Below are 72,089 nucleotides of genomic sequence, written 5' to 3' on the forward strand. Positions count from 1 at the left end.
AAACGCCTTGTCCTTCAAGCATGTGGCTCACTCCCCCTCCCCCCCCCCCACCATCCACTTTCCCCTTTCTGTCCTGAACTTGGGTAGAGAGGCAGAATAGCAGGAAAAAAAAACATAAGGGGGGCCACCCCCAGAGGTCTCTGGGATCCACCACTGGCCCCTGGGCTTGGCATTGAAGAATATTCACTATTCTACCTTCCTGTCCAAGGAGGGTAGATTCTATATATGGCACCTTAAAAATCAGCACCAAAAAAATATGCCTAGGTATATTCTATAAACTATGCCTAAAGTTAAGCATGATTTTTAGAACATGCCTAGTGCCCATCTGCATGATTTATTTATTTAGATTTTGCTCACACCTTTTTCAGTGGTAGTGCAAGGTGAGTTACATTCAGGTACACTGGGTATTTATCTGTCCCAAGAGGGCTCACAATCTAAGTTTGTACCTGAGGCAATGGAGGGTTAAGTGACTTGCCCAAGATCACAAGGAGCAGCAGTGGGATTTGAACCGACCAGTGCTCTAACCACTAGGCCACTCCTCCACTCCAAGATTAAATTTAGTTGCGGGCATGTATGCCAAGTAAACTTGGTGTAAATGCCTACACTTAAATTAGACGTGGAGCAAGTGTATTCTGTAACAGCACGCATAGATTTTAGGAACACCAACGACCAGCCCATTCCATACCCATGGCCACGCCCTCTTTTCCAATCTGCGTCTTAGAATTTACACACATCACTTTACAGAATACGCTTAGAAAATTGTGTGCATAAATTCTAATTCATGCCAGTTAGTATGAATTGCTTGTTAAATGTCAATTATCAGTTCTGCTTACTTGTTAAGATAATTGGGTGACCAAACAGTTGGATGTGGTAGGGGAGCTAGATATGATGTACTTGGATTTTAGTAAAGCCTTTGACATGGTTCCACACAGGTGACTGATAAACTGAGTGCCCTCGGTATGGGACCTAAAGTGACTAACTGAGTTAAAAGCTGGTTAAATGGAAGGAGATAGAGGGTAATGGTTAATGGATCTTGCTCCGAGGAAAGGGTTGTTATCAGTGGCGTACCGCAGGGATTGGTCCTCGGGCCGACTCTTTTTAATATCTTTGTGAGTGATATTGCAGAAGGAATATCTGCTAAGGCTGCAGAAAGATTATCAGAGTTTGGTATCATCTCTTTGCAGATGATGATAAACTCTGTCATAGGGTGGACACCCCGGAGGCTGTGGACAGCATGAGGAAGGATCTAGTGAAGCTTGAAGAATGGTCAATAATTGGCAACTAAGATTTAATGCTAAGAAATGCAGGGTCATGCACTTGGGTTACAAAAACCCAAGGGAACGGTACAATATAGAGGGTAAAGTGCTTCTGTGTACGAAAGAAGAGTGGGACTTTGTGGTGATTTCGTTTGATGGTCTTAAGGTGGACAAACAGAAAAGGTGACGGTCAAAGCCAGGGGGTGCTCAAGTGCAAAAGAAGAGGGATGACAAGCAGGAAAAAAAGAGGTGATGGTGAGGCGCCCATTTAGAGTATTGTGTGCAATTCTGGAGACCGCACCTAAAGAAAGATATAAACAGGATGGAGACAGTCTAGTGGGCAGCTACAAAACTGGTCAGCAGTCTCCAGCATAAAAAAAACATATAGGGACAGGCTTATGAATCTCAACATATATACACTGGGAAGAGAGACTGGAGAGAAGGGATATGATAGAGACATTTAAATATCTCAGTGGCATTAATGTACAGGAGGTGAGCCTTTCAAATGAAGGAAACGTCTAGAATGAGAGGGCATAGGATGAAGTTAAGAGGAAATAGGCTTAGGAGGAATCTAAGCAAATACTCTTTCATGGAAAGGGTGGTGGATGCATGGAATGACTTCCCAGTGGAGGTTGGGGAGACAAGGACTGTCAGAATTTAAGAAAGCGTGGGACAGACATGTGGGATGTCTTAGGAAAAGAAGTGGTTACAGAGGATGGGCAGACTGGATTAGTCATTTTGGTCTTTATCTGCCCTCATGTTTCTAAGTTGTGCACAGTAATCAGAATGTGACCTGATTTGCACACACAACCCAAGTTGCAGTATATAAGAATCTGGAGGAGTGTGCACTATTTCTGACAGGGCAAATGCATGAACTAGTACGCATGTGCGAACCATAGCACATTACTATGTGCAAATAATGTGCCCTCTTTATCAAATAGGGCACTTTAACTCTAAAGTCTCAATATCTTGAAGTATAACCTTGGCACACCAGCACACACCTCAAGTCTCTTTATTTTTTGACGTTTCCTTTATTGAATAAACACAGATAATTTACTCACAGTCAGATGTTCAGAAGTGTAGCCCCAGGGCATAGAAATTCTGTAATTCTGAAAGCTGTATCAGTGGTTGGAGGTAGAAATCTGAAGAGAGGCAGCTTTATTGCAGAGGTGAGAAAATAGTTGAACAGGTAGAAGTAGCTCAGAGCTGGGTGACTGGAGAGTGCAATATCTCATTAGGAAGATATATTCAAATAATGTGCCCTCTTTATCACCGGAGTCTGTAACACCTCTCCGGTACTATGTAAGCCACATTGAGCCTACAAATAGGTGGGAAAATGTGGGATATAAATATAACAAAAAAAAAAAAGAAGTGTGCACGTCCCCCCGGGTTCTATATATGGCACCAAACTTTCAGCATGGATCCAAGATACACACAAATAAATTAGTTAACGAGCTATCCAGTATGAATTAATGGGCCTTAACAATCATTAGTTGCACTTCATTGGCACTAAATTTGGATATGCCACACATCTGCCTGTGAGCTATTCTATAACCCTGAACACCTAAATCCCATGCTGCACAACTCAAAAAGGGCATGGCCAGGGGATGGGCATTTTCCGGGTCAGGCGTTCTGAAAATTTAGGAGCAGTTTTATAGATTTATGTGCCAAAATGCCAAGAGTTCAGTGCCAAAAAAAACAGGACTATAGCTACCTATACCTAGAACTACTTCAGTGTCACAATATATTCGCCATTCGTGAATGTATTATATTTTTGTAGAGTACCCTCAGATATTACCCACTCTTTTAAGCAGACAATAGTACTTCTGTCATTGGGTTACTCTTATAAGGTTTTTTTTTTGTATTTTTTAGTTTACAAAAAGCCACACAAGTGTTATTAATATGGTATCTTCCACGATACTTATGTGTGATTCAACCTGCACCTGAAATCATTAAATAAGACAAGAATAGCATAATAATTCAAATCCCAATCCACTTTCTTTCTTAGGGATGCCTCGCTGGAAATAAGGGCAAAATTGTAAATGTCCAACCGCCTTCCCCTGAAACCGCCTGACTCCGCGGGTTTCGTGTACTTTCTTCGGAGACTAGGGTTAAAGTCGAGTTCAGTGCTGGCATTTGCACCTGGTTTCAGCTGGCGTAAATACCGGAGCTCAACTTCAGGCACAAGAGTCGGATCTATGCGCCCTTCTACAAAGAGTGCCCATTTCAGATTGCCCTTCATAGAATACTGCTGAGTGCCAATTTTTCCCAGCACCGATTTTTGAGTGCTATTTATAGACTACCCCTCTGTACACATAGGGCTAGATTCTACATATGGCACCTGAAAAGTCATCACTGAAAATATTTCCGCCTAGATGTAGGCGCAGTTTATAGAATATGCCTAGTGGGTTTATAGAATACACATAGCGGGTGTGCTTGTGCCTAACTCTAGCTGCATCCATTTCCACCAAGTAAAACTGTGTAAATACCGGCACCTAAGTTAGACGCAGAACAGGTGTATTCTATAACTCAGTGCGTACATTTTTTGGAATGGTCACAGGCCATTCCATGTCTCCTTTTTGGCAGTGCACATTAGAACTTACATGCAGCACTTCACAGAATACTCTTAGCAAGTTGTGCGTATAAATTATAATTGCTAGAAGTGGAGGTGAAACAGACATAAGATGGAGCAACAGAGGTTTGACTGCATATGCAACTGATCTCAGCCAGCATACATGTAGTAAACAAGCCCTGCTGCATTACGTAGGTCTTTTGCAAAGGCGTGCTAGCATTTTTAGCGCCCTAAAAATAAGCATGTGCTAAATGTTAGAGATGCCTATATATTCCTATGCATCAACTTCACATCAAGATAACAATCAATATTCAATACAGGTCAACATAGGCCCTTTTCATATGCATATGTCCTCATTGCACTATATATATATATATATATATATATATATATAGTGCAATGAGGACACAGGAGACTACCTTGACACAGCTGATAGCGAAACGTAGATCTATGTCAGTGAACTAGCGTCTCCAGTTTCACTAGCTGTTACTTTGAAAGCTAAGTACTTTAGTAAAACTTATTTAAATCTTGAGAGTGAAAAGAAATGATATATATAAAAAATTAAAAAAGAATACTATGAGGATCTAGGAGGATTGCGGTGGTGCCCCTTGAAATCTGCATGGCTCAGTTGCCAATACGGAAGCACACACGCTATCTGATGACCCCATATATATATATAAGAAAAAGGCCTATGTAGACCTATTGAGTGTTATCTTGATGTGAAGTTGAGCAATAACTTTGACGATATGATGGACTAGCTCCCTTCTTTAGATGAAATTATATATGCCGTTTGCCAATATATATTCCTATGGGCTTTTCCAGCATTTAGGGTACCTTTATAAAAGACTCTGTAAGTTCTGACGTTAGTCCTTGTGTATGTGACTTGCTAGTCAGTTGCTTCTTCCATCAAAGGCTTGGGAGAAGAGCCAGGCTTTCACCTGCCTCCTCAAGTAGAAAAGTCTTGCACTAGGTGAAGCCTTTCTGGGAGTGTGGGGGCTACTCCTGAGAAGACTTGCTGGTGAGTACCACACTGCATGATTTCTTTTGGAGAGGCTGTGGTTTGGAATATTCCTTGGGAGGGGAACATCTCAGAGATCTTGGAGAAGCACAAAGTGAGATCCTGTTCAAGTACTCTGGCCCATTTCCTCTGAGGGCCTTGAAGATCAGAGGCAGAATTTTCAAAATTTGCCTTATTTGTCAGTCTGTCACCAATTAAAAAAAAATGATTTACAAGAGCCAAACTTATCAATGGTCCTAATTTCCATACACTTTCTTATGAGCTATTAGTCCTGGAGCATTCTGAATTTCGCCATGTAACGAGGTCAAAGGAATTGTAAACAGGCACGGCAGAATGGTTGCAATCTTCTGGTTAGCTTGTCTTCGGCCGAAAAATGCCTGTAGGAGAAATGGAAAGTTAGAAAGTGTTTATAGTCCTGCTTTTGAGAGATTTTGAAAATTACTACCATATGGGAAATGTTGAATTAACTCATTGGTGTCCAGGTAATCAGAGGCATCAGGTTTATGTGTTAGAAAGTTATCATCTTAATCAGTGACTGATTTTATTGCAGGCCCTCTGCTGATGATTTTGTTGGAGAAGGGGCACATTCTTGTTTTGTTTTTAATTTGATTTTTTCCAAAGACCAATCTTTCTCTCTCCTCCTCCTCCCCCCCCTTTTCCAGAATTCACCAATTGCTTGTTGGGTCTACAGGACTAGCAGGAAGAGAGTGGCATTTAAACTGTATCTGCTTCTCTGCCAGAGTTGACTCCTTTGGCCAGGCGGTGGAAGCTGTTGCATGTAAGCATTGCTGTCCTGCTGCCTACTGGGGTAGGGACACCTGACAATCTATCAAAGAGGTGGATGGGGAGTTGGGTTATTGGAGTTGACCTTTTATTCATCACCAGGAAAAGTAGCATCAACACCCCTGTCCCTGCTCTCCTAGTCAGTGGCCAGCACGTGCTGAGGAGCTCCTTTACCTGCCCATTGCTGCCCCAGCTAAGCACAGGGCTCTTGCCCGAGGATCATAGGATTTGAAGGTTTTAGAAGCACACTAGAATTTCATTCTTATGATGGAATTAGCCAACACTTGGAAGTCCAGACCACTTGGAAAGGGCATTTAAACCTTGTCAGCTCAACATCTGGTTGAGTTGTGGTGCAACACTAAAGTACAGTATGCTTTATCATCACAGAAGAAAACCACTTTGCCTACAGTGCTTCCAAATTTCTGAGCCATGCAAATGGACAAATAATTGAAAATATTTCATCCTTTTATGTTTCCTCATGGTACACTAAAGCTATTCAGGCAGGGTCAGGGTCTGCTCAACTCCGTTCCTCTGCATGTACGGAGTGGAGGAGTGGCCTAGTGGTTAGGGTGGTGGACTTTGGTCCTGGGGAACTGAGGAACTGAGTTCAATTCCCAGCACAGGCAGCTCCTTGTGACTCTGGGCAAGTCACTTAACCCTCCATTGCCCCATGTAAGCCGCATTGAGCCTGCCATGAGTGGGATAGCGCGGGGTACAAATGTAACAAAAAATAAAAATATGTGTGAATATATGTATAGAAAGATAGATATGAAGATATTAATGTTTCAGTGTAAGAGCCTGTTCATTGAAATATATTTTCTTGTGGAATTCAGACTTGCTTCCCAGGCTAGCCCAATGCCTTAAGAGTGTGTTTGCATATATGAATGAGGCACTGTTGGCAGTGGAAATAGACAGTGAGAGATCAGTACCAGGCACTGGGATTCTTTGCCACATGGAGAGGAGCCCTTCGAGGACAGCATGGATGCTTTTTACTGTCAAACAAAAGAAAGATCAGAAAATGCTTTCATATATCAATGAAAAGAGTCAAATTCAGTCCACTTTTGTGATTTCTGAAACAATGTTATCTGCTGCCTGGGTTATTATGCTAGCACCAGCCAATGGGGATTTTTTTTTTTTTTTCAAATTTCTAAAGTTTTATAATAAAGTTCAGAAGCACAAACTTGTTACAGCAAATAAGAGAGAGAAAAATAATAGAAATAAAATAAGAATAAAGTTTCATATTCATACATTATCTGATGGTCTGCAAATTGTAGGAGAATCCAAATCTCAAGTCAAAATAATTTTTTTTCTTAATAAGTAATGAAAAAGATGATGAATACATGAGCTATGCAAATAAAGAGTCTCTTAAGACAGTAAAGGAGAAGTGAGTGCAACAGCAACGGGAATGAAAATTAAGCTTTAGCTAGCCTTGCATTAAGGAACACAGATAACTATTGTGGCTCACATCAATTATCTCTAACCCCTGAAACTTAACTAAACATTTACAGGGGAAATGTAAAAAAAAAAAAAAGTCCCTCTATCTGCAACACCCCCGCACTCAGCATAAAGAACTGCTTCCTCCTCTTCTGTGCAGACATGGCTACATCTGGAATTCGTTGCCAGAGAATGTGGTAAAGGTGGTTAGCTTAGCAGGGTTTAAAAGAGGTCTGGACAGGGAAAAGTCCATAGACCATTATTAAATTGACTTGGGGAAAATCCACTGCTTATTTCTGGGATAAGCAGCATAAAATGTATTGAACTTTTTTGGGATCTTGCCAGGTATTTGTGACCTGGATTGGACACTGTTCGAAACAGGATGCTGGGCTTGATGGACCATTGGTCTGTCCCAGTGTGGCAATACTTATGCACTTATGGGAAAATTCATACACAGCAACTCATAAACTGGGAATCCTCTATGGTAAAAACCATCCTCTTTAACAAATTCCTATCCCAATCCTATGCACATCTTATTAAACAGGGTGGAAGCAGACACTCCAAAACACACTACCAATTCCAGACTGTCCATAATCAATTGAACTGGCCGGCCCGACTTCTCTATGGTAACTAAAAAGCACTTGGAAATGGAGGGATAGACTCGGAAGGGGCCTTCAGCATATTAATCACATTCTTTTTGAACATTTGCAGTGGTGGAACTGATGGAACTCAAGGAAAACTATATGGAATTCTAGATATGCCCAGTTTACTTTAGTTAAGTACATCAGAACATAAGCGTTGCTATACTGGGACAGACCGAAGATCCATCAAGCCCAATATCCTGTTTCTAACAGTGGCCAATCTAGGTCACAAGTACCTGCAAGATCTCAGAACAGTAAAACAGATTTTATGATGCTTATCTTAGAAATAAGCGGTGGATTTTCCCAAGTCCATCTTAATAATGGCTTATGGACTTTTTAGCCAAACCTTTTTTAAAGCTAACTGTTTTTACCACATTATTCAAGCATTTATAATTTCTAGACTCAATTATTGTAATACTGTATAAGCAGGCATCACTATTTCATAGTTACATCATCTTCAAACGTTACAAAATACTGCAGCATGTTTTCTCTGTAAGCTTGTAAAACCAATCATGCAACCCCACTTCTTTGTAAACTTCAATAACAACCATTCAATATGGGATCAATTTCAAAATTTTATGTCGGATACTTAAATCCTGCCATCTAGATTCCCCTTCATATTTAGCAACATTGACCATACCTTATACCCCAAATCATCAACTTAGATTGCTAGATGCACATCAACTGGTTTTACCAGTTCCTTAAAGGGCACATTATGAATCAACTAGATCAATAATTCCCAAACCTAGTCCTGGAGGAACCCCAGCCAGTCAGGTTTTCAGGATATCCACAATGAGTATTCATGAGAGAGATTTGTATGCAGTGGAGGCAGTACATGCAAATCTCTCTTATGAATACTGTGATAGTCACATCCAGGATAGTTGGGTTAAGGCAGTTTCAATCTGAAATACAAGTCCCAGAAGGCATTGCAGGCAAGGAGCCGGGGGGGGGGGGGTGAGATGAAGAACCCGGACTGGACTCCTTGCTGCACTAGGGGAAGACATGGGTGTAAGCTGGCAGGATGTGTAGATTGGCTGCCACTAGGGCGAAAGAGAGATAGGAAACCCTGTGTGCAGGAGCTCATCATTAGTCTAATGCTTAACTCAGCTGGTATGGGTGTGGGGGAAGCTAATGGAAGGAGAATGATTGGTTGTGGTAGCAGAAGCCAGGGATTGATTAGGCAGGTGGGAAGGAGTCCCAGGAAAGAGGAGAGAAAAGGGTAAAGTGAAGCAGATGCAGGCTGAAAATCCTTGGGTAAGAGAAGTTCCTAAAGTTGTGCAGGCCTAAAACCCTTGGGTAATAGAGGTCCCTAAAGTATTGAATCTACCAGTGAAGCCGATGTAAAGGGGAATCCCTTGGGGTATGAGAAATCCCTAAAGTCTGGAATTCCTCCTGAAGGTAAAGAGAGTAGAAGGTAGAAACTGCTGCTTGGTGATTTAACTGTGATGATGAACTGAATGAACTGCTTCTATTTGGAATTGAACTACTGTTTATTGTCAGAGCTGCCAAGTTACCCATTCCAAGAGGGAGACTTTTTGGCTGGTCTTGGTTTTAAACTTACATCCCAAAGCAGTGTAGTATTTGTAGTCCATGATTCTATTCATTGAAATCAGTGCTGCAGGTCCCATCATGCACCAGGATGAGGTTGGCAGAAATCCAGGACTGGCCAGTCTCCCTCCTGGAATGGGTAACTTGGCAGCTCTGTATTGTGCACTGGATAAAGAGCCCAGACTGGAGCTGACTGTGAGTCTGTATTAAATCCTGATATGTGCTGATAGCCTACTGCTTAAAGGGGACTATTTGCCATACACTTTCAGTTGGCTTATATGTGCTTAAGATTGAAGGTGAATGCTGCTGTTGGAACTGTGTATCAGGTCTACTAGAAACCTGCATGGAATAAAGTCCTTAAGAGTGAAGTTGATGGTGGACATTTATTTCTTGACTGTACCGGGAGCCTGTGGCTGGAGGAGATTGTTTTATCCTGGGCTGCACTTAGAGGTACCTGGTTACAATATTCATTGTGGATATCCTGAAAACCCTGACTGGCTGGGGTGCCCCCAGGACCAGGTTTAGGAGCCACTAGACTAGGTTATCAGCATTTTTCTTTTTGAGGGCTAAACTTTGGAATGCACTTCCATATTACATTAGGCCAGAACTTTCCAGTGGCGTAGCTATGGGTGGGCACAGGCCCACCCAGTCTAGTGGCCCCCAAAACACCTCATTGGTGGTGCCTCTGCAGCCTCTCCCTCTCTCCCCTGCTGTCTCTCTCTCTCAACCCCCACCCCCGGCTACCTTCGAGCAGTCGCATAGCAATTCCTGTAGACAATCTGCGCCAGCCAGGCAGGCTTCCCTCTACTGCATCCCGCCCTCGATGATGTCACTTCCTGTTTCTTCACTGGCACAGAGGGGACGCGGTAAAGGGAAGCCTGCAGGGCTGTAGCAGATTGCCTACAGGAATCGCTGCCAGCAAATGATTGGAAGTAGACTGGGGGGGGGGGGGGTAATGCGTGGGTTAGACTGTGCAGACAGGCAAAATACCACAAAAGGCCTAATTTTTTCCAGCGATAGCTTGTTTCCCTGTGCCAACTGTGCGTTAATAGCTTAACACCTTTAGGTTTAATAATTTTTATTGATGAATGCAGAAACAAAACAATTCCATGTTAAACATAATAACTCAGGCATTTAACATTGCCATCCTGTACTAATACAGCGAAACTGCTATCATCAATTTTCTTTGTTTCTCCCCCAACCTTCCCTCCCCCCTTCCTCCCCCCTCCAAATTATTTTATTAATTAACCATGGCATATGCATGCAAAAGTGTTATACATAACTATTATCAACATCTCTGTCTGTGATTTTTTGGAATGTATCAACTAATGACCTGATCATTATGTAATAAAAAATAAATATAAATCACTGATGCCATTCTGTGTGCTTAGTTTTATTCCATTACTAAAGGGCCACTTTGCAAGCTTGTACTTTTTTTTCTTGAAATAGCAAATCCCACACTGAGAGATACTGAAATCCTGCATAACACGCATATGGGTATCTAGTCCATCACAAACAGACACAGTCAGATGAAAGATCTATATATGGTTTATTTGAGATACCAATTACCTCACCCAAAACTCAGGCACTTCTAGAGTTGGTTTTAAGAGCATGCTCAGGAAAATATGCAACAGATGTATTTGACTGTTAAAAAATATCCTTACCTAAACCAGGATAGCTTCCAATAACTTCCAAGGAAGCAAAGCTAATTAAACCAATGCCAGCTGCCATGATCCAGTCTAAAATGTAAAACGTACATTAGCCAGTTGGTGCCCTCCAGATCTTCCAAATAATACATGCTATGATTTTACAGTTAAAATTCTAACCAGTGTTTGAAAATTAAACAAAAAATAAAGATGAAAAATGTCTAACCTGTGTACATGTAAAAGCAAACCAGGGCAGCTCCAGCAGAAAAGCAGAACAGGAGGAAATGAAAAAAATGATCTGTAAAGGAAGATTAAGAAAAATCTGAGTTCTGCATTGGTTGGCTGAAGCCCTGAACACCCTTAATAAGTGGTTAATTTGATAACAATTTGAGAGGGCAAGAAGGTGTTTATTTCTGGTCTACCTTTGAAGGCACATGTGTTTTCATAGAACTGTCTCAGAAACAGCAGCGTAGCCAGAGTTCAATTTTTAGATGGGCCTGGAGGTGGACTGGGTGGGCACGGGCCTCGCATTTCCTCTCCACCCACCACCACCACCGAACTGTTTCAAACCCAGGGCATTTGGCAGTGTTCTTCCAGATGCTGACAGCCCCCCTGAATATGGTCAGTTCTGGTCATTTTTACTGCCCTGAAGTGCCATTCTCCCTCCAGCATGGGCAATTCCCATAGTCAGCCTTCTGCCAGCGTGCATCGTCGGGGCCTCTTAGGCACGCGTCCCACCTTTGCGGAAAAAGGGAAGTTGCAGAGTAGGCAGGACGCGCCTGAGAAGAGGCCCCGACGACGCACGCTAGCAGAAGGCTGACTATGGGAATCACCGGTGCTGGAGGGAGAACGGTGCTTCAGGGCAGTAAAAGTGAGCAGACCACACGGACGGGGAGAGCGGGCAGAAGAGGCAGGAAAAGATTGGAGCCTCGCTTGGGAGAGCCACGCCACTGGTTGGGTTGGGGCTAGTTAAGGTGGGCGAGCCTGGAGCAAAAGTGGCTGGGCCTGGGCCTGCCCATGGCTGCGCCCCTGCTCAGAAAAGCTGCAGAAACTGCAGCTAAAATGAAGCAGTAAATATTTATGCCTGCCTGCAATGTTCCCTCTAAGCCAGGGTTTCTCACCCCAGTCCTTGGGACATACCTAGCCAGTCAGGTCTTTAGAATATTCACAATGAATATGCATGTGGTAGATTTGCATACAATTGAAGAAGTGCTTGAAAATGTATCTCATGCATATTCATTGTGGATATCCTAAAAATTTGACTGAGTGTGTCCTGAAGACTGGGTTGAGAATCCCTGCTCTAACTACACTTCTGCCAGTGGGGGACAGCACTTCAATATTGTATTTTCAATTGCTAGGGACATGTAAGTTTTCTGGAGTCCTGCAGAATACGCTTGTCCCTCACCATTGGAAAAAAATGGTATTGAAACAGCACACCCTGCTGTTAGGGATGTAGGTGGCAGACTTCCACCTGCCTGTGTTTTATAAATAACTCCACCAGCTTTCTACCCAAAACCTGTCCCCAAAGGCAACTATACCCAAGTGACATAAAAGTATGTGTGCTCTTGTCATCTTGTGTACTTTTACATGGAAGAAAGAAAGGGGAGATGGAGGGCTGGGATGTCTCCCCGCTAGACTAATTTTCAAATGTACCATTTGGCTGGGCCTTACAGATGGGGTTACATAAATGTTCAATGGAGTGTCCCGGAATGTTGGAAGCATTAATTTTCCTGTTAAACATAGCAACACTTTACAAGCCAGGATGAACAGACAGATGTAAAACTGTTATCAGAAATTAAGGAGGCTAACAAACTGGGGAACACAATAATAATGGGTGATGCCAGGAAGGTGAAATCAAGGACTGCTTTATGAAGCAGTTGGTTCAGGAACCAACAAGAGAGGGAACAATTCTAGATCTAGTCCTTAGTGGAGCACATGATCTGGTGCAGGAGGTGATGGTGCTGGGGCCACTTGACAACAGTGATCATAACATGATCATATTTGATATCGGCTCTGGAGTAAGTACAAACAGGAAATCCAATATGTTAGCATTTAACATTCAAAAATGAGACTATGATAAAATGAGAAGAACAGTAAAAAAAAAAAAAAAACTTAGAGGAGCAGCTGCAAAGGTAAAAAAAAATTACATCAGGCATGGATGCTATTCAAAAATACCATCTTGGAGAAGCCCAGGCCAGATATAGTCCATGTATTTATAAAAGCAGAAAGGAAGGCCAAACGGCAGCCAACATGGTTAAAAAGTGAGGTGAAGAAAGCTATTAGAGCTAAAAGAAAATCCTTCAGAAAATGGAAGAAGGATCCAACTGAAAATAATAGGAAACAGTATAAGGAATGGCAAGTCAAATGCAAAGCGCTGATAAGGAAGGCAAAGAGATACTTTGAAAAGAAGATCATTTTGGAGGTAAAAACACAAAGTATTAGAAGCAAGAAGCTGGCAAAAGAATCAGTTGGACCACTAGATGACAGAGGGGTAAAATGGGTATTCGGGGAAAACAAGGCCATAGCGGAGAGATTAAATGAATTCTTTGCTTCGGTCTTCACCAAGGAAGATGTGGGAAAGGTACCAATGCTAGAAATGGTATTCAGTGCTGATGGGTCAGAGAAATTGAATCAAATTTCTGTAAACCTAGAAGATGTAATGGGACAGTTTGACAAATTGAAGAGTACCGTATCACCTGGACCAGATGGTATACATCCCAGAGTACTGATAGAATTGAAAAATTAACTTACAGAACTATTGTTATTAATATGTAATTTATCTTTAAAATCAAGCATGGTACTAGAAGATTAGAGGGTGGCCAATGTAAAGTCAATTTTTAAAAAGGGCTCCAGAGGTGATCTGGGAAATTATAGCCTGGTGAGTCTGATGTTGGTGCTGGGCAAAATGGTAGAGACTATTATAAAGAACAAAATTAAAGAGTATATACATAAGCATGGATTAACGAGACAAAGCCAACATGGATTTAGTGAAGGGAAATCTTGCCTCACCAATCTACTACATTTCTTTGAAGGGGTTAACAAACATGTGGATAAAGGTGAGCCAGTTGATACTGAAGTGAATAGACTCACTTTTACCCATTCTACACCACTCAGGATTTTGTAGACCTCAATTATATCCCCTCTCAGCCTTCTCTTTTCCAAGCTGAAGAGCCCTAACCTCTTCAGTCTCTCCACTCCTTAAGTGGAGAATTAGCCTAGTGGTTAGTGCAGTGGACTTTGATCCTGGGGAACTGAGTTCAATTCCTAATGCAGCTCCTTGTGACTCTGGGCAAGTCACTTAACCCTCCATTGCCCCTGGTACAAAATAAGTACCTGAATATACGTAAACCACTTTGAAAGTAGTTGCAAAACCCTCAGAAAGGCAATATATCAAGTCCCATTTCCCCTTATATGAGAGGAGTTCCATCCATCTCCTCATTGACAGAAATGCATGTCCTCTAAGGAAGACTTGGGGCATGTTTTTTTGGAAATGTCCTTGAATTTGAGTTTTGAGGGGTATCATTGTTCATTTCCTTAATGAAAACGTTTTCTTAGATATTTAAAAATATTTATATATTTATAAATTTAAAAATTGATAAAGAAAATATTGTATTGGAATAAATGGTAGGCAGATCTATTGGTCAGTGACAATGTGGGTGCTATAAGTCTTTGCGATACTGAGAGCCATACTGCTGAGACCTTTAGATCCAATTCTGTTTGAGATGTGGAACACTATTGATGTTTGTTTTATAATCTAGACATTCCTCTGCTGCCAGAAAGACATCCACAACCGTTGTTGTGACCCATTCATAATTTGGATGATTCTGTTTGGAAAATGGGTCTTCCATTTTACAAATGGACATTACCAGTACATGAACATCCATTTCTCAGGTATTTTACAACAGGATATACGCCAGCAGACCCTGTTCTAAAACAACAGCACCACCGGTGATTTACTGACCTGAAAGTCTTTCTGTTCAGTTGGACGTCTTTTGTAAAATGTAGTTCCATTTTAACCTTTGATTTACTCAGTGATCACAACCCAAATGCTCTAGGTTGTTTGGATTTACATTTTTTTTAATGGTTCTTTCTATGTTTCTATTCTGTTTCTTCAAATGCTCACCAAATCCAATACGTGTTGGGATCTTATGGCACTTTGTTTTCAATGGGCTTTTATTCTGGAACAGCTATGATCAGTCCTTATATCATGTTGTAATAGGTTATTTGAACTAGCAACTCACAGTCGAGCATGAACATCTTTCTCTACCAATGAAAGGTCTATAACCAGTATATGAAAAGCGACAAAGTGTCTTACCACCCTTCTGTGGGTTCAAACCTTTTCTTGGCCATCGATGAGGAAGTGGCTTTTCAATATCTTGGTCTAAATGGAAGAACAAAAACCACACTGAGTTTTACAGTAAAAGGCTCAGAGCACGATGATGAGTCATTGTGATTTCGTCAATGTCTAAAATGATGTTTGTCTTTGGTACGAGAAAAAGCCACCTAACCTAAACTTATATGCTTATTCTCTGAGTGAACACAACTATCACCATCAGTTAAAAGCACTGCGGGGCCTCTTTTACTAAAGATTAGCATGCACTAAATGCTAAAATGCCCATAGGGTAGATAATGGGCTTCTTAACATTCAGCACACACTAAGCTTTAGTAAAGAGGCCCCTGAATTTCTTAAGTGATGACCTACTTCACATATTGCAAAATCTGGACATGAGACTAGCAGCTGTTTCATTCATAATTTAATAAGCAGGTTTTTGAAAATAGAGAGACTGATAATGATGTGATTTATTAGGGACTAGTGGAACCCAGCCAGTTTCCTCAACAATGAAACGGGCCCTAGAAAGGCTCTCTTGTAAGTGATTTTTTTTGTCTCTCCCCTGCCCTCCCCTCCCCTCCATGTCCATCGATTCTGCCCTGCCATCAATGTGCCGCGATTCTCTCTTCCTTTGTACCTCATCGTTTTCTGGCTGGCCTGGCTAGCTTTCTTTCCGTTGGTAACATCCTGACGTCAGCTCGCTTCCAGCGTTCCCTTCCCTCTCACTGGTCCGCCCTCTGATGTCATTACGTTTTCACGCGAGGGTGGGCAGTGAGGGGGAGTGGAACGCTGGAGGCTGGCTGATGTCATCAGATGTTACGAACCGAGGCAGCCAGACAACGATGGAATATTGGAGGTGCAAATTATTATATAGGATGTGCACATGGGGGGTTTCCCTTTTTTTGTTACTTTTTTCATGTTTAATGTCACAACACTTGTAAATGTGTTTTTTTAACATGCATAAAAGTTAAGTGCAAAGAGAAATAAAATATAAACAAATGCATATCCTAGGGGATCTTCTAAGTAGCCATGCCTCATTCCACCCCTGCCTTCGTACTAACTCCCAGGCACCAGGTCATCATGATTCCTAGAAATTGCACACTGGTGCCTATACAGTGAAACCGGTTTTCGTTGACTTCGGATTTCATCGGTTTCGGTTACTGTCAATTTATCTCGGTTTTCGTCAATCGCCTCGGATTTCGTCGGCGTGCCCATGCAGCTAATCTTGCGTTCTCACGTGTCATTCTTCTGGGGCATTGTTTCCGGTTGGGGGATCACACTACTGCTGTTTGAGTGCCTGTATCAAAGTCCCTGCTGGTTTTTTTACCCAAATTTCGTCGTTTTGCCACACTACTACTACAGCTGGTTGAGTGCTTGTATCAAAGAACAAGAAGGGAAGTGACACCCCCCCAGATAGTGTCCTTATGGAGGGGGATCCCCCTTCCAAACAATAATCTCCGCTCCTCTCTCTCCATCTTCCATACACCAAGAAGAGTCTTCAAAAAGGTAAATGCCATGTTAAATGTTCATTTATTCTGTACACTAGTCTTTTTTTATTCATTTAAAAGAAAAATTGCTTGTTGCCTCGGTTTTCGTCGATAGTTTTCGGACGAATTATCGACGAAAACCGAGGTTTCACTGTATTTTTATTATTAGATTTACATCTAGTTTTATTATTATTATTATTTATAACCCACCCTTATCCAGGGCAGCAAACAAAAGAAAGTTACATAAAAATTGTATACATAACAATATTTAAAAAAAAACATAGGCAGCCAACAACTAGGCAAGACAGTCCATTATCAAAAGGGCAACCATGGCAACAATCAAAAACAATCCTTATCACCCCAAGTAAATGACAAAATCATCAGTGTCCCTCTGAAGCAGAAAAAGCTAAACATAGCAGATAGTCTTTCAGTTTAACATTATTAGTATTATTGCACTGTTAGCTACCGAAAAGAGTGGAGCTGCATGGTGCAGGAACTCCTGCATTGATCTGATGAAGGTGTCTGTGTATTGAGTTGTTCAACTGCAAGTTTCTTTAATAGTGGTGCTATTACCAGGCTGCTTTGTGATGAGGAGATGTTAGCTGGCTGGCTGACTGGGAGTGAGGTGTTTCTGGGAGGTGAGGGTTAGCTCACAGAGGTGGCAGCTGAGGAGAGGCAAAATGTGGTTGGGAGTTAGGGGTACAGACTAGTGAGTATAGAGTGGGGACTGTGGTGATTTTCTGCCAGGTCACTGACCTGGATCCTTTATAAGCTTGCTTTGCGTTACAAGACGTATGAGGAGAGACTTGCTGAACTAAACATGTATACTCTGGAGGAAAGGCAAAACAGGGATGATATGATACAGACGTTCAAATACTTGAAAAGTATTAATCCGCAAACGAACCTTTTCCGGAGATGGGAAGATGGTAGAACGAGAGGACATGAAATGAGATTGAAGGGGGGCAGACTCAAGAAAAATGTCAGGAAGTATTTTTTCACGGAGAGAGTAGTGGATGCTTGGAGAATTCCTTTATTAAATAAAACGGAAAAACCAATATTCAAGACATTACATCATGCCGTTGTAAAACCAGCCCCACTACACTTTTATACAAAAAATACAAACCCGATAAAACCCGTCCCCCCCCCAAATCCCCCCCACACCATACATTCAAATCAACTTCAAGCGTACATGCTTCCACCAAACCCCAAAATTAAGTACCCCCCCCTCCACCTTTTCCCAGCGTGCCAATTCCTGGACGGCTCGGACAACGTCCCAGGAAACCTGCTCAGCCGACCTGCACTCCTGGCGCATAGACACCCCGCATCGGGCCACCCACAGGCAGTACCTGATAATCACTGATATGAGGAAGGCGGTACCTGGCTCCAGCCGCCCCGTCCCCTGCTGCCTCCCGTACACCCAGTCTGCATAGGTGTAGGACGTGAAGCTGGGGATGGCCAACAAGGCGGCCACTCTTCCACAAACTGCTCTGGAGAATGGACACTCCATAAGGAAGTGGTCCATCGTCTCCAGCTGACCAGCACACTCCCCCCTCGGGCAGTTTCGGTCCTGCAAGCTTCGGTGCATATTTGCCCTAACATATAATTTACCGTGAAGGGACAGCCAGGCAATGTCCCTGTACTTGTTCGGGAGTCGTCTAGATGAAATAAAGCCCAGGCCCTGCCTCAGCACGGGCCCTGGAGCATCCCTAAGAGTCAGGGGAGATGAGAAATGCTGGGAGCGAACCCGCTCCACCCAGCTCTCCCTCTGCCCCGCCCTTATTTCCTCCCATGTAATGTCCCACAACCGGACCAGCTTTACTAAGGATTTGTAGTAGCCTACCCCCTCTGGGAAACCCTTCCGCAACCTCCCCACCTTCCCCCCTCCCCACCAAGGGCCCCAAAATCCCTCCCACCACTGCACAACACTTTGTGCCCACCCTGGGGCCTCCGACCCTCCCCCCCGCCCAAGGTTAAACTGGATGAACAGGGAGGAGAATAGCAAGACAGGGTTTACCATCCCCACCCCCCCTTCCTCCCGCGACCGGTAAGTAATATTGCGTTTTACCGGGTTCATCCTGTTGCCCCACAAAAGTTGAAAAAACACGCTGTACAATGAAGTGAAACAGCATTCCGGCAAAAGGCAGATGTAACTCAAGAAGAGAAACATGGGGACTATCTGGGTCTTCAACAACCGGACCCTGTCTGCCATGGACATCCGCCACCCCTTCCAACGATCCACCTTTTCCCTTGCCTCTGATATCTTTTGCTCCCAACTCTCCCGCCCGTAATCCCCCCCCCCCCAAAATACACTCCCAACACCCGCATTCTTTCAATCCCTGCAGGAAACCCGCCCCCTAGGTTAAATCGCCGTTCCTCTGGACCCACCCACAAGCTAGTACACTTACCCAGGTTTACCCGTGACCCCGATGCCTTGGAATATTCTTCAAGGGTCTCCCGCAGCATCCTCCCCTCCCTCTGGTCTGCCACCCAAACGGTGACATCGTCTGCATAAGCGATGACTCTCAATACGTTCCCTTTGCCAACCTCTACCCCTCTGAGCCCTCCCTCCCCCCCTCCTCCTAGCCTCCGCACCAGGGGATCTATGGCAAAAGCGTACAGCAGGGGGCTCAATGGGCACCCCTGCCGTACCCCTGCCGTGACCCCCACCTCCGCCCCCCTCCATCCATTCACCAGGGGAAAAAATCGCGCCCCAGCATACAACAGTTGCAGTTGTGCGATCCACTCCCCCGGGAAGCCATAGTGATCCAGGACCTTCCACAAGAACTCCCACTGCACTCGGTCGAAAGCCTTGTCCTGGTCCAAGGCCACGACCAACCTACCATCTCCCACCCGGCTATGTTCCAAGCCCTCCCTCACCCAGGCTACTGCCTCCAGCATCCCCCTTCCTGGGACCCCACACCTCTGCGGGACTGCTAGCACTTCACCGGAGACCTTCCTCATGCGAGCATGAAGCATGTGGGCGAAGATCTTCCGGTCGCTGTTCAATAGTGCTATTGGTCGCCAGTTCGCCACGTCTTGAGGGTCCTTGCCTTTGCTAAGGAGGACCAATGCTGATCCTCCCATAGACTCCGGCAAGGATCCTCCTGTTCGCGCCTCCTCCCAGAGTTCCAGCAAGAGCGGCGCCAGCTGGTCCCTGAACCGTTGGTAAAACTCCGCCGGAAGTCCATCCGGCCCCGGCGCTGTTCTGCGCCGCAAGGCCCCAATGGCCTCCTCCACCTCACCCAGCGTCCACGGCTGCGTTAAGACCTGAAGATGGGGACCCCAGTTACCCACCCCCGGGGTCCCCTCAATATATCTTCCCATGGCCTCTGTCCCCAACTGTAGGTCCGAGAAAACCCGCCCAAAATGCGTCCCCACCACCCGCAAAATACCTTCCCTGGATTCTTGGAGCACCCCCCCCCTCATCCCTAAACCCCACCACCACCCTCCTCTCCCTTCGTTCCTTGCAGCAGTCATACGGGTCCGGACCAAGCAGCTTCCCGAAGTCCCGCTCATAGACGAGGGAAGAGTAGCGGTTGTACTGTACTCTTTCAACCTCCTGCTGCAGTACCTCAATATCCTCCTTCCTCCCCCCCCGGGAAATTAGATTATCCCGTCGCTTTCTCAGGGCGATCCCCAACCGGGTGGCCTCCCTTCCCTCCCGCCTTGCCTGACGGAGAAAAAACCCTCTGGTGCGGTGTTTCAGTACTTCCCACCAGTCCCTGAGGGAAGGGAAGACACCCTGAATGGACACCTGGTCTGCTAGGAATTCCAGGTACTCCTGGTGCAACACCCCCTCCTTCAACCATTTGAGATTCAATCTCCACAACCCTTTCCCTAGCTTGCACGCCCCCCCTCCCCCCAACTCTATCATCACCATCCTGTGGTCAGAGAAATCTACTTCCACCACCCTAGGTGCCTGCCTACATGCCCCTTCCCGAACTATAAACCGGTCAATTCTGCTCCTACAGGTGCCCCGTGAAAAGGTGAAACCCTGATTCCCACCACCAAGTGCAATATGTACATCCACCAGCCCTGCTCCTTTCATAATCCCCGCTAGTCGAACCCCATCATAACGTACTTGTGGTGCCCGCCCCCCACTATCCTCTTTCCGTAAGATAGTGTTGAAGTCTCCTCCCCACACCAACTGCCTTGAAGTGTATAGGTAAGGCTTAATTTTGTTGAACAATGCAGACCTTCCCTGTTTGCTTTGCGGTCCATACACATTAATCACCCGCAAGGCCACCCCCCGCAATATTACGTCCAACACCAAACACCTACCAATACCCAGCTCCACCACCCTCTGAATCTCTACTTTATTGGTTTTAAAGAGGATGCCTATCCCCCCAAACCTCTCCCCGGCCAGACCCCAGATAGAGGGTCCCCATCTCCAGGCCCTCTTTGCCCGCCGGATGTCCTCCAGCGTCTGCAACCGGGTCTCCTGGAGGAGGAAACAGTCCGCCTCCACAGCAGAGAGGCCATCAAATGCCAAGCTTCTTGCCCTCTGGGAGGCGACACTAGCCACATTAAGTGTGGCGAACACCAATAGCAGTCCCGCCATCAGTCCTCGCTACCACACCCCCCGCCTTCCTGGCTGCCTTCCCTTCTCTCCACACCATCATCCGTGGTCCCTTCCCCTCCACCCTCTTCTTCCTCCTCCGCCCAATCCCGGACCCCTAGCTTAAACATCCCTTCCCCCACCCTTGCTTTCTTCCTCCCTATCTTCTTTTTGTCTTCACCCACCTCCCTCCCTCCCTGGGGATCATCAACCGACCTGCCCCCCTCCTCTCCTCCCTCTTCCACCCCTACTACCTCCTCTTCTTCCACCCTTCCCATCAATCCCGCCTCCGACCCTTCCTCCCTCCCCTCACGGGCCTGCATTACTACATCCTTTCTTACCTTCCTTTCCTCTCCCGCCCTCCCTGCATCAGCTGTCACCTCCCCCGATCCACCCACCTCCCCCCCTACCCTTCCCCCCTCTTTGTCCCTCAAAACCCTCCCCCCCCCGTTTCTCTTTCCTCTTACCCGCTGTTCCCCTCACTCCTTCTCCCCTACCTCCCAACCCGTCCTGCCGGCTACCCCCATCCTCTACCTCCTCACCAGCCAGTTCCTCAACCCCTCCCTCCTCTTCCAAACCCCTGAATCTATTCCCTACTTCTATCCCCATTCCCACCCCCCTTCCCCCCTTTCCTCTTCGCTGTTTCTTGGACACCCGCGTCCAGCCCTCATCCTCCCCTTCCTGCCGCTTCCGACCCTCCCCCAAGCCCCCCCCTCTACCTGTCCCTGTCCTTCCCTGGACCCTTTCCCCCCCGCCCCGGGAACCTGATCATGGTCTGCTTCCCCTCCCCCCTCCCCCTGACCTGAACCATCCCTATCTATCTCCTCCTCACCCCCATTATGGGAGGCCCAAGGGCAGGCTCGAAATGCATGCCCCAGACCCCCACACAGGTTGCACCGAATAGACATACAGGACTCCGTGGGATGCTCCTTAGACCCGCACTTTCCACACTGCACAACCGGGCATGACATACTAAAATGTCTAAACGACCCGCACTTGTGACACTGCCGTGGCTGCCCCTTATAAAAGCAGAGAATCCGATCCCTGCCGATGAACGCCGAGGAGGGAATGTGCTGGGTGACATGCCCTGCCTGCCTCAGCCTAACCTGCGCACCCCAACCTCCAGCCCACACCCTACTGGGGTCCGGGAGTTTGGACAAGGGGGTACGCAATTCTGCGTACCGTTGTAGCCAGAAGGCCAGGTCCGCCCCTGATAGAGACTCATTTCGAACCAGAAGGGTTACCTGCACCAGGTCGGGTCTGCTAATCGGTACGGCCCGGTAGTTCTTCCAGTCCCCTCTCCCCCGTACCCCTTCGTATCTCTCCCAGAAGACCTCCATGCCTCGCTGGGTTAGAAAGCTGATATCGTATTCTGGTATATTCACCGGATGAATACAGGCATAGAGGTCCTCTGGGAGGAATCCTAGACCAAGGACCAATCTCAGGACTGCATCCCTGCTTGGCATCCCCCCCTCCCCCACCCATTTCAATTGTACCACATTCCTCCTTTTGGGAACCTGGCCTCCCCCCCACCCCCTCCCCATCCTTCCCCGCTGCCCCCTACCCCCCTAGTTCCCCTGCGCCCGCCTCCTCCACCCACCACCGCCGCAAAGGACGGACCCCCCCCCCCCACCGTCCCCCCCCTTCTCCAGCGCGGGGACCCCCCCGCTCCTGATGCATCATATCCTCCTTCTCTAGCCTTCCCCGTTTCTCAGCCTCCCTCCCTATCCCTCCCCCCAACATGCCTTGTACCCCTTCAACCAGCAAACCTTGGTCCCCTGCACCCCTCACCCCCCGAGCACTCGTATCCCCTGCAGTCACAGTGTCCATCAGTTCAATGCCTCCTGCAACAGAAACCCTGCCTGTCTCCCCATCGATTTGGTCCGTATGAACTTTGAGAGCAGGTTCCCCTATATAACCGGTCCCCTCCCGGTGCCCCTGCCCCCCTCCCGTCAAATCAACCCCTCCCCCCAGAACCAACCACCCCGCTGTCTGGCCGGAATCAGAATCCCCAGTACCACCAGTTACGTTTACTTCTGGTGCGCATGGCAAGGCAAGTACCCCTCCCTCCCGCCCAAAACCTGCTCTCTGGACCGGGTCCCTTTTTTCTCCAACGTTCTGCTCCGTCGGATCCTCCAGCCCCGCTGTTTCGCCAAGCGGATGAGGCTTCCCACACTCCAGAAGTGCCTGCCCTCTCACACATGGGGAATCTTCTGGCGCTGCAGCTATTTCACCTGCCAGCATTTGTAGCTGTTCTGCAGTCTTTCCTGCTCCCACAGCCCGATTGGCTGGAGCCTCTGCTGCCAGGCCGGTTTGTTGCAAACACTCCTGATCCTCCTGTGCTTTCTTCATTGAGAACCCCTCCTTTTCACCTGCTGTTTGTCCAGCTGCAGCACTCTCTGTCACCAGGTTTTCCTCTGCTAAAACCTCAGCATTCTCAGTCTTTGGCAGTGCTGCAGCCTGCCTGGCCGTGACCTCCAGCCCCTCAGTGCTGCATGGGCGGGGCCTCCCCAGCTGCAATGGAGTCAGTGTTTGTTTGCTGCTCTCAACTCCTGCTGCAGGCAATGGGCACAAAACCTGTGGCTGCAACTGCCTCTGCTGACCTCTTGCTTCTTGCTCAAGTAAGTTTTTCAGTTCTGCTTCCACCATCACTGGTGTAGAAAAGAGTCTCTCTCCTGAACTTCCAGCCCCTGTTTCTACCAGATGAAAAGTCTGGGTTTTAAAACTTTTTTCCTGTTCAGTTTTTCCAACCTCAGGTTCCCTTAACGAGGATGCCTCTCCAGCCCCACCTCCAGTCCTGCTTGCTCCAGAAGCTGCCAGAGACTGACTAGCAAGGTACTGCATATACTGTAATGTCTTTTGGGTACTGGGCCCAGGAAGCTCCTCTGGCCCCTGGGTGTTCTGGGGTCCAAGGTCTGAGCTCCTACTCTCCTTCTCTGTTTGCTGTTGTGACTGTTTGAAGGTTGTCAGGGCTTTTCCCCCCAAGGCCATTCTTTCTCTGTTGATGTAAACTTCTCTCAGAGGGTTCCCAGGGCCCTTTTTCAATGCCCCCAGCAAATGTTCTTTCTTTTGAAGAAGCTTGAGTAAACGGGTTACCTCCTTTGTATAAGTCTTGCGGTGCTCCACTGGGGCTAGTTTGCACAGGGCTTTTGCCATTTTAACCCGTTTCCCCAACTCTACCACCTCTTTTTCTGTGCTTTTTATCTTTCTCACCATTTGAATCAGGCCACTGGTCGGGTCCTCTGGATCCTGACTATAGTCTGTGAAATCTTCCTCCTCTGAGGAGTCACTGTCCTCCTCCTCTGACACCGGTAGGGCCTCCCGGCAGATCTCCATTACCTCTGCTCTCTCCTCTCTCTCCTCCGATCTGCTGTTCTCTGGGGCCTCCCCCAGCTCTCTCCCCCCCTCACCTGCTAGATGGCGTGCCACTGTGAGGGGGGTACCGGTCTGGGTTCCTCCCGTGGAAGCCTGCACTCTTCGATCCACAGGGCTCCTTTCCCTCCTCTCTGGAGCCCTGCCAGAGAGGGAACTACTTCTCCTGGCCTTCTGGTCCCTGGCCCCAGGAGACCCCCTGGCCTGGGGCTTTCCTGAGGACCGCTCCCCAGGGACCTTCCTCATTTCTGGGGAAGGAGCTAGGCCTCACTCCCTTCCCCCTGGAAGCCTGCAGAGCCTCTGGCAGCACTTCCTCCTCCTTCCAAGTCTCAACCGCAACTAACTTGGAATGCCCTCCCGCGGGAGGTGGTGGAAATGAAAACGGTAACGGAATTCAAACATGCGTGGGATATGCATAAAGGAATCCTGTGCCGAAGGAATGGATCCTCAGGAGCTTAGTCAAGATCGGGGAGACAGGGCTGGTGGTTGGGAGGCGGGGATAGTGCTGGGCAGACTTGTACGGTCTGTGCCAAAGCCGGTGGTTGGGAGGCGGGGCTGGTGGTTGGGAGGCGAGGATAGTGCTGGGCAGACTTATATGGTCCATGCCAGAGCCGGTGGTTGGGAGGCGGGGATAGTGCTGGGCAAACTTATACGGTCTGTGCCCTGAAGAGCACAGGTACAAATCAAAGTAGGGTATACACAAAAAGTAGCAAATATGAGTTATCTTGTTGGGCAGACTGGATGGACCGTGCAGGTCTTTTTCTGCCATCATCTACTATGTTACTATGTAAGCTTGCTTCCATTTTCTCTACTGCAACTGGAATGAAAGGTAGAACCCAAAAGGAACTGTGGTAGATCTCAAAGTTAGATCTACCCCTGCCTCCTCCTTACCTACCCTTCAATATTGGTGGGGAGAAGGGCTAGTGAGTAGTCTTAGTAACTGGCTCCTAACCATTTGGGCTGGCTCCTAGATTCAAATACAATTTGTCAAGGGTGAAAAACAAAGCGGAGGAGATAAGAGCAGGGGCTGAGAGGGAAGAGAGGGGAAAGCAGGGGAAATGAAACAATGCAGAGATAAATACAAGGGGAGAAGGGAGGGTGAGAGACTATGGTGCAGCAGGGCCCGATAGGATGCGCTAATTCCAAAGACAAAATACATGAAAATTTTCCTTTCTGGGAAATTTTTTTTTTTTTTTTACATTTCGTTTTGAAACTGAACAAGCTGTTTTCTGCATTTTTCATTTTGTTTATGCACATCTTTGGCTAACATTTCACTGTGAGTATCTGTTCATCCTATCAAAATAATATTTCAGATACTGAATAAACCTTTTCTCTATTTACCTGAAGCTGCATTTCTTGTTCTTCTCTCTATGAACATAAAAGCAAAACATTATTTTGCAGCCTCACTGCATTTATTTTGACAAGGTGACATAGATGAATTCCCATTGACAAAATCCTGCACAACTGGACTAACTTTCAGGCATGTTTGTGAACCAAGGGATTAAGCTTTTTGTGCTAATTATGTCTATTGGTCCATCCATACATCTGTATCAGGTGCAAAGGTTGTCATGTGACTACCAGAGGATGGGGGCGGGGCTGGTATATACTGAGGGACCTATGTCTTACCTTCTCCAGCCCTGTACCATTGCCTTGTGATTTCCTTTCCTGTCATCTCCTGGCAGAGAGTTTCTGGGTGGTAAGAGTGACTTGCTCAGTGAGGCCCACCAAACTTGGGCCAGGCTCTACCTATCATGCTGGAACTTAGAGTGGCAGGATGAGAGGCAAAGATGGTAAGTGAGGTAGAATTGTGCTCCACTAGTCTACACTTCCTTGTATTTTCTCCACTTGTTTACTTTAACATTGTCACTGTTTTCTGGAATCGGTGATAACATGCTCCAGGGTTTGTGCACAATACATGATCCTCCTAATTCTATAATCTTGAGCACTCAATTTTATGTTCAGTTAGTTATAGAATAGTATCAGTTACGCACATAATTGCTTAATTAACTTCTAATTTTTTTTAATGTTGTAGTTGCCTATTGCTTATGTTGATTTATTCTTACTGTACACCGACTTGAGTGAATTTTTCCAAAAAGGCAGTAAATAAATCCTAATAAATGTCATGAACAATCTATAATTAGTGGTAATGGGGGTTAATTGGCACTAATTTGCATTTATGTGACTAACTGCCCTTAACTGATATTCTCCAAAGTGTGTGTTGAAAATCCGTACCATGAAACTGCAAGGGGGACATGGACCTGGTGGGGCCATGGGTGGGTCAGGAGTGGGCCTACCCTTATGCATACTATCAGTTGTGCGCATAACTGACAGAATTAAGTGTGAGCATTTCCTCCAGCCATTGAGCTTGCATAGATGTTTGTGCCTAAAGGTAGGTACATAACTGTGGATTTTCACTAGTAGTTCTACAACGGCAGAAGAAAATGACACACTCCCCTTTCACTTTACCATGTGTCTCCCAATACTAACCTGATCACTTATCCTGCACTTCCTCCAAAGTGACTCTTAAAATATTTTCAAAGCAGTACTTTATGGATCTTCAAGGCCTGTAATCTATGGTGTGGTACTGTATATTTTATTTATTTGGATTTTGCTCACACCTTTTTCAGTAGTAGCTCATGGTGAGCTACATTCAGGTACTCTGGATATTTCTCTGTCCCAGGAGGGCTCGCACTCTAAGTTTGTACCTGAGGCAAGGGAGTGTTAAGTGACTTGCCCAAGATCACAAGGAGCAGCAGTGGGATTTGAACTGGCCACCTCTGGATTGCAAGACCGGTGCTCTAACCACTAGGCCACTCATTGTTGTTGTTTTTGTTTTGTTTTTTTTAATACCTTTTAACCTGTGGTAAGCATGCAATGTGGGAGATGGAGAGAACTGTTTCAAACACTCAAAGAAACAGGAGGGTTGCTTGGAGCCATAGGCTAATGGTTAAAGCAACTAGCTGTGAAAAAAAAAAACATGATACAGGTACTTATTTTGTTCCTGGAGTAATGGAAGGTTAAGTGACTTGCCCAGAGTCACAAGGAACTTCAGTGGGAATTGAACCCAGAATAAGAGCACTTACACATGTGACTGGTGACATAGGAGCCAGCTTGGTGGGTGCCAGAGGCTGCTGAGCACTCCCTATATTGAGCAAGCTCCTTTGTTATCTCCAGGGAAGGGTAATTTGTATTATATTTAGCACCTCCAATTATTTTGAAATGTTGGCACCTATGACTGGCACCACCAGTTGGCAGTTATGAATGTAATTTACGTGCTAGATACTACTCTATAACATAGACGCCAACATCGCTTACCCTGGATTCTATATAGTGCACTTAGATTTAGACACCAAAATCGGTATAGATTCTATAACACCAGGCGTAACTTAATTGGATTAACAAGCTAATAACCGCACAACATGCAATAATGAGCACTAATTGGCACTGATTAGAATTTAGGCGCACAACTCGCTAAGTATCCTACATAATAATTTGCACCCCCAACGTTCCATGTCTGGCTGCCTGGGTTCGTAACATCTCCTGACGTCAGCCAGCCTCCAGTGTTCCATTCCCCCTCATTGTCCCGCCCTCGCGTCAAGACGTAATGACATCAGAAGGCAGAACAGTGAGAGGGAAGGGAATGCTGGAGGCGCGCTGACGTCAGAAGGGATGTTACGAATGGAATGGAAGCCAGCGCCAGTCAGACAGAGAACGTTCAGGTACAAATCGAGGTGAGGAGAGAATCGCGGTACATCGAGGGAAGGGAAGGAAGAAGGGGAGGGGAGGGCAGGGAAGAGGAGAATCGCTGGACATGGAGGGGAGGGCAGGGGAGAGAGAAAAAAAAGCTTACATGACAGCCTTCCTAGGGCCTGTTTCATTGTTGAGGAAACGGACATGGTTCCACTAGTATTCTATAATGATGTGTGCCAAACTTCTAATGTGCGGAGGCAAAAAGGCATGGTTATGGATGGGGAAATGGGCGTTTCATGGGCATGCCAAAATTCAGGCGCCTAGTTATAGAACATGGCCCAGTGTGCCTAAATCTCCATGCTAAGATTTACACCAGGTTTTCATTGGCATAAATGGATGTACCAATGGGGCTAAGCACATGGCATTGGGGTGCTTCAGTCTTTGTGCCAATTTATAGACTTGCCGCGTTAAGCTTCATCTGCCATCATGTTCTTTGCTTCTACTGAATGCATAACATATCCATAATGTTTCAAATCTTATCATTTCTTTATATTACCTCCAATTGGCTGTGATTCAGCCTTTCTTTTCTTCAGATCCTTTTCCATTCTTTCTGTAAAAAAAAAAAAAAAGTCTTCTAAATGTTAAAAGCAAACCACAACTTTATACCACAGCCTACATATTACATTCTTTTGAAATCATGACATGCTGTACTTGAAGAATGTCCAGGAATCACTAGAATCATTTATAAATGCCCTATTAACATTTCAAAATGATGTATCCATTCTCTTTTCTACTAAACGCTATGAAAAACTCCAGTTCTCTAGACCCAATCAAAATGTTATCCGTCAAAATGATCCATTAAAAAAAAAAACTAACAAATTTACATGTTTGATATGTATTTTCAACTACACACTGGTAGAATAACTGGTTAGAGTGAAAACCCACACCATGAGGAAGGCAGGACCCTACAAAGACTGCTAGTTGCTACTGTCTCCAGTCCATACAGAAGGGGTGGCAGGACTGCAAATGAATACAATGCATTCTGCAAGACTAGCAAAAGGGACTCCTTGTGCAGTACCAGTTACATCCTGCTGGGCTTCCTTTTTTCCTTGTTTTTCATGCACCATTGGCTTTACAGCTGCCACATTGGATTTTGCCTTGCGGGTGTCATCTGATAAGAAAAGAAAAGTCTGCATAAGACAAGCACTGGATGCCAGACCTAAATGTTTACTAAAGCTCCACATGCTAGTAATTAATAACCTTAGAAAATTTATAATGAATTCCATTAATTGTTCTCACCTGCATACTGTGAATCATGACAACGGTCATAGTGCCATGAACGTAGCCACTGTCACCTGATCTTTGCTTCATTAAAAGATGCTACTCTGTGACCTTTCGTTTGTAACAGAGGGGAGGGACCAGATGAGGGAGGGAAGGCTAGAGGGAAGCCTTGACTTATACAAGGGTCACAGCAGGTTTTGTCAATTTTAGTCCCAAAACTGCCCTCAACATTTGCATAAGATAGACTTATACATAAATATATAAGGTACTTTTTCATAGGGAAATTCAGAGCTATTCATTCCTGCATACAATAGGGTCAAAACCAGGCCTGGATGAATGTGTCTGGGAAAAGGGTCATGTTCAGCAAAATGCCTGCCCTATTAAGCCAGCATAAGCTTCCTAACAGCATTCTCACTCACTCTTTCTATGCTATATATAAGATAGATTTTACAATTTATTACTTCCCCCCTCCCCCACCCCGGTTCTGAAGTATTACCACATTCCTATTTGTATAAATAATAATCTACAAATAACTAATTAATTATATTAAGAACTTTAAATTCACTCAACGTGTAATTAAACTCTGGAATTCGTTGCCAGAGAATGTGATAAAGGCGGTTAGCTTAGCGGGGTTTTAAAAAGGTCTGGACAGTTTCCTAAAGGAAAAGTCCTTAGACCATTATTAAATTGGCTTGGGGAAAATCCACTGCTAATTTCTGGGATAAGCAGCATAAAATGTTTTGTACTTTTTTTGGGATCTTGCCAGGTATTTGTGACCTGGATTGGCCACTGTTGGAAACAGGATGCTGGGCTTGATGGACCTTTGGTCTGTCCCAGTATGGCAATACTTATGTACTTATAGCTGAACCAACAAATCATCCATTTTTCTTACTTCAAACTCTAAAGAAAAATACAATAAGTTTTATACCTGGAGGATTTACTTCTTCCTGTTTGCCAGATATTTCTTCCTTCTGCTTTTGTGAGAGCGGTAGTCTGTCTTCTAATTCTGTAAGTAATTTCTCTTTCTCATCTGCACATAGAAAGAAAGATCAGCAGTGGACTAGTCTCCATATGCAAATAAAGCTGCAGTAGTGAAACAGAGATGCATGCATGCTTTTGCATCCTCATGAACTTCCTGCATGTATCATTCATGTCATGCACAGGATCTAGTCTGAATTCTATAAGGATGTTTGCACTGGCTTTGCTATTCTAGAATTCAAAAAGTAGTTGTCCTAAAAACTCATGCCTCTACAAGTTTGTTAGTCTAAGGTACGTCTGTGTTAACAAACGTGGGGCCCTTTTACTAAGCAGTGCTAAAAAGTGGCCGGTGTTATCCCCAGCACAGGATTTTCCTGCTTTTAGCACAGTGGTAAAAATGGCCCCATTTTCCTATTAATGACCAAGCATTAATTTTTCCATTAGCACATGAGCCCTGACTGTCAACCTATTTTTAGTGCATTTTTTTCTGGCGTAAAAGATGCCAGTACTCAAATGCCAGGCCACCCTTCAGGGGTGAGGTGATCACTGAGGGACCCACCCCACAATGGTCATGCCCCCTACAACCAGTCACAGAATCTATGACAAGGCAGAATTGATGTGTAGGGCCTGAGTTCTTTCACATAAACTTGGGGACCATGGGCCAATTTTAGTAGACAATGAAAAAGGTGCCGGTACTCAGTACCCACAAGTACCCCCACAAAAAAAGCCCTGCCTATTTTGTAGGCGGTACGGGCTCACATGCTAACCACATGTTAATCGGTTAGCATGCAGCAATGTAGCTGTGCTAAGCAATTAGTGGAGAACACGCCTTCTCTCCACCCCCAACACTAAAAAATAAATTCTATTTTGTAGCATGTGGGTAGCATGCGCCAATCCCAAAAGTACCACGGGACGCTTGAGCATGCCCTGCAGTACTACCTTTTAACCTGTGGTAAGCATGCAATGTGGGAGATGGAGAGGACTGTTTCAAACGGTCAAAGAAACAGGAGGGTTGCATGGAGCCATAGCCTAATGGTTAAAGCAACTGGCTATGAAAAAAAAACTGGAAGGTTTTGGTCATGGGTGGGCATTAGGAGGCAGGGGCAGCTCAAGACAATCTACTGCCTGAGGCAAGGAATGAGCTGCTACCCTGGATCCTCCTCCGCCACCCCTCGCCCTGCCACGCCAAACCATGCCACACTATGATCTGATATCTCCCCCTTCCTTCCCCAAACTCCGTCCCTTAACTTACCTTTTCATTTTTTTTTTTAAAAGGTGGCGGCGACAGCGTCAGCAGCGTCCGTGATTCCCATAGGCTGCCCTGCCACCAGTCTCGGCCCCTTCTCTCTACTGTGGCCCGCCTCTGAGGAAACAGGAAGTTACATTAGAGAGATGGGTCGCAGTAGAGAGAAGGGGCCAGGACCGGTGGCAAGGCACCCTATGGGAATGGCTGCTGCTGTCACTGCCACCTTTTAGAAAAGAAAAGGTAAGTTCAAGTAAGGGGGTTAGGGAAAGAAGGGCGGGGGTGATGCTGCCTCAGAAGAGTGCGGCCCGAGGCCCCCACCTCAATTAGGACCACCACTGATAGGATGCGTCACGATTATTGGGGAGGGTTTTGGTCTTTGGTGGAGGGGGCAGGTGGGCAGTCATGATCAGGGGGCCAGATGGGGGAACTGGAAGGGTAGGGGGTGTGGAAAAGAGGAGCGGCCCAATGCAGCTTCACTATTGGACTCCCGATAGTTCTGTTGCACTTACCCCCTTCATGCCCAGACACTACCTATTTAGGTATTATGCACCTCACACAGCTAATTGATCATTCAGTCATATTATGTTACATTAGGCTTATATTCCACAAACACCTTTTAAATTCTGTGTGGCTATTGTAATGTACATGAAATGTTAGTGCGGATGTGCACTAATGTTTTATCATGTTATCTGGTTAGCATTGCTTAGTAAACATGCCCCTAAGTCAGTAATGGTTACACTGCATTTCTCAGAGGCCTTTTCCTTCCTAATAAATAATAATAACAATGTTTTTTTCATATGAGTACTGCTGCTAATATTGATAGTGAAGTGAGTGGTATATTATTGTGTTGGAAATGGAGAGTCTGCATAGCCAAAAGAAGAAGTAGGGAAGCAGTGAAAGCTCCAACAATTGCACTTCCCGATTTTAAATCAAAGGTAGAGAGGGGGTGGAGACACAATGAAAGAATCACATTACCAACTTCCTGTACATACAAAAGGAAAAGAAGGAAGAAGACTGGGTGGTACAAACAGCCACATGTGTCTGCCAAAGTTCCTCTACTGTTGCACCTCCTACTGCTCAGAATGAGTCAATCCAGCACCCAACACACATTCCCCCCTTCTCACAAGGAAGATTCAGAGGAGGCCTGAGCAGGGAAAGAGGAGAAGGTGCAGCATTCAATGTGTGTACTACACAAAGCAGGGCTGGCTATCTGGAGCCTGCATGTTGCCCATTAATTCCCGCACTCATGACAGAAATGATCCCCAGTCATTCCTGCTCCATTAAGAACCTGGTTCAAAATGGCAGCTCTAACCACTTTATAGCACTGGACCATCAATACTCACCAGAAACTATTACAAAATTAATCAAATTCATTTTAACTCACAACTACTTCCACTTTAACAATGATATCTATCTGCAAATAATGGGCACTGCGATGGGCACCAGGACAGCACCCCAATATGCCAACCTTTTTATGGCTGAGCTGGAAGAGACATTTCTGAATACACACCAGACCAAACCTCTAAAATACTACCGGTACATCGATGACATTTTTATGATTTGGACGGAGGGTGAGGAAACTCTGAAACAATTTTATTCTGCCTTCAATACATACCATCCTACAATCAGATTCAAAATAGACTACTCCCCAGAAAAAGTCAATTTTTTGGACACCACGGTCTCAATCAGTGATGGCTGTATACAAACATCTATATACAAGAAACCCACAGACAGATGCAGCTACCTCCACAACTCCAGCTTCCATCCTTCACGTACAAAAAGATCCATCATTTACAGCCAAGCCACAAGATACCACCGTATCTGCTCTGACCCAGGGGACAGAGACAGACACCTTAAAAGCCTGACTGAATCTTTCAAACAGAAGGGCTACAACCCCAAAATAATCTCCAAGAATATTGCCTCCTCCCTCAAAACACCCAGGGAGAATCTGCTACAGTACAAAAAGAAAAAATCCACAGACAGAATCCCGCTTGTAGTGACATACAATCCAGAGCTGGAAAAACTGAGGAAAATCATAAGAGATCTACAACCTATACTCCAGGAGGATGAATTACTGAAAGAGATATTCCCATCCCCACCAGTACTGGCCTTCCGACAGCCACCCAATTTAAAACACAAGCTAATCAGAAGTAAACTTCCATCACAGACTGAAAAGGAACAGAAGGGCACACTTCCCTGTAATTTATCCAGTTGCAAACTATGCCAAAATATTTCACAGGACCCCAAAGTCATCCACAACGGAAAGATATTCAACATAAAGGGATCTTTCACTTGCTCATCTTCCAATGTGGTATATATCATTCAGTGTAAAAAATGTAACGAAGGATGCTATATTGGAGAAACAGGCCAGATGCTTAAGACAAGATTCAATTTACATAGACATCATATGAACAATACTGGTGCCAGCAGGGTTTCCACGCCTGTTGGTCAACATTTTACAGGATCAGGACACTGTACCAGTGACTTCACAGTGAGAATCCTGAAAGGTAACTTTAAAACCATACAAGAACGTAAGACCTTTGAAGTCAGAATGATTGAATATTTTAACACCCAACAGAAAGGGCTTAACAAGGATCTGGGGTTCCTAGCCCATTATAAACCATAAAGCTGTATGTCTCTGTTGATCACCCCACCCCTCTCCTATCCACACCCATCCTGTTAGAATATCAATGATATGCTTTGATGTCCCCATGCATACTTCCTACCCACCCCCCTCCTCCCACCCTGTCAGACTGTCATAGTAATGCTTGAATGTTGTCACTTATATACACTGTCAGCTAGCACATTTGCTTATTTCCGATCTGAGGAAGAAGGGCAACCTTCGAAAGCTAATCAAGAAATGTATTAAGTTATGTCTAATAAAAAAGGTATCATCTTATTTTCTTTTCCATGTTTTATTTTGTTTGATTTCTATTGATAACCTTAAGAGTGGACTAACACGGCTACCACACTCCTCTACTTAGCAGTCTTACAGTATTCTGGTAGGGATCAAACTGCCAACAAGGAGAGGCTGGTGGAAGGCTCATCCTTATTGTTAGTGGGGGGCACAGAGAAGGGTACGACCGATGTGGAGGATGCAGGCAGTGGGGTGGGGAATCATCAGCTTTTGCATCTGTCCCTTATTTAAGGCCCCAGGTCTCAGTTGAGAAATGGACTCATTCATGGCTTGGGGTGGGTGCAAAAGTCTAAGTGGATATTTTTCAGTCTAGATGTATTTTCTCGTTGTAAAATGGGAAGGACACATCAATTTTTTAAGCATTCCCACACCACACCTTGCCACTTTCCTTGCAATGCACCCTTTAACCTCTGCATCTTGGGGGGGTGTATAATACATGCAAATATCAACTTCCTAAAACAGCTATTTGTATGTATATAAAATGTTTTATTTACGCGTCTAGATGCTTCTACATAAATGTCCTTAGTGTTTAAGGTGTTTGCTAGTAATATCCTTTAATTTACATCTGGTATCAATTAATTCTTCTATATCTGCAAAATGTATTTTACCATTTTAAATCCACAAAGTGGAAAGAGTGCAACGGGGGTCTGGTCCTTCAGCAGATATGCATGCAACAAAATTGTTACCCTTTGCCTTGTAACTAGGCAGCTCTTTGTAGCTGGTTTCATCTTTTGTCTTTAATAACAGGTAGAATACGAGTATCGCCCCAGTTCCTTTTTCTTTCATGAACTTGCTGATGGCTTCCAGTTTTTCTAATGGGTTGCTACATTCCTTGAGGAGCTGAAATAAAAGTAGAATTAATCAGACACAAACGAGCTACAGATCTCCTAGCACTAGTCTGTACAGAAGGGACAGATGGTAATCCTGGGGTTCTTTGATCTCAGATCCAGAGCAGAGCAAGCAATGTGATCACGCAGGAAATAGCACAACATGGGGTGGTACTGGGCGCTCACGAGCATGGCCTCCATCACCCCAATTAGGGTTACCATACTTCCGGATTTACCCGGACATGTCCTCTTGTTGAGGACATGTCCGGGCATCCGGACGGATTTGGCCTGCCTGGTTGTCCGGATTTCTGGACAAACGGGCTAGCTGGCGGGGGCGAGACTCCCCTCCCCTTACTCTACTATCCCTGGTGGTCTAGAGGTACCTCTTCGGGGCAGGAAAGAGCCCCCTCTTTCCTGCCCGGAGCGCTGCTGCTAGCTGCCTTGCATACTGTGAGTCCGGCTCTCGGCGTTTCAAAATGGCTGCCGAGAGTTGAAGCAGCCTCACGAGACTTCAACTCTCGGTGGCCATTTTGAAATGCCGAGAGCTGGACTCACCACAGGATGCAGGGCAGCTGGCAGCAGCGCTCCAGGCGGGAAAGAGGGGGCTCTTTCCTGCCCCGAAGAGGTACCTCTAGACCACCAGGGATAGTAGAGTAAGGGGAGGGGAGGTGACGGGGGAGAGTGGAGATGACAAGGGGGAGGCAAGGTGATTGAGGGAGGAGGGGAATATACGTCGGGGCCGAGGTGAGGGTGTGAAAGGGGCGGGGTGGGGCGGGGGATGAGAAAGGGGCGGGGCAAGTGTCCTCTTTTTATGAGGACAAAAATGGTAACCCTAACCCCAATCTACCTCCTCTGTCCACAGTGAATGCAACCCATAGTGCTGCGTAGCACTCTAGGTAACCACCCTCCACACCTTTCATCCAGCAGAAGAGGGCAGCACCATTTCTTTAAAAAAAATGCAAAGACTAGGGGATACACCTTAAAGTTGCAAAGTACTATATTTCAAACAAATATTAATACACACATGGGGGAACACCTAATCAGGTGGTGCTTGATTGTCCTGGCTCATTTAGGGGGCTTAAAGCGGGAGAGATAATGCTGTGCCGCAAGCTTTGTTTGATAGCAAGAAAATGCATCTTGCAAACGTGGACCTCACAAGATACCCCTGAATTCTGGCACTGGTGTAACCAAGTACACCAAGTATTAACATGGGAAGCGCAAGAGGCCAGAGGCTCATATAAACGCAAGGTCCGATTTTCTTAAGATCTGGAGTCCCTATTTAGCTAAGCTAACACAGCAGGGAAAAAGCCTAATCCTCAATAAAGTATGAATGTCGCTGTTAAGATGCTCTGGTGCCCATAAAGAGAGATAGAAGCGGGGGGAATAGGGAGGTTAAAATATGAGAACGGTCATGGATGGTAACTTGTTGTACAACTTGCATGTTTTGAAATATATGTAAATATTGATGCTTGTAATTTGCAATATTTGTTCTCAATAAAAACTGTTGAACAATAAAACACACATGGGGCTGTGTTATGGATGTTAAAATGTTAGAAAAGGTATTTTTCAAGACACATTTGTGCCAAAACATGGTACTATGTTGAGCCGAGATTAAGGGGTCCTTTTACTAAGCTGTGGGTAAAAGAGCCCTGCGCTAGCAGCGCTGTTTTCCCGTGCGCCAGGGCCCTTTTTACTGCAGCAGATAAAAAAGCCCCAGTGCACGTAGCCATGCGGTGAGCAGGGGCGTAGCCAGCCACCCAATTTTGGGTGGGCCTGGGCCCAAGATGGGTGGGCAGAAGAACTCCGCCTTGTCCCACAAGTAATTTGGTCTCTCTCTCTCTCTTGCCTGCATGCCATATGGTCTCTCAAACATCCCCCTCTCCCGCATACCTTTTAAATAGCAGATTTTCACTGGCAACGAGCAGCAACTATTACACAGTGCTCATGTTGTCCCCTCTGATGCAGTTTCCTGTTTCTGCATACGCAGGAATACATCAGAGGGAAGGCTGCAGGGCTGGTGCGAACAGTATGTATCAGTCGCTGCTTGTAGCAAGCAAAGATCTGCTATTTGAAAGGTATGCATGAGGGACAGTTGGGGAGTTTTCGGCTGGTGGGGCTTGGGAAACCCTGCCAGCCACATTAGAGATGTGCTGCTATTGGGTGGGCCTGAACCCAAAGTTGATGGGCCCGGGCCCACCCTTGGCTACGACACTGGCGGTGAGAGAAGTCTTACCATGTGGCCATGCAGCAGGGAGTCCTTACTCCTACCCACTGAGGTGGTGATAAGGGCTCCCATGCTAACCCAGCATTACTGCTGGGTTAATAGATAGCCAGTTAACAGAGATATTAAGCAGTACTAACTGGTTAAATATCACTGAATGCCAGCTGCTGCTCACTCAGTGGAATTTAACCCTTTAAAATACTGATCCCATCATTTCTATGTTCAAGTCTGCCTACATGAATAGCAGGTTTATTTATTTAGATTTGCTCACCCCTTTTTCAGTAGTGGTTCAAGGTGAGTTATATTCAGGTACACCTGGTATTTCTCTGTCCCTGGAGGGCTCACAACCTGATTTTGTACCTGAGGCAATGGAGGGTTAAGCAACTTGCCCAAGATCACAAGGAGCAGCAGTGGGATTTGAACCAGCCACCTCTAGAGGTCAACACTAGTGCTCTGACCACTAGGCTATGCCTGCACTCAATATGTAGACTTCCAGCAGCACTACTTGCATAGTGCCACTGAAACTTCACATATCTTTAAACCAGGGGTTCTTAACCCAGTCCTTGGGACACACCTAGCCAGTCAGGATACCCACAATAAATATGCATGAGATTGATTTGCATGCCTTACCTCAACTCAGGGCCGCCGAGATGGGGGGCAGAGGGGACAAAATTCCCCGGGCCCGGGCCTCCAAGGGGGTGCCCGGCGCCGCAGTCCCACCTGCCCTCCGTCGTTGACCGGCTGCCACCGGGCCGGGCCCCCTGCATTGAAATCACAGCGTCTCTCACCTCCGTGTGAAAGCACTGCAGGCAGCAGATTGCCTGCCTTCGGGCCTCCTTCCCTCCCTGTGTCCTGCCCTTGTCTGACGTAACTTCCGCGAGGGCGGGACACAGGGAGGGAAGGAGGCCCGAAGGGAAGCGATCTGCTGCCTGCAGCGTTTTCACACGGTGGTGAGAGGCACTGTGATTTCAATGCAGGGGGCCCGGCCTGGTGGCGGACGGAGGGGGCCGGGTGGAGGGGGGAGCAGCGACCTCGGGGGAGGGGCGGGACACCGGGGGCGGCCTTGACCTGGGCCCGGCCCAGTCTCTCGGCGGCCCTGCCTCAACTGAATGCAAATTTATCTCATGCATATTCATTGTGGGTATCCTGAAAACCTGACTGTCCCAAGGACTAGGTTGAGAACCCCTGCTTTAAATGGATTTCTTATCCACTTAAAGTAAGCCCTCCACAGACCATGCAAAATGAAACTGCGAGTGACCTGCTAACAGTGTTTCCCACTCTCCTCCAACTCCTCAACACTTCACAAAAGAACAATGATGTAAATTTTTAATTTTCTGCCATAGGAAGAGGAACTACTCTAAAAACTGGAAGGAAATGTGACTTCAGGGAAATGTTGTCATATCAGATTTGTAACAGTAATTAGATGCAAGTTACCCAGTTCCATGCTGGAGATTTGGGGACAGTCCTGGATTTCTCGCCACCCCCATCCTAATGCATTATGGGACTTGGAGCACTAATTTCGATGGAGAGGATCAAGCAATACCAATCCTACATTGCTTTGGGATGTAAGTTCAAAACCAGGGCTGGCCAAAAAGTGTCTAGCCTGAAACTGGGTAGCTTGGTATCACTGCATGATTAGATAACATCAGCAGAGCTATCAAGACACCCAGTTCTAGCAGGGAGACTTTTGGCCATTCCTGGTTTTGAACTTACTTGCCAAAGCAGTGTGTGATTTATAGACTTTGATGCTACCCACTGAAATCAGTGATGCGGGTCCCATATTGCAAGAGTATAGGCATTATCAATACTTTGAATCTCACTAGTAGATTTGGCACTTATATCAATTATTTATATAACTGTAAAAAAAACAGCCTCAAAAGCCCAGGGTACCTTTAGAATAGGACACCAACTGTAATGGCTAACATCATAGGCTCCTCCACCTTCCGAAAACACCTACAGAATAAAAACTTCCAAAAAACTTTTAAAAATGGAAGAAAAAATTTGTAGTAAAAAGTGGAAGAAGGAGTAATTTTTAATAATTTCTTGATTATAGGCATGTCAGGAAAAACAGGTCTGGCCTTAAATCTCCCTCTTGGAACTAGGTAACTAGGCAGCTGTGCTTCAGATTATCAAGAACAGGCTGATCCAGTACTGGTTTTAACTATAACTGATCTGATGAAGAAGGGTTACCTTGAAAAGCTAAACAAAAACATGTATTAAGTTAGTCCAATAAAAAAAGGTATCATCTTATTTTCTTTTCTATGTTTTATTTTATGTCTATTGATTATAACTAAGAAACCCATTTCCAGTCTCTAAACTGAGTGCTTTCTCTGAACATCGTTGGCTCCTGAAGGTCTCCTTATTCTGTTTTAAGGGAAGGATGTGATATATTTTCACTTATTCACAAAGACACAGTCTGTAAGAATAAGTCAGTCCCTCGTCAGTAACTTACAGTGGATGATTCCTCAGCTGTGAGTATGGAGGGTGTAACAGTTCTCAAAACTGAAAGGAGGGATTTAAGAAAGGACCGGTTTAGCTTCTCTATGCAAATTGAATCTTCACTGAAAGCTTTGCTGAAAATGTCTAAAACAGAAAATGAAACGGAATTAACTCAATTAGATATGTCAGCAGTAAGTAATAACAGCCTTCACTCGGCCTAGAAAGTTTCAATAAATTGCCTCTGATTTCAAGACCCTTCTCTGTACCTCGTTTGAACTCTTCCCTCGCCTCTTGGATTGGATTTATTCATTGCTTGAACCGCCTTATACCACAGAATGAAAGCGGTTCACAAATTAAAAACACATCAAATAAGAACTACATTACAAATTTTGTAAATCAACAGTATCCAGCAAATAGTATCTGTAACTAATCAGGTAAAATATTGATGAAACGTCAAAGTCTTTAAAGGCTTACGAAACACATTATGAGGTCCTTTTACTAAGCCGCCATAAAAAGTGACCTGCTGTAGTGTAGGCACGTGTATTGGGCGTGCGCTGGGCCAGTTTTTACCGCATCTACAACAAAATGGCTTTTTTTTAATGGGATGGAAAAAGGGCCTGCGGTAAAGATGAAACCAGCGAGCACAAAACCGGCCTGAGCCCTTAACAGCACCCATTGATCTAGCGGTAAAGGCTCAAGCACTACAAGCGTGACCGGCGTGTGTAGGAGGAAATAGATAATCTATCCAGACCAGGGGCGTAGCCAGACCTCGCCGGGAGGGGGGGGCCAGAGCCCGAGGTGGAGGGGCACTGTTTCGCCGTCCCCCCCGAGCCGCCGCCACCACATCGGAACCCCCCTGCCGGCCTGTCCACGATTCCCTTCAACCCCCCTCCCGCCACCAACTCTCCCCCCGCCGTCGCCGCAAACGATACCTTTTTTGAAGAGAGAGACTTTCTTCCGCGCTCGAGTAGCGCCTTTCTTCAACGAAGTTCTGGTGATCAGCTGTTTCGACGCCGGCGTTGAAACAGCTGATCGCCGGAACTTCGTTGAAGAAAGGCGCTACTCGAGCGTGGAAGAAAGTCTCTCTCTTCAAAAAAGGTATCATTTGCAGTGACTGGGTGGGCAGCGACGGCGGGGGAGAGTTGGTGGCGGGAGGGGGGGTTGAAGGGGATCGTGGAGCAGGGGGCCGGGGCCAGGGCCAAATCTATGGGGGCCCGGGCCCCCTCAGGCCCCACGTAGCTACGCCACTGATCCAGACGTAATGGGCACACCCCAAATCTGAAATTACCGCCAGGAGGGTGCGCTGGCCTGGCAGTAGTCTCATTTGGGCTGCTCGTGTGTAGAGCCTACCGCGGCTCAGTAAAAGGACCCCTATATGAAGTAGCATTTTGAAGTTCCTCAAGCAAAGAATTCCAAAGATAGGGACCGGTTTAAGAAAATTAAAATTTCATAAGACTGGGAAGTTGCAAAAGACTTGTCTGTGGGCACTAGAACCGCCTTAATGCCTGGAAAAACAGTTTGCACACACATTTTTTGGTGCGCCTAGGTAACGAGCAGTTTTGCATAGTTTTGTATTTTATTACCGCATTAGCATAATTTTTGTTGTTAAAATCTTTAAAGTCAGTTTTTGTGTGCTTAAAGGATTGTTACTGTTCATGCACTAGCTTTCTGTGAGGGTCTTTTATTTATTTGTTGCATTTGTATGCCACATTTTCCCACCTATTTGCAGGCTCAATGTGGCTTACATTGTTCCGTCATGGCGATCGCCAATTCCAGAGTGAGAGATACAGGTGTTATTACATTAAGATCATGATTGACATGGTAGATTAAGCAGTCAAGTATAAAGAGTTCATATTCGGAACAAGAGATAAAGTGGTATTGCGTTAAAGTTCTTTCTTGGTTGAGTAGACTTTGGTAGTCACGTGCAGAGAGTAGCTTTTATCCAGTTCAGGGTTGAGTTTCGTTATCTGGTGATTAGGATGGATCATTGTGGTATGCCTTGTTGAACAGGCTGGTCTTCAGTGATCTCCGAAAGTTGGTTAGGTCGTGCATTTGTTTGCCAATGCATTCCTATGGGCGTCTCTAACGTACAGTGCACCCACAATTTTAGTGCGGGCTAAAAATGTGAGCATGCCTTAGTAAAAGATGCCCCGTGTGCACTAACAATGCATTATGCTTTTTATAAAGGTTTAAAGCGATCACTGCACCCTTCCCTTTCTAATTTGGAGAGAGAGAGAGAGAGAGCTATTAGAACACATTACTGTGAAACTTTGAGATAAAGGTTCAAATCCCAACTTAGTCACTCAGGGACCCTTTTACTAAGGTGTGCCGAAAAATGGCCTGCACTGGTGTAGTTACATGTGTTGGATGCACACAGGTCCATTTTTCAGGGTGCCTGCAAATAAGGCCCTTTTTTTGGCCGAAAATGGCCGTGCAGCAAAATAAACATTGGCGCGCATCCATTTTGGGTCTGAGACCTTACTGCCACTGATTTAGCAGTAAGGTCTCACGCGTTAACCAAGCGGTAATTGTCAGCATGTGTACACAGCCTATTACTGCCCAGTTTGCGCCGTGCAGTAGAAAATAGAAATTATTTTCTGCCATATGTTTTGGACGCGTGTCAAAATTAGAATTACCACTCAATGCATGCAATAGCTGGGTGGTAGCTCTAATTTGACGTGCATTGTAAGCACGTTGGCGCCTACAAACCATAGTAAAAGGGCCCCTCACTGTCCCCAGATTCTATATATGGAGCCCAGATTTGCACACCAAAATTAGTAATGCTTCCAAAGCATGCACACAAATTAATTGAATAATGAGCTCAAACCCATTGATAATTTAGGTGCTAACAACCAACTATTGAGGTTAATTGGCGCTCGTTAGAATTTTGCGCATATCTGGCTGTGTGCGCCTGACTCCCATAGTATATATCTGAAAAGAGGGCATGGCCAGGGGAGGGGCTTGAGCATGTCAGGAGCGTTCCAAAACATGACTGACTCCCATAGTATATATCTAAAAAGAGGGCGTGGCCAGGGGAGGGACTTGAGCATGTCAGGAGCATTCCAAAACATTACACACATTATTACAGAATACTGCCTCTGCCTGTCTAACTTGGGTGCCAGTATTTACACCAGGAATTATGGCAACTTTTGTGAGGCTCATATTTAGGCACAGAAGAACAGGCATTGATGTGTGCTTTCACTTTCAGGTTTGTTTGAAAACATGCACACCTCCCGTCTGCCTTTGAAACTTGCAGGTGCTTTCTTGTTGTTGCAAAAGATTGGCAGTTAAATCTCAAAAACTGGCATGAAATCTTCTCCCCTAGCCCATCTATGCAGCCCCAGGTCTGGCAATAAATTTCTCATGTTCTGTGTGCAATAAAAGCCATTGCTTCATTGTCTGCATTATTGTAGAATACTTAAATACCCCATTACCCATTTTAATGTCGTGTGTGGCAATGTATTCCACACAAGTTAACACCCACTTTCAATACCTCTCTGCATTGCTCAGTGCGTACAACCCATAGTAACCATGCAGTTAGGCCCAGGGTGGCTTTCTGCATTGGCCCCTCTGTGCTTTTTGCTAATATCTTCCTGCAGTTCAATTTACTTGTCAAAGTTCAGGGTAGGCTCCCTTGTGCTCTTTGCATAGAAAAGAGACATAAGCAGAGCCCTCAAGCTGTTTACATGTCTAGGTGGTGCTTACTGCTTGCATATTAATAAGACTACAATGGTGAAAAGTCTGTGAAAGTCAACAGAAGTCTGAGCTAGCCCTGCCTTAGTGTTGCTTTATTCTTTTTGCTTGGAAATATTTGCCTCTCCTCCTTTCGCATGTCAAGGCTTTTCAGTGATTTCCGACTCTGTGCTCCCTCCCTCCCCTTATCTCCACTCTCTTAGGTCCTTCTCTTCCTCCCTTTTGTGAAAGTTGCCTAACTGCTCATTCTCTCTTCCTGATATTACAGAACAGAAATATTTCATTTTAAAACATTATAAAATGACAAGGATAATGCTACTAATGAGTCGGGGTATATGTCATAATGAGTCAGAGTATATGTCATATGGTTGCAAACTCCTGGAGTTTTCCATGAAGTCAGAGCCTACTCATATGCATGAAAAGAGCCACCTTTCCAGCGTTCTTGGTGATACCAAAACTACCTGGCTGGCAAGTGCCAATGCAAGAGAGTCTCCAGGATAAGTTAAAGATGGCAGGCTACCGTAAATCTTGCTTGGGCCTACTAGGGAACTATGCACCAATAAATCAAATTACACACAGAAAAAAAAATCAAAATTATGCCAAGGTAATTGTCTTTACATAATATATTAAATAGAATAAAATGTATTGTTAGAAACATACAGCAGCATAAAGAGCCAAAATCGCTCCCCCTGTTGCCCCTGTCCCACCGCCGAGAAGAGAAGGCAATGGACAATTCTGGCCTTGTGGAACAGGGATGTCTCATACGTGAATATTTATCACCACTGTACAGTGTTCCATATGTCCAATAGCACCATAAAATGATAAATATTCTCATTATATAAATATTAGTCATGCAATGCAATCATTCATTTTGCAAGACAATATAAGAAAGGCACAAGATTAGTTGTGCAAAGAGAGAGACCCAGAGGTCACTGCAATGGCAGAGGAGCAACCTTGAAAACTGGGAAAAGTACTGGCTAGGAGTGGAGGAGTAGCTCAATGGTTACTGTTGTGACCTGAGAATCAGGAGAAGGGGAACCAAGTTCAATTCCCAATGCAGCTCCTTGTGACACTTAAACCTCCATTGTCCCAGGTACAAATAAGTACCTGTATACAATATGTAAATCACTTTGATTGTAACTGCAGAAAAGAAGTATATCAAATCCCTTTCACTTTCCTTAGATATGGAAGTTCCTGGTAATATAGTACCAACAGAAGCTGGCTCTGGAGCAGGTACCTGGAGCAGTTGTAGTGGGTGCAGTGTACTTCAGGCAGGCAGACTCAGGCCCATCCCCCCCCCCCACCTGTTACACTTGTGGTGGTAAATGTGAGCCCTCCAAAACCCACCACAAACCCACTGTACCCACATCTAGGTGCCCCCCTTCATCCCTAAGGGCTATGGTTGGGGGGCTCAGCACACAAGGTAAGGGAGCTATGCACCTGGGAGCTTTTTCTGAAGTCCACTGCAGTGCTCCCTAGGGTGCTCGGTTGGTGTCCTGGCATGTGAGGGGGACCATTGCACTACGAATGCTGGCTCCTCCCACAACCAAATGGCCTGGATTTGGTCAGCTTGAGATGGGCGTCCTCGGTTTCCATTATGGCCGAAAACCGGGGATGACCATCTCTAAGGTCGAACTAAATTTCATGATTTGGGCGTCCCCAGCCGTATTATCGAAATGAAAGATGGACTCCCATCTTGTTTCAATAATATGGGTTGCCCCATCCCTTTACAGGGCCGTCCTGCAAGGACGCCCTCATGAAAACTTGGGTGCCCTGTTCAATTATGCCCCTCTCTGTCTTTTTCTCACACCTTACCTTGCTGTTCTTGGGTAAGAACCGGAAGTGAAAAATCAGAATTGTCCATCACTCTTCTCTCTAAAACAGATCACAGGTCATGGTGTTAAAATATTTATAATATCACAGGAAAACTTTGTCAAGCAGTGCCTGCTTTCAGGGAACATTGTGCAAACCTATCTACAAAGTACAGGACCCCTTTTATTTTCTCTAGAACAAATAAATGGCTGGGTGTACAATAATAAAACATGACTCACAAATATGTCTATGACAAAGCTATAAAATGATCATGTAGTAAATATGTAGAATGATACAAATTATTTAAACCATGATAGAATTATAACATCATTATATACAGTTGTCGACATGAGTTTTCACAGGAAGATAAGGACATAATAACATTTCTGAGAGAAAAGACACATTATGGAGCAAAAAAAATTTCTTCAAATGTTTCCTGAAAAACAATGGTCACATGATGGACTGAAGAAACTTAGGGTCCTTTTACTGAGGCACTGGAGGCCTAACGTGGGCCTACTGCACGATAAAAGGGCACTAACGCAGGATGTGCTGAGGCATCCTGTGGTACTTTGGGCAGCAGTGTGAGCTACTCCCGTGGTAAAAAATATTATTTTTTTGCCGCTGGGGCCGTGTCTGGGGGGGTGGGGGCAGAGAGAAAGGGTGCCTGTGCTTTGCTGTTATGTGATGTCAGATTTTATTATGCTTTCATATATATGTTTATATGCACTTTCATACAATTGTTGCATTACATATACTTCTTTTTTATATATATTTTCTTATATATGCTCTTTTATGTACATGTGTGTGTATATATATATATATATATATATATAAAATTTATATTGGACAGTGCGTAGCGATATGCTTATTTATGTAATTATTCTAGTATACTCTCTATGTATGTATACTTAGTAATATTCCATATTTTATTATTTGTTTTTTGTCAATTTATATATTTGATATATTATGCTCGTATGTGTGTTATATTTTATTTATTATTATCTATGATAATTATTATATATTTGTTCATTGTAGCCCCTGACGCAGCCCTAGGTGGGCGAAACATGACCTGTGTCGGGCGATTTGTTCATACACAGTATCTTCAATAAAATCTTTTTGTTGTGATATTGATCTGCTGGCTTTCTTTCCCATTTGGGCAACTGGGCAGTGCCTGAGGGCCCAGAGGCTGTAGAGAGCCCAAAGGCTGTGCCCGGTTGCCCACCACAGCCGCACATTACAGCCCTCCCAGGTCCTACCTTGAAAAGCCCTGATGGCCTAGTGGCAGGAAAGAATCCCACTCTTTCCTGCCCACTGCTGCTGTTACTCTGCCTGGTAGTGCTGGCGCTGCCGTGTTTTAAAAATGGCTGCTGAGACTGCCAAGACCCACGAGACTACCACGGTAAGTCTCGGCAGCCATTTTGAAAACATGGCAGTGCCATTATTTGGCACAGTAACAATAGCAGGCAGGAAAGAGTGGGGTTCTTTCCTGCACCCAAAGAAGCCACTAGACCACCAGGCCCTTCAAGGTAGGACCGAGGAGGGTGGCAGCAACTGTGGCGGTGCGGGAGGGGGTGGCGGTGCAGCAGTGGGGCAGTGGCTGAGGGGCCCAATGAACTTTACTGCCTGGTGGCCCCGACCACTGTCAGTGCGCCCCTGGCCACAGGACTAGTGCGGGAGCCCTTACCACCTCCTGAATAGGTGGTGGTAAGGACTCCCGGTGGTAATGGCCACGCGCTAATATGGAAATTAACACGTGGCTATTTTTTTAAAAGCCGATGGCATCACATTTTCAATTACATTAGAAAGTGAACGGAGGACATGGCAAACCCACATGCTAATTGCAGCGCCGGCCACTTTCTAGTACGACTTAGTAAAAGGACCCCTTATTCATAAAATCAATACTACTGGCAATTTCAAACGCTGACCCTGAATCGCACACACCACGGATGTCGCCGACCAAGTTGAAGATCTGGTATTAAAGTCAGGAGGACACTCCACAGACCCACTCCATGCAAAGACATTTCGAACCTGCATTTTAAACTGTCAGTGCAAATAATTAAATTTGGCAAATTTTTGTATGCAAATTGATTTTGACCATAACATTCCTATTTATCATATACATTTGTTCCATGACATTTCGAAGTACCTTTACTATGTGAAGTTTACGAAGAATGTTTGTCATGCTACAGATTTGTTGCATGATCATTTTATAACTCTAACATAGGTCTATTTGTGAGTCTTTTTTTTCTACTACACACCCAACCATATGTTAGCTATAGAGAAAAAAGTGAATATATGGATATATTGTAGCACCACTGGTATGTAAACTTCTTTCTCTGCCCACATATCAGAGACATTTTCCCACAGGGACGATCTCCACTCAGCTGTACTACTGCTTTGCTGGTAAGAACCATCCAACTGTATTTATTTAAGAAGATTATAACCCGAACCATCTACTATTCTGGGTGGTTTGCAAAAATAGCATTCATAATAATATCTACATGGCTTAGGGGTCTTTTTACCAAGCAGCAGTAAGAGGACCCTTTGCAGTAGTGTCGGCATGCGGATTTGCTGCACACCAAGGCCTCCCCTCATATCTCCTTTTTCTCGGCTTTCTCTCCTAATTCCTCTCCCGTCTTAATTTCTGTTAAGGTTCCTCTTTCATGCTTTGGTCATATCTCTGCACTCTTGAAAATATATTCTGATCAGGGCCATTCCAGTGGCTAACTACCATGCAGGAGATCCACAGCTCTATCCTTGAATCAGGGCTTCTAGGAACCCAGGTCAGACAAGAATACAGCTGAAGGAGGGGGCGTGGTCATTGCTTAATGGAGACACCTAGTGGCCGAATGCAGCTCCTTCAGACCTTGGGCAAGTCACTTAACCCTCCATTGCCCCAGGTACAAAAACTTAGATTGTGAGTCCTCTAGGGACAGGGACAGAGAAAGTACCTGCATATAACATGTACAGCGCTACATATGTCTAGTAGCGCTATAGAAATGATCATTAGTAGTAATAGTAGTAGTACTTTTACTGCCACCTGTAAAATAACTTTTTTAATAAATGGAAATGGTGGTGCGGTAAGTGTAACACTTACCGTACGGCCATTTCTGGGGGCGCTGCCCAATTATACTGGGTAAGCCCCAGCGCTAAAATATTAAAAATAATTTTTTAGTGCATGAAACGCTGCACAGTAGGAGTCAGCACTACTATGGTAGGGCTGAATCGTTGCACACCAAGCCCTTGGTAGGCCTACCGCGACTTGGTACAAGGGCCCCTAAAACAAACACACCACTGATACACAGCACAATCCTTACAGATCAAAATCAACAAGCATCAAAAAGTCCGTCGGAAAAAAAGCCTTTAGCTGTTTTCTAAAGGAAAAGACTAAATGGACAATTGCTGCGTTAGACTATTCCATAATGTAGGCACTGCAGCCATAAAAATCTTTTCCCTATATGTACCTAGTCTCACAGGCCAAAGCAGTAGTGTACCCGGGGGGGGGGGGGGGTGGAGGCGGTCCGTCCCGGGTGCAGGCACGTGGCTGTTGGCTCTGCTGGTCCCCTGCTCCCCCTGATGTTAATTCCTGTTCCAGGGCAAGGGACCGGCAAAGCTGACAGCCACGCACCTGCTCCTCCCCCCCCCCCCCTTGCTAGGAGGAAAGGTGGGGGTGTGATGTGCTCTGCCACTGGGCCGAAAGGATGGTACCTCAAATATTCTGATTCTGAAATCCCATTGTATGCATAAGGATATAAATCTTTAAAATACTTGCAAGACACGTTGGTGATTGATCATGTAACAATTTAAAAACCAGCACAGCAACCTTAAAATTGATCCACTAAACAATAGGAAGCCAAGGGGGAAATATGTGTAAAATGTGAACAACCCACAATTAAATGAGCTGTAGCATTCTGAGCTACCTGCAAAGCTCAAAGGGATCCTACTTGTTAATCCCAAGAATAAAACGTTACAATAAGGAAAAAGTGGAAAGACATATGAAATGCCTGAACCACCACAGTCAGTTTGACTTATTCAAACTGACTGTGAACAGTTTGAGTCCCACTTATGAGGGTATTGTGAAAAAGACAGGTAAATGGCATGACTGAAGGATTCCCAAGAATCAAAATATAACAAAGAAAGCAGGTTTAAATCACCAAAACCAAAACGAGACCTGCCTGTAACAACCTGAAACCAAAAGAGAAGATGGCTACAGACAAAATATGAAATGCAGATCACTCAGTGCTAAACACCCCCACAAAGAAAACAAAGTTCCTAACCAGGGGCTACAGACAAAATCATCATAGACAACCTTCAAATAGTCTGCTGCGGAGAAGAAGCCAATAGGCATTTAAAAAAAACTCTACTTAACAATAGTTTCTTGCCTTCACTACAGATTTCAACAACAAAATAGCAACTCCAGGAATACTTCAGTAACACACCCTCCAAAGTGTAAACATGCCACTTAACTCAATGTAAAAATACCCAACAAAAGTGGAGAAACTAGATCCACTACGAGGGTAAAGATAAAATAACAAAAAAGTAGAGAGATAAACATGACAGACTTTTGAGTTTTTGTTAACATTGTTTTTTAAATAAAGTATTATTATCTATTACTCGCCTCCATGGTGTCTTGGAAGTGTCATGTTGATCTCGCTACTTTGTTTTACTTATCTCACTGTCCCAGGGGTGATTCGGGGCTGCCGAGGGATAAAGTTGGGCCTGAGGAAACAATCTTTAGGGCCCTGCTGCCATCCCCCATCACCGTTGCCGCTGCTCCCCCAGCCGCCAACACCACCCTCCTCCTGCAGCAGCGTATGTGGGAGAGTGCTCTGCTGGCTACAGCTCCTTCTTCCTGTTGCGTCCCACCTCCTGTGAAGTAACTTCCTGTTTCTGCATAGGCAGGACATGGCAGGAAGAAGGAGCTGTGGCCAACAGAGCAGTCTCTTTTGATCACAGGCACCGGGCCCTCCTTGGAGGCCGGGCCTGGAGAATCTTGCTCCCCCTCTCAGCGGCCCAAGGTTGATTAATCAGTCTTAACTTCCCAAATATTCCTGAAGTGCTGCAGGCTGCCCTTGTTTCGCTATGTCAGGAATGTGGCCAAAAAACATCAGGATTGCCCTCTACGAATACAGATAAAAGCATGCAAATGTTCCCTCATGCATGGGAAAAGAGGTATTTCTGAGGACATGTTCAGGGAAGAGGACATCCTGCAAACATTTATTTGCCCACTATTTTGCTCTCCTTACCACCACCACCACCATCACCTGTACAAATAGCAGATTCAAAGTATACAATGCTTTTAGCATAGGTACATTGTATTTGATAATTTTGCAAAGTGAGATTTACTTATTTGTTACATTTATACCCCACATTTTCCCACCTATTTGCAGGCTCAATGTGGCTTACAAAATATTGTAGTGGCGATTGCCATTACGATTGATAACAAATACAAGGTTGTGTTTTGGTCACAGGTACAAGTGTTTCAGGCGTCATGGGGTCGAGGATAATAAATTGTCCAGTACGGTCATAGATTATCTTGTGTTGCTGGGTGTGGGGATTTATGTTGGATCAGTGGGATAAGCTTCTGGCTATGCCCCTGCTGTGTAATCTTGCCTGATGGTTGGGCCAGCCCTGAATATGACAGAAGATTCAGTCAAATCCTTTAAAATAGCACTACTAGCCCTCTGTACCAGCTGCAGCTGCATTTAATCCAGAACACTCTGGATAGTTTAGACCTAGAAGACTAGCTCTTATAGTTACTTCTTTACTAGCCTAGTGGTTTGTGCAGCAGACTTTGATCCTAGGGAACTGGGTTCAATTCCCACTGCAGCTCCTTATGACTCGGGGCAAGTCACTTAACCCTCCATTGCCCCTGGTACAAAATAAGTACCTAAATATATGTAAACTGCTTTGAATGTAGTTGCAAAAAACTCAGAAAGGCAGTATATCAAGTCCCATTTCCCTTTCCCTATTTCAGATTCTACATGGAATGTTGCTAGTGGAGGAGTAGCCTAGTGGTTAGAGCAGTGGAACATGGAATGTTGCTACTATTGGAGATTCTACATGGAATGTTGCTATTCCACTAGCAACATTCCATGTAGAAGCCTGCCCTTGCAGATCAGCAACGCGGCTGCACAGGCTTCTGTTTCTGTGAGTCTGATGTCCTGCACAGGGCCGGTCTTAGCAAGTGCGGGGCCCTATGCAGACCAATTTGATGGGGCCCCACCCTAGCCCTGCCCCCACCCTAACTCCGCCCCCACCCTAGCTCCAGGGCCCGCCACCCCTCCCTCCGAGCTCCAAGGCCCCCAGCTCCAGGGCTTGTCGATCCTGCAGTCAGTGCCAACTGAAAGCCATGTCTTTTTCACAAACACAGATACACCCTAATCCACTATAGAATAAGTAATCATAAACTTTCTATTTAGACAAAAAATAAAATGAAACCCCAAGATGCCAGACTCTGCATACAATGCAACACCACAGAAACAGAATATGTCCTCTAGTACTGTGCAAAATATAAAGACAGCAGATGTAAATTTGAAAAAAACTAACAAATACCAATCACCACTTCACAAATTAACAAATAGAAATAAAACAAATATAGAAAATAAAATACCATTTTATTGAACTAATATATTTAACTTTCAGAGGCCAAAACATCCTTCCTCAGGTCAATACAGTATAGTACTGTTACAGTATCCTATCTTGACCTTAGGAAGGGGGTTTTGTTCTCCGAAAGTTAGCCAAAATGTATTAAAATTAGTCCAATAAAAAGATTACCTTGTTTGCATGTTCTATTATAAACATTTATTAACATATCTACAATACTACTTTATCCTAAAGCAAAAAATTTAAATATATATTTATTTACAGTTTGTTGTCTCTGGTTTCTGCTTTCCTCATCTTCTTTTCACTGTCTTCCTTCCATCCAGCATCTGTCTTCGGTCTCTCTCTGCCATCCAGTGTCTGCCCTCTCTGCTGTCCCCTCCATCCAATGTCTGCCCTCTCTTCCTGCTCCTTCCACCCACATCTGCCCTCTATCTCTGCCCCTTCCATCCACCATCTGCCCCTGTCTGCCCTCTCTCTCTCCCCCATCCATTCACTGTCTGCCCTTTCTATCCCTTCCCTTTCTCTCTGCTCCTTCAATCCACCATTTGCCCTCCCTCTCCCATCCATCCAGGGTTTGTCCTCCCTCTTGCTCCCCCATCCAGGATCTGCCCCTCTCTCCGCCCCTTTTTTCAGCCCCCAGTTCCAGCCCCACTATCCCACCAGTCCCCCATTTCAGCCCCAGCCCTTTTCTCCCACCAGTCCCGAGCTTCAGCCCCCCAGCCACTTCTCCCTGTCCCCTTTTCAGCCCCCAGTCTCAGCCCCTGCCCCTTTTCAGTCTCCAGCCTCTTATCCCACCTAACCTCCTTTTCAGCCCCCAGTTCCAGCCCCCTTCATCCACATGCCTTGTATTAGGGCCCCCCTTTTCAGAACCATTCTCCCACCTGACCCACGCATACCCCATTTTCCCACCAGCCCCAGGCATGGCCCCCATTTTCCCATATTGCCCCTTCTCAGACCCAGTCCCCTCCCCACCCGTCCCCTTCAACCATCCAAGAACCCCCTCTCCACCTCAGTCCCCTTCTCCCATCCAAGAACCCCAGTCTCCTCCCCACCCATCCCCTTCTCCCATCCGAGAATCCCCCTCCCCAGTCTCTCCCATCCAAGAACCACAGTCCCCTCCCCTCCCCACCCGTCCCCTTCAAGCATCCAAGAACCCCCTCCCCTTCTCCCATCCTTGAACCCCCTCCCCACCTCAGTCCCCTTCTCCCATTCAAGAACCCCAGTCCTCTCCCATCCGAGAACCCCCTCCCCAGTCTCTCCCATCCAAGAACCCCAGTCCCCTCCCCATCCGTCCCCTTCAACTATCGAAGAACCCCCTTCCTACCCCTTCTGCTTCTCCCATCCATGAGCCCCCTCCCCACCTCAATCTCCTTCCCATTTGAGAACCCCCTCCCCACCCTTCCCCCACCTGAGAGCCCCACACCCTTCTCCCATCTGAGTCCCTCCCCACCTACCAGCTCCATTCTCCTGCCGCCCAGGCCCACCACCCTCACTGTCTTTAAAAAAAACCCCAATTTGAAGCGCTGGAGTAACAGGCAGCAGCGCCTCGCGTCTGCCCTTCTACTAAAAATCTCTTCGACGATGTTATTGGGCCTTCCCACATTGAGTCCCGCCCACCCTCGCGGTAATTGGAAGTTACCTCAGAGGAGGGCGGGACTCAATGTGGGAAGGCCCAATGACATCGTCGAAGAGATTTGTAGTAGAAGGGCAGACGCGAGGCGCTGCTGCCTGTACTCCAGCGCTTCAAATTGGGTTTTTAAAGGCAGGACAGGACGAGCAGCGCCAGGAGCGGATTCGGAGCACCCACCTGCTGTCATCTGGGGCGGACCGCCCCCACCACGTCGCCGTCGCGCGTTGTTGAACTTGGAAGGGAGGGAGAGTGATGCTCGGGCGGTCGGGTCGGGGCGACCTGAGGCGCGCTGCGCGGGGCCCCCCTGAGCGCGAGGCCCTATGCGGCCGCCTCGGTCGCCTCGCCTTAAGACCGGCCCTGGTCCTGCACGTATGTGCAGGACGTCAGACTCACAGAAACAATAGCCTGCGCAGCCGCATTGCTGATCTGCAAGGGCAGGCTACTACATGGAACATTGCTAGTGGAGGAGTAGCCTAGTGGTTACTGCAGTGGACTTTGAACCTGGGGAACTGAGTTCGATTCCCACTGCAGCTCCTTGTGACTCTGGGAAAGTCACTTAACCCTCCATTGCCCCTGGTACAAAATAAGTACCTGAATATATGTAAACTACTTTGAATGTAGTTGCAAAAACCACAAAAAGGCAGTATATCAAGTCCCATTTCCCTTTCCCTGTTTGAGATTCTAGATGGAACATTGCTAGTGGAGAAGTAGTCTAGTGGTTAGTGCAGTGGACTTTGATCCTGGGGAACTGAATTCAATTCCTACTATAGCTCCTTGTGACTCTCGGTAAGCCAGTTAACCCTCAAATTACCCCAGGTACAAGTAAGTACCTGTATATACTATGTAAACCGCTTTGAATGTAGTTGCAGAAACCACAGAAAGGCCGTATATCAAGTCCCATTTCCCTTTCCCTTTAAACCATTAGCAATTTCCATTTCATCCAAATGAAAACAGCTGAAATGTCACAAAGAGCTCAGCCTTTTTCCCAGTCCTAGTGCGTTTTGAATAGTACCTTTGTTGCTGCCCTGCTGTGAAAGCCAGGGGTGTAGTAGGAAGACCCCTGGAACAGTGGCAATGCCCACAGGATGGCGGGGTACTGTAGCGTGAATGCAGGTCCAATGCCGTCTGTACTGGCTGCGCTGCTGTGTGGAGCAGCAGCACTGATCTGACTTGTAGGCCCAGTTATGCCAGTTTCTGAGTCAGAGGCAGTGAAAGAGGAGGCGTTCAGGGACTTGGCCAAATTTAAACTAGAAGTGAAGCCACAGAAAGAACTTCCCTGAACAGCTTCTCAATGCCTGTAACCAATGCTTTGTAATCTAGGCGAGCTGCACACAGACTGAGAAATGGCAAAACATGCCTTGACAGGTTCAACTCCATTTTCCTCTGACTGGGGAGGAGGCTGCCGTGCTCGGAGGATTTGTGACACTGCGGAACTGCTTTCCTTGTTTTGCGAGAGGGGATGTTGGGGGTAGAGATTTTTCCAAGCTTGAGTGGCAGGATACTGTTTGTAATTGCCTTCTAATTTCTCTGTGACTTGCCCAGAGTCACAAAGAGCTGCAGTGGGAATTGAACTCAGTTCCCCAGGATCAAAGTCCACTGCACTAACCACTAGGCTACTCCTCCACTAGCAACATTCCATGTAGAAGCCTGCCCTTGCAGATCAGCAACGCGGCCACGCAGGCTTCTGTTTCTCTGAGTCTGACGTCTTGCACGTATGTGCAGGATGTCAGACTCACAGAAACAGAAGCCTGTGCGGCCTGGTTGCTGATCTGCAAGGGCAGGCTTTACATGGAATGTTGCTAGTGGAATAGCAACATTCCATGTAGAATCTCAAATAGTAGCAACATTCCATCTAGAATCTCCAATAGTAGCAACGTTCCATGTAGAATCTTCAAATAGTAGCAACATTCCAGAATCTCCAATAGTAGCAACAGCAACATTCCATGTAGAATCTCAAATAGGGAAAGGGAAATGGGACTTGATATACCGCCTTTCTGAGGTTTTTGCAACTACATTCAAAGCAGTTTACATATATTCAGGTACTTATTTTGTACCAGGGGCAATGGAGGGTTAAGTGACTTGCCCAGAGTCACAAGGAGCTGCAGTGGGAATTTGGCAGGTTCCTGGAGGAAAAAGAGATGAGTGGACACGATGATGTAGTTAGACATGTTGATTGATCCAGGAGCTAAGGATTAATTTAATTTGATGCATAATTTATAGCCCACTTCTATCAGCGATTACCTTGATGCGGATTACTTACATAAACACTTAGTTTACAATAAAACCAAAATGCACCTTACTAACAATTAAAACTTTCTATCTCTATTTTCTCTTCAGCTTTATCTTCTTCATAAAACATAAATTCAAATAAAAATCTGAGTGAATAGCAAAGTTTTTAATTTCTTCTAGAAAACAACACAACTTCTTTCATGGGGGGAGGGGGGTTAAGGGGGGGTTAAGGGATTGGAGTAGTGAGCTGATAAGGGGATCTGATTGAGTGGGCCTGATGAGGGGATCAAAGGGAGTTTGGATGAGGTTGATGGGGCGGGGTGTAGCCAGACAACAGATTTTGGATGGGCCTAGGCAAGAAGTGGGTGGGAACCAAATGTTCTCCCCCTCCCCCCAAAAATATCTCAGCTGACAGGAAAATGCTTCTTTCCACCTTGGCAGTCTGCAGCAGGCATGCGCTGAAAACTGAGCATGCACAGGTGTCAGTATCGTGGAGAGTAGCGTTTTTGTTACCATCAGGGGGAAGTCTTCAGCTGGCAGAACTTGGGATCCCCACCAGCTACCACTAAATGTGTGCTACTGTTAGGTGGGCCTGAGCCCTTAGTGGGTGGGCCCTGGCCCACCCAGGCCCACCTGTGGCTACACCACTGCATTAGAGGAACAGATTAGGGAGTTGGGGGGAATCAGAACGAGGCATCAAACAGTGGAGTGGAGGATCAGATTTAGAGGAAGCATTGGAGTAGTGGATCAGGGGGACTGGGAACAAGTGACAACACCTCAAGTAGCTGTGATTTTCACAGTTAGGGCCAGATATATGGGGCCTAGAAAATCAATGGCAATGTCGTTATGCTCATATTAGCCCTCTCCTCAAGTCATTTCACTGGCTTCCTATCCGTTTCCGCATATAGTTCAAACTCCTCTTATTGACCTATAAGTGTATTCACTCTGCAGCTCCTCAGTACCTCTCCACTCTCATCTCTCCCTACATTCCTCCCCAAGAACTCCGTTCACTGGGTAAATGTCTCTTATCTGCACCCTTCTCCTCCACCACTAACTCCAGACTCCTTTCCTTTTATCTTGCTGCACCTTATGCCTGGAATAACTTCCTGAGCCGGTACGTCAAGCTCCATCTCTGGCCGTCTTCAAATCTAGGCCTAAAGCCCACCTTTTTTATGCTGCTTTTAACTCCTAACCCTTATTCACTTGTTCAGAACCCTTATGTTATCATCCTCACTTTAATATTCCCTTATCTCTTGTTTGTCCTGTTTGTCTGTCCTAATTAGATTGTAAGCTCTGTCGAGCAGGGACTGTCTCTTCATGTTCAAGTGTACAGCGCTGCGTACGTCTAGTAGCGCTATAGAAATGATAAGTAGTAGTAGTAGTCTTGGGATTCCGGAATCTTGCTACTATGGGATTCTGGAATCTTGCTGTTCTTTAGGATTCTGCATGGAATCTTGCTACTCTTTGTCCTTGTCCTTATCCCTTATTTGTTCTGTTTGTCTATCCTAATTAGATTGTAAACTCTGTTGAGCAGGGACTGTCTCTTTATGTTCAAGTGTACAGTGCTGCGTACGTCTAGTAGCGCTATAGAAATGATAAGTAGCAGTAGTAGTAAAACTGCACTTAGTGCTATTCTATAAACCTCACCTTAAGTGCGGTTTATAGAATATTTGTAGCACCTGTTCTTGTGACCAAAATTTAGGTGTGACAATTTACGCCAACTAAAACCTGGTGTAAATGCCCGAGCTTAACTTAGGCACGGATTGAGCATATTCTATAACAGTACGTGTAAGTTTTAGGAGCACCCATGCCCCTCCCATGGCCACACCCCCTTTTCAGTCTGTGATGTTTTATGGTTATATTTATGAAGCTAGATATGCATCCTTAATTTTTGGTTTGTTTCACTATTGTAGCAAATTTCTTCACTTTTTTACACATTGGGGGCCCTTTTACTAAGCCGCGTAAGTGTCTACGCATGCCCAACGTGCGCCAAAATGGAGTAACTACCCAGCTACCACGTGGCTCTTGCGGTAATTTCATTTTTGGTGCATGTCCGATGTATGAGTCTGAAAAATTTATTTTCAGACATGCACATAGGGCGCACGTCAAGTAGCATTTGATGCATGTAGGTCATTACCACCCAGTCACCGCATGAGACTTTACTGTTAGGTCAATGGCTGGCAGTAAGGTCTCAGACCCAAAATGGACGCATGGCAATTTTGATTTTGCCACACGTCCATTTTCAGTAAAAAAAAAATTTTTTAAAGGCTTTTTTTCAGCCGCACTGAAAAATGGACCTGCGCGCACCCAAAACCCGTACCTACACTACCGCAGGCCATTTTTCAGTGCACCTTAGTAAAAGGACCCCTGGATTATGTTAACTATGAGGTATATATTCAAAGTTATTTAAATGGACAGAAATAACTATTATTAAGAACAAAATCACAAGGCATATTCAAAAGCATGAATTAATGAGACAAAGTCAGCATGGATTCAGTGAAGGGAAATCTTGCCTCACCAATCTACTACGTTTCTTTGAAGGGGTGAACAAACATATGGATAAAGGTGAGCCGGTTGATCTGTGTATCTGGATTTTCAGAAGGCGTTTGACAAAGTACCTCATAGACTCCAGAGGAAATTGGAGAGTCATGGGATATGAGGTAGTGTTCTATTGTGGATTAAAAACTGGTTAAAAGACAGAAAACAGAGAGTAGGGTTAAATGGTCATTATTCTCAATGGAGAAGGGTAGTTAGTGGGGTTCCCCAGGGCTCTGTGCTGGGACTGCTGCTTTTTAACATATTTATAAATGACCTAGAGATGGGAGTACTAGTGAGGTAATTAAATTTGCTGATGACACAAAGTTATTCAAAGTCATTAAATCGCGGGAGGATTGTGAAAAATTACAAGAGGACCTTACGAGACCGGGAGACTGGGCGTCTAAATGGCAGGTGACGTTTAATGTGAGCAAGTGCAAAGTGATGCATCTGGGAAAGAGGAACCCGAATTATAGCTACGTCATGCAAGGTTCCACATTAGGAGTCACAGACCAAGAAAGAGATCTAGGTGTTGTCGTTGATGATACGTTGAAACCTTCTGCTCAGTGTGCTGCTGCGGCTAAGAAAGCAAATAGAATGTTAGGTATTATTAGGAAAGGAATGGAAAACAAAAATGAGGATGTTATAATGCCTTTGTATCGCTCCATGGTGCGACCGCACCTCGAATATTGTGTTCAATTCTGGTCACCGCATCTCAAAAAAGATATAGTGGAATTAGAAAAGATGCAGAGAAGGTCGACGATTGGCCACTGTTAAACAGGATGCTGGGCTTGATGGACCTTTGGTCTTTCCCAGTATGGCAATACTTATGTACTTATATATTTAAATTGCTTGTCCGGGGCTAACCGAACATACTCAGTGGCACTTAAGTGGACAGTGCTGCTGAAAATATCCGATTAGCGCCTAAGCCAGAACCAGCTATTTTGGGGGCGGAGTCAGCACTTAGCTGGTTGTGTGCTGATATACAGTACTTTAAGTGGCTAGGATAACCGCATCAATAGTACTGCATAAAACAGAGACCTATTGTTATATGGTAGTAGTAATCATAGCTGCTTAAGTGGTGAATATTGCACTTAACCGGATAAGTTTTTGCCACCTGCCTATACCAGGAAATTCCATGCCAGAGTTCAGATGTTTATATGTATTAAAATTTACTATACTGGTAGGAAAGAAACCAAGCAGTCAACAAGAAAAATATAGCCTAAGGGGAGGGGGGGAGTAACTAGAAGGGTGGACAGAACAAAGCAGTACGAAGGAAAAAAGGGGAAGGGGACGGTGATGATCAAACCGCAAGCGTCTTATATAACTAGGTATTCAATTGAAAAGCTTCATTGACTAACCAGGTTTTTAAAGCTATTTTAAAACTTAAAAGATTATTCAGAGCGCACAGAGCGGCGGTAAGCCCCACTCAGGCTTACCGTTTGCTCTTCCGGAACTACCACCGGCCCGAGGCGGCTGCCAGCAGTAGTCCCGCCCCAAGCGCGAGCCATTTCTGGGGGGAAAGAAAACCCCTGGAAATGGCTTGCGCGGTCATAACCCAGTGGAAATTGGGCATCGCCGCGTGCTGCCTGGTTACCGCAACATTAGCGCAGGAGCCCTTATCGCCACTTCAGTGAGTGCCAGTAAGGGCTCCCCGCCGCATGGCCATGCAGGAAGAGTTCTCTTACCACATGGCCATATGTGTCTGAGGGCTTTTTGACCCACTGTGGCAAAAGGGTCTTGATGCGGGAAAAACGACCCCTGCCGCTAGCGCAGGGCCCTTTTTCCCACAGCTTGGTAAAAGGACCCCAGAGTGAAGGGGAGAGGGAGAGAATTCCAGTGATGGGGAGCTATAAAGAAGAAAGCATTACCCGGAATATCTACGGCTGAATATCTACCCTATATTCATAAAGAAACATGAAAGTGAGCCTTTTATTTTGAATCTTTCTCATGCAGATAGCCGTAGGGTCCTGTGCTCTGCTGGCATGCATCCTGGTATCTTGCAAGATTTTGTGCCATTTTCTTAAATTTGGGATTTTGTTTGGAGCTTACTCCTGATACAGTTTGTTAAAGTTAGGTAGGCTAGAAAAGAGGGAGTAACGAATCTTTCTTCCTGTAAGTCAGAAATTGATGTTCCTTTGTGATTTTCTAGTACTGGATTGTTTGTACTTTCGTACCTACTCTGTCATCCCCTTTCCTTGTATTATAGTGGGTTTTTTCTAGGCATTTAGAGTGAGGATGCAAATTTCTTGGAGAAGATTTGGGGGTGGGGGACCCCTTTGAAACATTCCACTAGAGCTTTGAAGTGTCTGCTCCTGTCTTTTGGGTCAGAGCAAATAGTACAGTTTTAGAGTCCTAACAATTCTGAAGTATTTGTTTTATAAATTAAAATTAGCATAGTGTTCTGCATTTGAGGTTCTAACTTTGGTGTAGCTCCAAATCTTTAATTTCTTTTAAAATGTTTTGGCAGTTCCTTAGATTAGACAGCAGAGGGCTCTCTAGTCTAAAAGGAAACAACTGGGTGAGAAGAAATGCAATGATATTAAGCATCTTAGAACTTTCAACATTGTGTCCCCCTTCCCCTCAACACTCACAATCACCTAAACACCACCCCTCCTGGAATAATTACTGTAAATGGGCTGTTTGAAAACTACCCATCATCCCTGCAGATGAAAGTACACACTGATGATTCTTTGAGTTCCTGTGGCTGTCCAGATGAAATGTTTCACTTTGACTGCAGCTGCTGCTTTCTGGAGCTCTCAAGAAGCTGCTGTACTAGGCAACTGCCTAGTCTTACCAAATGGTTGGGCAAGCCCTGATGTTAATCCTAAAGTTGTTGGGCCTCACTAGAATGGGGCAGCTCCCAGTTTTTGTAAAGTCAGGTTCTCAAAAACATCTACCAATCCTTTTACTGTATGTTTATTATGATTAATATGAAGTTCTGTGCATAATAACCTACTAACATACATAACAACATAGTGGATGATGGCAGATAAACACCAGTATGGTCCATTCAGTCTACACAGTAACGTTGCCAGGGCACTCAGTACTCGCTACACACTGCTGGTTACTTTTCCATTCCTTTGTTTTAATTTTGGGGGATGTGGAGGATAACTCAATGCTCTTCCGTGGGAGGTGGTGGGGACAAAAACAGTGCCATCATTCAAAAATGCAGAGGATCCCTGGAATTCTTTGCCAGCTATTGTGGTAAAAGCAGTTAGCTTAGCGGGGTTGAAAAAAGGTTTGGATTACTTCCTAAAAGAAAAGTCCTTAGTCCATTATTAAAATGGACTTGGGAAAATCCACTGCTTATTTCTGGGATAAGCAGCATAAAATATATTGTACTGTTTTTGGATCTTGTCAGGTACTATGTACTATGTAAGCCGCATTGAGCCTGCATTGTGTGGGAAAGCGTGGGGTACAAATGTAATAATAATAATAATAAAAAATAATACTTGTGACATGGATTGGCCACTGCTGGAAACGGGATGGCTTGATGGACCTTCGGTCTGTCCCAGTGTGGCAACACTTATACATAGTAACATAGTAGATGACGGCAGAAAAAGACCTGCACGGTCCATCCAGTCTGCCCAACAAGATAATTCATATGTGCTACTTTTTGTGTATACCCTACTTTGATTTGTACCTGTGCTCTTCAGGGCACAGACCGTATAAGTCTGCTCAGCACTATCCCCGCCTCCCAACCACTGGCTCTGGCACAGACCGTATAAGTCTGCCAAGCACTATCCCTGTCTCCCAACCACCAGCCCCGCCTCCAGCTCTGGCACAGACCGTATAAGTCTGCCCAGCACTATCCCCGCCTCCCAACCACCAGTCCCGTCTCCCATCACCGGCTCTGGCACAGACCGTATAAGTCTGCCCAGAACTATCCCTGCTTTTTATTTCTGACGTTGCACCACATGTAAAAGCTTGGCTTCTGGGGAGTTCCAGTTCAAATGAGAAGTATAGTGGTAAAAATTTATAGTCCCCTATTCTGTATTTGATGCAGGTAAGGTATTCTGATAGTGAAGTCTGTAGGATCTATACCAGTCTAACTTATTTTGCTCTTCCAGTATGACATGTATTGCTGTTATCATAATATTAACATGTTGCCTTTTTATGGGTAGAATTACTACTGTTGAAGTGTGGCAGCCAATCTTGATTTTCAACCTTTATTTAATCTCACAACACACTGACAAGGTACAAACATTGTTAAAGCACACCATCAGTTTTTTAAGGATATATTTCACCCTTTAACAAATGAGTATTACGATTGTGTTTAAAGTTCAATAATTGCGATTTCCCCCATCCCTCTCTTTTCTTTTTTAGGAGAGAGAGAGAGAGAGAAGGCTTAGAAGTTCTCTCTCTACATCAACACTTCAAATGAAAACAGATGCAACAGGAGAACTGCACTTGGTTCCATGTGCCAAACATATCACCCTCCCCCCCCAGGACCTTCCAACCCAAATGCGACACCCTGTGTTACTGTCCTACTCAAATGTTCTTATGGCAAGAGGATGGAATAAAAGTATAGAGTATATCCACTCAAAGCAAAATGTAAATGACTTTCACACTTTAAAAAAAAAGACGTAGAGGTGGGCAACCTCCATGGAGTAGCAGCTACAATCCTAGAAAAAGAAAAAGAGGGTGTGGGAGGGGACCTGTTGCTCCGTGCAAGTTACTTCCCTTGGGGAATCTTTTACTAAAGCTTAGCTCGAGTTATCTGCAGCAGGGCCCACAGGAATAAAATGGGCCCTGCTGCAGATAACTCAAGCTAAGCTTTAGTAAAAGACCCCCTTAGGCTTGTTTTTATTTTGGAGGCGTGAGGTGGGGAGAGAGGTTGTACCTGCTGCTCATTGCAAATTACTTTCCCCATGGTTTGTTAGCATAAGCACAACAGTCATTATTTCACAGCTATTTTAAAAAATATATATAATTTATTTATAAATGTATAACATAATTTACAAGAATTCACTTGTTACATGAAAACAGGGAAAGATACGGTAAAACAGCAAGGTAAAACAACAGGGGGAAAAAGATTACTTTATAATTCCCTTCTTCAGTATGAAGTTTGACAATTTTGATAAAAACATTGTTTTTCCTTTATTAGATGGATCTGTAATATGTTATGCTGTCAATTGTTAAGCAATGTGGTTAATAAAAATGATTTAAAGATAATTCCCTTCTTCAGACCACAAAATAGGAGAGAGAGGCTAAATAAATGAGGAGATCAAAAGAAGAAAAAAAGTATCAAGCTAGAAAGGCCATAACCTGCAAATAAACCACAATATTTCAAAAACATTGTAATATCAAGTTGATAAAATTTTGTTGGACACCTTCTTCAGGTTCAAAAAAAGATTTAAGTTGTTCAGTCACAAAATCAACAACAACATATTTTACCTCCAGATATTTTATGACACATTTACAAGGGTCTGCTAATAAATATGTTGCCCCAAGTGTTAACTTCTTCCCTCATATCTAGAAAATGCTATCTTGGGTGGACGTGGAGGAGCATAAGTTTTGCTGAGGACGTCCTCGCAAAACGTCCCCTATGGAGGGGCGGGGAAACCCGTATTATGGAAACAAGATGGACGTCCATCTTTCGTTTCGATAATCTTGAAATTTAGGTCGTCCTTAGAGATGGTTGTCCTTAGACTTGGTCGTTTCTGATTTTTGGCGATAATGGAAACCAAGGACGTCCACCTCAGAAACGACCAAATGCAGCAGGTATAACCTCTCTCCCCACCTCACCCCTCCATTTGGTATGGTCTGTCTTGGACGTCCTTTCCACAATTTTATCATGTATGTTGGTTGTTACTTACGTTAATTTTTTGAAAAATAAATAAATATACTCTGTCCCTCCTCTCCTCTCCAGTATATATATATTTAGCACCTCCAGTCTCTGTTCCTGTCTTCTGAAGGGGACCTCTTACCATTTTGGTCACTTTCTTCTGTACTGACTTCAGTTCTATAAATGGGCACTTGGTAAGCGTCTATCCTAGAAAGCAAGGTAGGCACCTACTTTCCATTGTAGAATATTAGCATAACTGTGAAGACATGAGCCTATACCTTAGGTGTCAGCATGTACCCCAGCCATAGAGCTGGCATTTGTCTGCCTTAGTGCCAGAAATAATGTGCAGAACTCACAGGTCTCCCACTTAGCCATCTCTCTCCTCTTTAATCTGTTAAAAATTCTGCTGCACGACTTATAATCTGCCAGTGTTGCAATGCTCATAGTAGCCCTCTCCTCAAGTCACTTCATTGGCTCCCTATCCCTTTCTGCATACAATTCAAACTCCTCTTATTGACCTATAAGTGCATTTACTCTGCAACTCCTCAGTACCTCTCCACTCTCATCTCTTCCTACATTCCTCCCCGGGAACTTCGTTCACTGGGTAAATCTCTCTTATCTGCACCCTTCTCCTCCACTGCTAACTCCAGACTCTGTTCCTTTTATCTTGCTGCACCATATGCCTGGAATAGACTTCCTGAGCTGGTACGTCAAGCTCCATCTCTGGCCGTCTTGAAATCTAAGCTAAAAGCCCACCTTTTTGATGCTGCTTTTAACTCCTAACCCTTACTCACTTGTTCAGTACCCATGTTTTATCATTTCCACCTTATTAATTCCCTTATCTCTTATTTGTCCTGTTTGCCTGTCCTAATTAGATTGTAAGCTCTGTTGAGTAGGTACTGTCTCTTTATGTCCAGTGTGCAGCACTGCATAGGTCTAGTAGCACTATAGAAATGATAAGTAGTAGTACACATGGAACTTTGCACACCCATGACTCCACCTAAATGTACATCTATCTGTAAAATACACAGTATGGAAAATATGTGCATATTTACAGAATAGTGTTTAAGTGGCATTTTAGCCATTACATGGCTAAGATGGCGACCTGATCAGACTCCTAGCCAGAGAGCTCCGCCGAGGACCACCGGGATCGACTAAAGATCGCGACCCGGGAGGCCCCCGTCGAGGACAAGGAGGTGGAATATCTCCTCTAGAGCGGGGACCGCCAAAAGAGGAAGCTGAAAGCGGAGGTGGAAGAGGAAATTCACCGGGCTATCACAGGAAGACGAGTGAATCGGGCCCTTCCACGAGGCCGCCACCCGAGCACTATCCCAGGATCAACCCGACTCAGGCCTACTGACCAGCGTCCGGCGATTTCGCCACATCCTGAACTACAACAGGTACGCCGCTTAGGTCAGGGGAACAAGCGAGAGGCCCGTCGAGATCAGACCGACACTGAAGCTGACTGTCCGGTCAGACGCACAGCGCGAATCACCGATCGAGTGCCTGCGAACAAAACCCCGTTAACTTCGAGGAGGTGGAATATCGGACGAGACTGTAGTCCCACGAAAGACGAACAAAGTCTGAACACGGAGACCCGGAAGCACCGAAGCCACGTGGAAGACGGGCACTGGTGCTGGAGCCAAGACCGGGATCACGCCGTCCACACTACCTCTTCCCTCGATTTACACCCGCACTGCACCGTCTCGCACAAATTCATCCAGCGCTGAACGCCACAGATACAAACGCCGCTCCCTAATCACTGCCCAATCACCTGAACTTGCAAAGAAGCGAGGAAATCTGGCAACGGACAACGGAGAAAGATGAGACCAGCACGGCGGGAAGACGATCAAAGCAAACGGGCAAAGAGCACCACGATCACCAGCACAGCACGTAATAACTACAATAACTGCAGCTTAGCTTGCTTTAATTGCATGTACTGCTTCTAATTTAACTTAAAGTCAATTCTTTGCTTTGCTTAAATTGAAAGCTTTAATGTAAGTGCCTTGCTTCGCTTAAAGACAAACTATAGAAATAGCTCTACACTTGCACTGCTAACAGCTTAATTTTAAATGCAATTTATATAGCTTTGTACTTGCACTGCTAACTGCTTAATTTAAATGCAATTTATATAGCTTTGTACTTGCACTGCTAACTGCTTAATTTAAATGCAATTTATATAGCTTTGTACTTGCATTGCTAACTGCTTAATTTAAATGCAACTTATATAGCTTTGTACTGCAATGCGAATAGCTTAACTTAAATGCAACTATCTCACTTGATCAGTGTGAAATATTGGTAAGCTTAAAAGCAACTGTAAGCCTACCTCGCTTTAAATTTAATTCACTTGAATGGTTGCCACAGAGTCTTAACCACAGAGATGAACACCAGTATAACACTTTTAACCATTCACTGTCTCACCCTACTCTCACACGTAAACACATTCCACAACCAACACAACAATAACCCCACAGCTCACAAATCACACAGCACTCACATACACACAATGCCCACTCTAAAGAACATCCATTACAACCCACCCATAACACACCAACCTAGCAACAACTCACCAAACCAAAGATACTACAACCAACCAAAAGGAAAAATCTCAGAAAATGAATACCACCAACCAAAAGGAAAAAAAATCTCGGAAAATGAATACCACCAACAAAAAGAGGAAAGTAACAGCAACAATAAATACAGTCACCGAATAAACAGACAACTAATAAAAATAAACACAATGAACCACCCCACAGAACTACACCGCTTAATCCAACTAGGATACATCAATGCAAGATCAGCAGTAAGCAATTCAATAGATATACTAGACTGGATCACCACAGATAAGTTAGACCTTCTATTCATCACAGAAACCTGGTTCCAGAGCCCCACAGACCCCGCCATCCTAGAAGCGTGCCCACCAGAATACAAAATCACCCACTGGACAAGAAATGGAAAAAAAAGAGGAGGCGGAATAGCTATAATTTACAAACAGGAATTCACTATCACAATCACGGGTGAATCTACCTCACCACAACTTGAACTCGCCTCGACAAGAATTAATCATCCAAACCTAATAGGACACCTTAATGCAATCCTATTTTACAGACCACCGGGAAAATGGCAAGACTCCCAAACACAACTCATGGACTTCATCTCGAATACTTGTGTATCTGCCTCAAACATCCTTATAATAGGAGACATCAACCTACACCTTGAAGACGACACCTCAACAAGCACACGAGAATGCAAAGAATTCCTAAATCTATGGGATCTACACACGCCATACACGCAACCAACACACAAAAAAGGACACACACTAGACATAATAACACACAAATTTGACCCGGACCAAACTATCATACTTACAGACACTACATGGACACCCACACTATGGTCAGACCACCATAAAGCAACTGTCTCTCTCTACTGGCGAAAAACACACACAAACACAATCAACAAACATGAGCGAACAACATACACCACGAGAGGAAAAATAGACCCCACAACATTCTGGCAACAGATCTACCAGAACGAATGGACAACAAGTGCTAGCACCATCCAATTCCTCCAAGAATGGGACGATCTATGCGCAACAACATTAGACAAAATCGCACCAATCCAAACTAGAACATCACACAGGAAAAAAGCAAATCCATGGTTCAACGAAGAGCTGAAAAAACTTAAAACACAAGTCAGAAAACTAGAACGCGCATGGAACAAAAAGAGAGATGAACAAACACTAAATGCCTGGAAACTACTCCGGAGGAAATACAAATACACCATAAGACAGACTAAAAGATCACACTACAAAACAATAATAGGACCAAACTACAATGACACACATAAACTCTTCTACCTTGTGAACAAACTTCTAGACACCACACCAGTTACAAACAACAGCAAAGACATACCAGATGTTGACAACCTTGCGAAATACTTCAAAGAGAAAATCATACAACTACGACTTAAAATACCCACCAGCCCTATCGAATACGTCACACTTCTAGAATGCCTAGACCCAGAAGCCGGAACATACCCAGCAGACAGAACCTGGACCGACTTCGAGTTAATATCAGAAGATCTCATCTCGAAAACTCTAAAAAGACACGCCAAATCTCACTGCAAACTAGACATATGCCCAAACAACCTTATGAAATCAGCTCCTCTACAATTCATAACAGACCTAACGAACCACGTAAACTTTATGCTACAAAACGGACTTTTCCCTAAAGAAAAAGGAAAAATTTTACTCACCCCAATACCTAAAGACACAAAGAAAAACGCAAGCGAATTAACCAACTACAGACCAGTAGCATCCATACCACTAACAACCAAAATAACCGAAGGAATGGTAACTAAACAACTCACAGATTATCTAAACAAACACTCAATACTGCATGATGCCCAATCAGGATTCCGGTCGAATCACAGCACAGAAACAGTACTGATTACCCTCATGACTAAATCTAAACAAATGATTGCAACCGGCAACAATATACTCCTCCTACAATTCGACATGTCAAGTGCCTTCGACATGGTCGACCACGGAATCCTACTACACATACTTGAATACTTTGGTATTGGAGGAAATGTCCTAAACTGGTTCAAGGGGTTCCTAACTCAACGATCATACCAAGTCACATCAAATTCAACCACGTCTGCTGCCTGGACACCCGAATGTGGAGTACCACAAGGATCTCCCCTTTCACCAACCATTTTCAACCTAATGATGATCCCCCTGGCGAAACTCCTATCGAACCACAACCTCAACCCATATATTTACGCCGATGATGTAACTATATACATCCCTTTCAAAAAAGACATTAAAGAAATCTCCAGTGAAATCAACTTAAGTCTACACATCATGAACACCTGGTCAGATGCTTTTCGCTTGAAACTAAATGCAGAAAAAACTCAATGCCTGATACTCACGTCCCAATACAACACGAAAGAATTCACCGCTTTAAACACACCAACACTAAACCTTCCAATCTCAGAGACGCTAAAAATCCTTGGAGTCACTATCGACCGCCACCTAACACTCGAAACTCAGGCAAACAACACAACCAAAAAGATGTTCTACTGCATGTGGAAACTGAAAAGAATAAGACAATTCTTCCCAAGATCCGTCTTTCGTAGCCTGGTGCAATCCCTCGTTCTCAGCCATCTGGACTACTGCAACTCACTATACGCAGGTTGCAAAAAGCAAATACTGAGAAAACTCCAAACAGCCCAGAATACAGCAGCCAGACTCATCTTAGGAAAACCAAAATATGAAAGTGCAAAACCCTTACGAGAGAAGCTACACTGGCTCCCACTTAAAGAACGCATTACCTTTAAAGTATGCACATTAGTCCATAAAATCATTCACGGTGAAGCCCCAGCCTACATGTCGGATTTAATAGACTTACCACCAAGAAACGCCAAAAGATCATCCAGAACTTTCCTCAACCTCCACTTCCCTAATTGCAAAGGCTTGAAATACAAAACACTGCACGCGTCAACCTTTTCCTACATGAGCACGCAGTACTGGAATTCATTGCCACGCAACCTGAAAACGATTCAAGAGCAAAAAACCTTCCGCAAACTACTGAAGACCCACCTCTTTGAGGAAATTTACGGAAAGAACCATAACACATAAAACCGCACTCACTGTCCAACGATGCATCACTACAGCCACTCTGAATTCCCTTCCCCTACCTCACCTTCTCATCTCCCGCAAACTTACCTCAATCATACCTGTTTCCCGCGGGTTCCCTCCAATGTATCGCCCCACTTAGTTTCCCGTTCTTTCCTTCCAATGTCTCAATGATCTTTTCCATTATTATATTCCTTGTTACAAAACTTGTCTCATAACACTTCATAATGTAATCCATAACTGAGCTGTAACAAAATGTACTTCCAGTCTTCATAACGTACTGTAAGCCACACTGAACCCGCAAAAAGGTGGGAAAATGTGGGGTACAAATGCAATAAATAATAATAATAATAATTATTCTAATGACTTCCATACATACTTTATAGAATTTTCCTGTCTATGTCCTTAGCACGGTATGGCCTCCAAAACAGAACACAGTACTCTGTAAGGCCTTACTGGTGTCTTATCCAGGGGCATTAACACCTCCTCCATCTCTCCAGTCACCACCTTACCATATTGTTTCACTAACTTGACATCCTCATCCACTATCACCCCAAGGTCCTCTCCTGGTCTCTGTACATCAGCCTCTCCCCTCCTAATGCATACAGCTCCCTTAGGTTTCTGTACTCCAAATGTATCATTGTGCACTTTTTCACATTAAAGGTTAAGAACCAAACTCCAATCTGGTAACAGTAGTAACAACAGATGGAGTTTGCTCTGATAAAATGAGTGACTCAGGAGTGCAAAAGGAGCTATGTCAACTTTTCTCTATAATAATAATTGCTTCTACATGGAGTCAATCTACATTAATCTCTCCTGCTATTTGCCACTTCAGAGCACAGATCCCAAGGAAGGACACTATTTACAGGGGTGTAAAATAATTTCACTGACAATTTATTCTTTTAGGGGTTGTAAACTGTTGCAAGTCAGGAGGTCTGAGTGGGGCTTTTCACTTTCATGACCGATAACCAACTTGCAAATATACTACTTATCATTTCTATAGCGCTACTAGACACACGTAGCGCTGTACATTTGAACATGAAGAGACAGTCCCTGCTCGACAGAGCTTACAATCTAATTAGGACAGACAAACAGAACAAACAAGAGATAAGGGAATATTAAAGTGAGGATGATAAAATAGAGATTGAATGCCCAACTGAGAGGTTTCAGTCTTTGTGCACACTTAAATGGGAGCCCCTAACTCTAAAGATAGGGGTTCTTTTACTAAGGTGCACTGAAACATGGTCTGCGGTAGTGTAGGCGCGGGTTTTGGGCATGCGCAGAATCATTTTTCAGCGCACCTGTAAAAAAGGTCTTTTTAAAATTTTTTGCTGGAAATTGCCGCACGTCCATTTTGGGTCTGAGACCTTACCGCCAGCCATTGACCTAGCGGTAAAGTCTCATGCGGTAATGACCTACGTGCGCCAAATGCCACTTGGTGCACTTAGCTGCCGCACACCAGCAATTAAAAAATATTTTTCAGACACGTGTATCGAATGTGAGCCAAAAATAAAATTAACCCAAGGGTCAGACAGTAGCCGGGTGGTGACTTGGAATTGGCGTGCGTTTGGCACACGTAGGCACTTACGCAGCTTAGTAAAACGGCCCCATAATCTTTCTGTTGGGGTAACATATTCCTTGGTGTAACAGTACTATCTTTGAGCTGGGCATTAACCCTTTGAGTCTAGAATAAAACAATAATACCCAGATTATTCACCTGCATTTACTGGACATATGATAGCACCTTGGAATTGAGCTTCAGTGGTGAAAATCAATGAGTGTGGCAATGTTCTCAGTAACAGCCTTTAATGGAAGAAGTAACTAACTTGTTTGTCTCACTCACACACACAAGGATTGACTCGGGCTGTACATACTTCAGCGGGACATGTTTATCCACTCCTACCCTAG

At 44.9% G+C, this 72,089-nt stretch overlaps 1 protein-coding gene across 1 annotated transcript; it reads right to left on the reverse strand.

Annotated features, from left to right (window-relative positions):
• Positions 1 to 4,633: 4,633 nt before the first annotated feature.
• On the reverse strand, positions 4,634 to 55,155 carry TMEM40 (transmembrane protein 40). Its single transcript, XM_030207921.1, has 13 exons — positions 54,998 to 55,155; positions 45,753 to 45,812; positions 40,258 to 40,388; positions 35,444 to 35,597; positions 30,545 to 30,646; positions 29,414 to 29,506; positions 28,892 to 28,945; positions 25,987 to 26,013; positions 15,214 to 15,279; positions 11,125 to 11,196; positions 10,917 to 10,991; positions 6,559 to 6,621; positions 4,634 to 5,223 (listed from the first exon to the last, which is right to left on the reverse strand). The coding sequence occupies exons 2-13, from the start codon at positions 45,799 to 45,801 to the stop codon at positions 5,198 to 5,200; spliced, it is 912 nt and encodes a 303-aa protein (XP_030063781.1). The 5' UTR covers positions 45,802 to 45,812; positions 54,998 to 55,155; the 3' UTR covers positions 4,634 to 5,197.
• Between the last annotated feature and the right edge of the window lie 16,934 nt (positions 55,156 to 72,089).

The sequence above is a fragment of the Microcaecilia unicolor genome, chromosome 6 (genome assembly GCF_901765095.1).
Source record: "Microcaecilia unicolor chromosome 6, aMicUni1.1, whole genome shotgun sequence".
Classification (NCBI taxonomy): Eukaryota; Metazoa; Chordata; class Amphibia; order Gymnophiona; family Siphonopidae; genus Microcaecilia; species Microcaecilia unicolor.

What these genes read in the sequence shown, in the direction of transcription:
- TMEM40 (XM_030207921.1), bottom strand. Translation starts at nt 45,801, where the DNA reads ATGGACAATTCTGATTTTTCACTTCCGGTTCTTACCCAAGAACAGCAA. An exon ending in TTTGAACCCACAGAAGGGTG is followed by an intron (nt 11,197 to 15,213) that starts GTAAGACACTTT and finishes CTTCCTTTACAG; the next exon opens with ATCATTTTTTTCATTTCCTC. An exon ending in GCAAAGAATCCCAGTGCCTG is followed by an intron (nt 5,224 to 6,558) that starts GTACTGATCTCT and finishes TTTCTCCTACAG; the next exon opens with GCATTTTTCGGCCGAAGACA.